This window comes from Hyaena hyaena, unplaced genomic scaffold (genome assembly GCF_003009895.1).
Source record: "Hyaena hyaena isolate Hyena2069 unplaced genomic scaffold, ASM300989v1 scaffold_490, whole genome shotgun sequence".
NCBI lineage: Eukaryota > Metazoa > Chordata > Mammalia > Carnivora > Hyaenidae > Hyaena > Hyaena hyaena.
The window spans coordinates 261,867-325,523 of NW_024081123.1; the positions used below are offsets into that span (position 1 = coordinate 261,867).

General features: G+C 38.4%; 1 protein-coding gene and 1 non-coding gene across 3 annotated transcripts; one reads left to right on the top strand and one right to left on the bottom strand.

Moving 5' to 3' along the window:
* Window positions 1–780: 780 nt before the first annotated feature.
* DSC2 (desmocollin 2) lies at window positions 781–39,208 on the bottom strand. Of its 2 annotated transcripts, XM_039254439.1 has the most exons (17): window positions 38,705–39,208; window positions 30,286–30,370; window positions 29,191–29,390; window positions 28,120–28,239; window positions 26,566–26,721; window positions 23,432–23,576; window positions 22,320–22,486; window positions 17,961–18,095; window positions 17,524–17,709; window positions 15,640–15,896; window positions 15,376–15,518; window positions 10,326–10,553; window positions 7,219–7,455; window positions 6,715–6,839; window positions 3,842–4,099; window positions 3,155–3,200; window positions 2,978–3,070 (listed from the first exon to the last, which is right to left on the bottom strand). In XM_039254439.1, exons 1-16 carry the CDS (start codon window positions 38,771–38,773, stop codon window positions 3,165–3,167), a joined length of 2,547 nt encoding a protein of 848 aa, XP_039110370.1. In that variant the 5' UTR covers window positions 38,774–39,208; the 3' UTR covers window positions 2,978–3,070; window positions 3,155–3,164. The 2 variants fall into 2 exon arrangements, with proteins under 2 accessions (XP_039110369.1, XP_039110370.1); XM_039254438.1 differs by lacking the exon at window positions 3,155–3,200 and having other exon boundaries at window positions 781–3,070; window positions 38,705–39,207.
* Window positions 39,209–56,641: 17,433 nt separating this feature from the next.
* LOC120246844 lies at window positions 56,642–56,744 on the top strand. The gene has a single exon (XR_005532165.1). It is a non-coding gene; the product is annotated as a U6 spliceosomal RNA (small nuclear RNA).
* The last annotated feature ends 6,913 nt before the right edge of the window (window positions 56,745–63,657 follow it).

The window sequence follows — 63,657 nt, forward strand, 5'->3', positions numbered from 1 at the left end:
GAATTTTTTAACCAATATCAACCACTTACCATGTGCCAGGTATCATGCGATGTGTTTTACAGGCATTGGGCCATTCGGTACTGGCATCCACTCAAAACTACACCACATCTTGCCTTGTAGTAGAGTGGGTGGGTAGGGAGAATAGCTAATTCGTCTTGTACCTTTATATATCAGCACAGGCTGCTTTAGAAGGCCTTACACAGCTACACTGGGAAGGTATTAAATGACTGTATGCAAATGAATGAATGAATAAACTTGTATTAACACTTGTATTAAACTTGTATTAAAAATTCTCAGAGAGTTTGGCAGGTTGGGGGCAACCCTCATAGTATGTGGTATGCAGACAAGATAAAAAAGAATCGAGTTGGGGTGCCTGGGTGGCTCAGATGGTTAAGCGTCTGATTCTTTGTATGGGCCCAGGTCATGACTGCACAGATCATGAGTTTGAGCCCAGAGTCAGGCTCTGCGCTGACAGGGTGGAGCCTGCTTGGGATTCTCTCTTTCCTTCTTGCTGTCCCTCCCCCGCTTGTGTGCACACACACACACTCTCTCTCTCTCTCTCAAAATAAGTTTAAAAACTTAAAAAAATTAGGTAATTCTTTGCAGATGTTTCAGAAATCTTTGCAATATATGTGCTAAACCACTGGATATAGAAGACACAGGCATCAGGTAAATATGAAGAGACATATTCTCAATTGGCAAACATTCTAAAGAAAAATAAAGCAAAACAAGCTTTTGATTTTTCTATTTTCTTAATGAATTTCTGTTAATATGAAATGAGGTTGTACATGTGATATATTTTAAGTCACTTAGTATTACAGGAGTGCCTTTTAGGTGGACCACTCTGTATGAGTTTCATGCTTAAAAACCATTTTTTATTCAAATGTCTTACAGCCACCCTAGGAAAAGAGTTATATTATTATCCCCTGTTTTATGATGAAATTAAAAAAAAAACAGACACAGAGAAACTATGCAACTTAACCAATATCCCACAGCATCACAACCTTTAGAATAGCAAAATTACGTATACATGATAACAGTGGACCAATGATCTCTCCACATCAAACTCTAAAATTCTTTAAAAAATGTAAAACACAATTCTAAAGAAGACGCTCACTTCTCAAAGTAAGACAAATACAATCTTACGGGCTCCTATCAGACACATGATTAATGAACTCACACAATAATATTTTAAAATTACCTGAGTTTCTTTATCATAACCAGTAATATACAACATTGTGTACATGATTTATTTAAAGTTTAAGAAATAGTATTTTTGACTGAACAATAAGAAAACTATTGAAAAGATAAATTGAATATGGAATAATTACCAATGTTAATCTTTAGAAATAATTGTTATAGGCCAACCTTCTGAATTTAACATAGGGCATATTATAATTATAGATATCAGAAATACATTTAAAATGTCCATGTGGTTAAAATACATAGAAAATTCACTGACTGAAATCAGCTGTGAAACCTGGCCTGGAATTTTGTTGGCTATTCAGTTTAATTTTGTCTTATTGTTTCAAAATATAAATAGTTCAGCCCATTCTACATTTGTTAAAACCTGTAATCTTAAAATATTGGGAAAAAAACCTTCTCAAACAGATAGATATAACAAGCATTTTATCTAAAAAGTTATAAAATGCTTATTCCTGGAGAGCTTTCATGATCCCTGTTCTTCAAAGCTTATTTTAAAATCCCTCACTATTTTCATTTATAAACTATGTCCTTGCCTTAACGATATGAACTGTAAACATGCTATTATATACCAAATACCTACATTCCAATTTTAAATACCCTTTTGTTAATGCAGAATGTTGTACCTAATAAAAGCATGACATATTTGTACAGTTTTAATGGCAAAATTCAAGTTCCTTTGTTGAGGAAATAATGAAGCAATAACCAAGATACTTGAAACAATAATGTCAACATGACATTAATTTCAAGAAAAACAGAGAATAATACACTTACATAAAACAAAAACATAATAACTCGCTTTATAAGAGAAGAGAGATGGCTTTTTAAAATATTTAGATTTTCCAGCCCAAGTAGAAATTTAAAAAATAAAGAGAAAGAGAGATAGAAGGAAGTAGAGAGAGAAAGAGAGACACAGAGAGAAAGAAAGAGAGAGAGAGACGCCAAAGACCAAAGCCTTGCAGAAGTACAAACACATTCTCAAAGCAGTTTTTAAACTTAAATTTTCCTGACAAAGTTAGTAATAGAGAAATTTAGATGCAGTTCAGGATTTTATATAAAATACAACCTAGAGACTAAAGTCCACCGAAATGGAATTGTATTAACAGTCAACGCCTGGTTGGTACTCCCCCTTTACTTTGAGAAAGGTAATGCTATGAAAATAAAACATTATCAAGAATGCAATATACACACTTCATAATGTTCAGGAGAGCAACAGTTTTTAAGCACCACACAAACAATTAATTATGTCAACGAATATAATGCTAAAGCAAGTTCTCTACAATTTTCTATTAGGTTATATTTCAAGTAGTGTACGGCATATACTTGAACCAATTCCATTTTATTGCACTATACATTGGCTATCGACATTATACCCAAATGTAAACAATAATGTGGACTTCCTTAATTTTCTACCAGTAGATCTCCTTGGGTGGAAAACAACTAATTAATAACTAGGTAAAAATTGGGTAATTTGTATACTTATTTACAGCATTTTTCTGTAAATACGCATTTGGCTAAAGAGATCCCATCAACATAAAGAGGGGAAAAACCCAACACATAGCATCTTCTATTTTTTAAAAACCCTGGCTTGTATTTTAAAAAGTGGGGGAGAGTGGGGAGGTGGGGAACAGATAAAGCCACTGGCTTTTGTAGACTTGGTAGAACACACTCATCTCCTTACACACGCTTCTGCTAGTGTCCTAAATTTGGGTTCCAAATGATCCAGAAACTCAAGCCCATCTTCTTCTTGTCGCTCACTGCAACAACCTATAGAGCCAGCCACTGAGCCTTTTCCTTCGTAGTTATACGTAAGGACATAGTCTGGAGCGTGCTGATGATTGGCATCTTGATCGCACAGTTGCACCTTCTGCCAGGGGAGAAACAATATATTTTATTATTATTATTTTAAACACCAAAACTTACTAACATAAAAATAATTGCTTTGATTTACCTTTCATTGTTTAATTTTTAACCAGAGTGTGTCCTCTAATGGATTCCTACATATAAAAAATGCACATGATTGGTCTATATCATAAATCACTCTATAAATTCACTATAATAGCATGTTTCTAAAAGTCACATATGTGGCAGCAAGTATCCCAAGGTTCACATTATGAAATCATGTCTGGAATGAAATGGACCCATTAAACTGAACCCAAATGAAGGGGGGAGGGGCTCAGATCTTTCCAGATAGGCTTACTGACCATAAGGCTATAATGGCCTCGTAGCACACTTTTGGTTTCTAAGATATGATTTATCCCACAGGAAAAAATTTGAATGTCATCATACAGATAATTTTTGTATTGTAAAAATAAAAGCACATAAACTGGGATAAAGATTCTTTTCAATTATTCTTCTACCAAATAAATAAGACATTTCCTGTCCAGTAAGTAAGTAAATAAATAAACAAACATCATCTAACATTATTTCGGTAAGAACTAAAAGCCAAGCAAAAAGAGAGGAAAAGTAATTATCCACTTAATATCTGAGCATTATTGAATCAAAAATGAGGAAAAACAACTTTCCAATTAATAGATTAATAATTAATTGAAAATAAAGGTGAAGCCACTCAATTTTAACAATTTGGAACATTGAAAAGAAATTAATATAAATTCTTAGGACACTGAGGGAAACTCACTTCACCAAGGCGGGGCTGGGTGAAATTATGCCACTCGGAGTAGGAATATCTGCAATTGTCTATCTCCACGTGTCCTCCCCTGCAGGAATCCAGGGTGTGATGGTGCCCAGAGCCCCGGCACGATTCTAGGGTCTGGTGTCCGCCTTTCACCATTTCAATGGTCTCCTGCCCTCCATTTTTCACTCCGGATCCCATGGTGCCACAAATTCCTTGAGCAGAACTGCCCACAGTATGGGTTGTGAAGCCATTTGTGGAACACTGAAACGGAAACAATTTCCATTGGGGAAGTACAGAGAAGAGCAACCACCACCACCACAAAATGTAGATAATGCTGTAAAGTTTTGTGTTAGAAGGTAAGGTCTCCGAGGGCAGGAACTAATTCCGTCTTGGCAATCCTAAGAACCTGACTATTATAACCCAGGACTTCATGCCGTGTCCAATGCATCTGGAAATTGCCAACTGTCAGGCGGTCTATACCTTGAGACAAATCAGAAAGCTTACTGTATATTCCTTCTTGATCACTTGTTAAATCTTTCCAACATCTCAAGCCTCAAAATCAGGATTCCAGTATTAATGTCTGGTGTGTATTTACCCTGCTGGGTTTAAATTCATTCCCTTCATCTGCCTAGAGCAGAAACAGAAATGATGAGTGTGGGGAATAAGTTTAGGAATTCCCTGAGCTTGCCTGGATGCATTAACAAGGCATAAAGAAATAGAAAGCCACAGGATGAAAGCATCCAAGATTAGGTAAACAAGGTAAAGCGCCCCCAGTATAGAGCAAAGACATAGGAATAAGATGCCTCGGGATGAACATATCCAAGATTAGGTAACAAGATTAGGTGTTCAGGGCGGAAGCGCCCCCCAGTTTAGTACAATAGCAGAAAGCTGCCGTCACAGGAGGGAGGGGCCTAAATAGTATACAGATAAACAAGGCTAGAGAGCAGTGGGGCAGAGTAGCTGGGAGTGGAGCTAATTAGCAAAAGAAAGGTGCCTTGTTGACCCTGAGGTAGCAGGCCCTAGCTGTTTTGTCCCCTAGGCAAACTAAGATAAACTGACTCAGCGCCTCCTGCATGCTGGAAATAACCATCTGCCTCGCGCCAGGATTTTGTTTTGTATCGACCCAAACTCCTCTAACAAACACTGCATATCTTCGAAACCCCCTTTCTCTCACACACAAGTCAGTGTTCACGGTTCATTGTCTCTTTGCACATGTCCATCATGCTTGGAAGCCTTCTGATCCTAATAAAAACGGAGCAAGGACCGGTACTTAGGGCCCTGGTCTCCTCCAGGACATTAGCCTCTCTCCCATTTTAATTCTGTGTCTGTAATTCTCTCTTGCTGAGAACTCCAGACCCAGAGTCTATGACAGATATATATTTTTAAAAATTTTTAAATGTTTTTAAGAGAGTAGGGGAGAGGCAGAGGGAGAGGGAGACAGAGGATCTGAAATAGGCTCCACACTGCCAGCACAGAGTCTGATATACGGCTCGAACCCACAAACAGTGAGATCACGACCTGAGCCGAAATCAGATGCTTATCCGACCGAGTCACCCAGGCGCCCTGATCGGTAATTTTGTTCAGTGTCTAACCTAGGTCCCCTCAACCAGAACAAAAATATAGAAATAAAGTTGCCATAAACATTTTGGCTATAATAATAACTCCTTGCGATCTTGGGGCGCCTGAGTGGCTCAGTCAGTTGAGCTTCTGACTCTTGATTTTGGCTCAGGTCATAATCTCAGTGTCATGAGATGGACCCCCATGTCAGGCTCCATGCTGAGCGTGGAGCCTGCTCAAAATTCTCTCCCTCTACCCCCTCCCACCCTTCCCGCTAGTGAGCATTCTCTCTCCCTAATAAGTAAGTAAGTAAGTAAGTAAGTAAGTAAGTAAGTAAATAAATAAATAAAAGTAAAATCCTTGCGATCTCAATAAATAAAAATAAATCAGCAGAGAGTGGCTGCTCTGGCCACTAGTTTTCTATGGTTTGATTTTTAGAAAACTCTAAGTTTTATTTTATATTTTTACACATTTTTGTTTTCTAAATCTTTTCTGTTCTTATCATCATTATGCTTTTTGTAGAAAATTTACATGTTCCTCTTCCACGTACTAGGCCAGGAACCAAGGTTGGAGCTCTGTAGTCACTAGCTAGCACTGCTGTTTCATATATTTGACCTCAGGCTTCTTTCTAACCCATATTAGCATCAGAAAGACTCCATTAAAGTTCTTCCCACACTGATCAAAGCTTGTAGTCATTTTATTGCTGTTGCCCGGAAAAAAAAAAAAAAAAAGACTTAAAATAATTATGCTGATGATCTGTGAATAATTAAAATATTTTTACAGCGCAAACAGTAGTTTCACAGTAGTTTCAATATATAAAAAAGACTGGACCTAAAGTCGAAATTGTGAAACACTTCAAGTAAGAATAATAATGACATGCTAAAGGACTTTCTGTATTTTTTTGTTTCTTTCTTTCTTTCTGAGAGAGAGAGACAGCATGAGCAGGGGATGTCAGAGAGAGGAGATACGGAATCTGAGACGGGCTCCAGTCTCTGAGCTAGCTGTCAGCACAGAGCCTGACATGGGGCTCGAACCCACGAATCATGAGATCATGACCTGAGCCGAAGTCAGACGCTTAACCCACTGAGCCACCCAGGCGCCCCAAGGATTTTCAGTATTAAGTAACACCATATGACCACAGTGACATATCACATATCACCATGAGAATCAACGTAATTTTATCTATTTCCAGAAGAAACAATGGGATTGTATATATTGTTAGGTTACCTGAGTGGAAAAGAACTTTCCTCGGAAAGAGAACTCTAGTTGGCTAGGCCAGTTTGTCCTTTGTATTTGTTTTAAAAAGACAGACAACTTACCATTTTGTCATCTCCAGGAGCTTCAGTGTTTGACACAATGAGGTTCTGCTGGGCTAAATCATCAGGAAACACTTTGGGCTGTTTAGCTGTCCCGGTGGCCCCACAGACTAAGGTAAATAGGATGCCTGGAGGATGAGAGAAATTGCCTCAGCTTATCATAAAACAACGTGAAGTTATGAATTAAGGATGACCAATACGAAGACAGCTTTCCCGAAAACATACGCACGATGGCTTGTGGAGAACCAGTACGCAGTAAGCAAGTCCGCCCTGATCAGAGATGCCGTGAAGACATGCTAAAAAGCCTGTCTTTCTGCACTGAATTTTAGGTCTATGCTGACAGAACACTAGAACCGTACTTTCAATATGCAAATTAAATATGTTGTGCTAAATTGAAATTGAACAATCTATATCCAAATGGCTAGCCACAGACAGCAGCGTTGATTCAAAGAATGAGTCTTAAAAGTTATTTCAGAGGCTCTTATTTGAGTTCATGCAGGGACTTACAAAAGAGCAACGCTATGCCCAACAGTATTGCAAGGATGGCCCACTTTCCAAGCCTCACGTCTGCGTTGCCAGTCCTTGCGTTTGAGCGAGTCATGCAATCATTTTCAGTAACACAGTCACATAACAGAACTTTTAATGGAGTGACGACTGACAGGCCATGTCTGTCTCTAACTCTGATAGGTACTTGATACGGTCCAAATGGAGGGTCGTTCTGATAGGAAAGACGAGCTGCCGTATCTGAAAGAAAAGAGAACCGAGTGATATAAAATGCCATGAATGTCTCCTAGTGTTAGAATATTCACCATAATTCTCAACAAATGGATCTTCCTGATGGGAAGGCACCGCTGGTACGGGATTGTGAATGGGAATGGACTGAGGAGCTCTAATCTACGGCGATGGTAAACATACCGCATAGAAAACTCTATCCCTGCTGCCTCTTATAGAATTATCTTCTGGCTCTTATAATAACATATTTTTCTATCCAAAAACAACCTTTTCCAATCACAAGTAGTAGGCTTGTTAAGACTTTGGTCTTTATCACCACTTTAAAAGTTTTTAATAGAAACATACAGTGCAATTTTCATTTATACACGATTCATCGTAGAGTAACAGTCTGAAATTCTTGACATTTCTCCTTACTTTCTCTGCATATATTGTGCCAAACAAAATTACACAGTTGTGGCTTACCGTCAGAGACTGATTCTGACAACTCAGAACGTGGCTGACCTTGAACATACCAGCAGGCATGAGCGGTTCTGAGGCTACTACATCTCATGGTCCTAAAGGACACTGGGGCCAACTGTGTATTTTTTAGTTTGGCTGTATTTTTTTAGTTCAAGGGTAGAAAATATCCAGGTCAAGATCTAATTCAGTCTTAAGTACAGATCCAAAGATACAATATTATCCTGAATGTAAACACCACATGCCTAAGAATAATCCCTCCCAGTGCGACAATTCCATTGATTTTTTAAGGTGTTTCAAGCTCTAAATACAAATTTCCATGTTAGGGTAAAGTAATCAGTGAGTAAGTCTATTTTAAAGGAAAGCATGGTGGGCGCCTGGGTGGCTCAGTCAGTTAAGCATCCAACTTCAGCTTGGGTCATGATCTCATGGCTTATGAGTTCAAGCCTCTCGATGGGCTCTCTGCTGTCATCACGGAGCCCACTCTGGATTGGATTCTCCATCTCCCTCTCTCTCTCTGCTCTTCTCCCACTATCTCTCTCTCTCAAAAATAAATAAAGATTAAAAAAAAACAAAAACAAAGAAATGAAAACATCGTTAACTTGCTAAGTTTATGTGTAGGAAATAATAAAAAGATTAACAAAACCAAAATTGATAGTGCATAATGTGCCATGGTCTGATGCATTCATTATCCTATTTGTTCCCCCAAATAATCCCTTTTTACATATGAGTAAATTAAGCCCCAAAGAGAATAAATAGCATGGTCATATTTATATCACTAATAAACAGTGGAACCAGCATTTAACACAGCCTATCTGACTTCAAAGCCTGTTTAGGACACGTTCTTAATTTGGTGTTTCCCAGACTTTTGGGTTATTTCACAGATGAGTAAAACTTTAAAGTAACAAAGCTTTGACCAACATAATCCTGCCACTGTTTTACTGTATGGATAGGAATATTAAAAAAAAAAAATACCACCTCATTCCACATTATCTAAAAGAAATGATATTATGACACCAAATCAGTAGAAAGAACAAAATCTAAAAAAGAGGTTAGTGATTCCAGAGAAAGAGCAGTGATAACCGTACACACACACACACACACACACACACACCCCAAAACACTGTTATTGAAAAGACTGAAAATGCTCTGTCCACAGACCAGGATTCAGGACACGGAGTCTTAACTGGTCGCCATAGCTTCTATGTGTCCTTGTTTTCCTTCCCCCTTCCTGTTCCCCTTTCCTTGGCTCACAACCTTTGTCTTTTTAATTTGTCATAAAAGAAATAGAGGAATACTCATTGGAAGCTTGGGGCTGAACACTATTCAAGGGCATCGTAAAGGCAAACACTCTCTGCTTACAGCAGATCTTGAACCGTGAAAGCTGAAGTGGGAGGCAGCCAGGCCATCAGGGCCTGTCGGCAGTACAGTCAGGAGATGCTGAGGGCACCGCAGAGCGAAGAGCTGATGGAGAGAGTGAGGCGGCCGGCAGGGAGAGGGGCCCCTTCCTTTGTTGCCATTCTTATCACTATAGATCCTCTCATGGGGAAAGTCAGAATTACAGACTAGGAACTAAGCTGGGGGAGAAATCCAAGTAGAAAACAAAAGATGAGAAAAGTTCAGAGGTAAAAGTAGTGCACAGACAAGGGACAGCAGAGTGGACTCTACGATGCATTCAGATTCCCTGCACTCGGGGACATATTGTCCTCATATTGCCCCAGGTGTTTGGGGGCTATGAGCTTCTTCAATGTCTGTGCTATTCTGTCAAAAGTCACACCCTTCAAGGCACCCAATCCACTGACCGAGCCATGAGAGAGTAGGGAGCCTCAACTTGGGCCATTAGCTCATGGCTGCCCTTTGACTGGGGCTGCAGCTTGACTTCTCTCTGCCCAATTCTGCTTTCCTTCCTTTCATATCTATTGATGTCAAGCAAATTCCTTATTAACATGCTGCCTGAGAAAGTCTTGTTTCCGAGTCCACTTCCCAGGGAACAGACCTGCAACATATGGGGATTCCCTTATGACCTATTAAACCATTAGTGAGTGAAGAACCTATATGGATGAGAGGTAAACAAGTCAGGAAGTGATTGCAATAGACTCAGTCTAAGGCAGTGTATGTGTGGGGGAGGGGCACAAGGACCCAAACAGTGCCTAACAGAATCTGGGCACAGGAGAGATGAGAAACAGGTGCCAGTGGGGCATCTGGATAGCTTAGTTGGTTAAGCGACTGACTCTTGATTTCAGCTCAGGTCATGGTCTCATGGTTCCTGAGTTTGAGTCCCACTTCCCACCACACCGAAATGGAGAAACTTTCTTTTATCAGTGGTTCCCACACAGTGAATTATTCTTCTGTTGCATCAAGAAAAAACAAATTATTTTAGACATCTTGATGCTGAAAAAGACAAAGTCATGGTTAGTGATACATACCATTAATTCTTGTCAGTCTCCACATTCTCTCAATGCCTGAATCGGGAACACTCTCCAAACTGAAGTCAAAGGGTGGGCCATTTATAAGGTCATCAGGATCTTCTGCAACGATTGTCGCAGATGACATGACGGTTTTGCAGATGACCACTGTCTTTTTTGTTATAACTGGGCCATTATCATTCACGTCTTCAAGTATAATTCCCAGTGTCCCAGTACATGTTCTCCCATCTAGAAAATTGGATATAAAAATAGAGCACTTCAATGTCCTGAGTTTTAACTAGGAAATTATACATTGAAAAAAATAGTTTTAAATGTGAATTTGACACTTGTAACATATCAATGACAAGCACAGTCATAGACTGTGTCCTTAAGGAATGTTAAAAAAATATCACTTTCATTGGGGCGCCTGGGTGGCTTAGTCGGTTGAGCGTCCGACTTTCGCTTAGGTCATGATCTCACGGTTTGTGGGTTCGAGCCCAGCGTCGGGCTCTGTGCTGACTGCCAGCTCAGAGCCTGGAGCCTGTTTCTGAGTCTGTGTCTCCCTCTCTCTCTGACCCTCCCCTGCTCACGCTGTCTCTCTCTCTCCTAGAAATAAATAAAAATATTAAAAAAAAAATATATATCACTTTCAGATGGCTTGTAGAGACAATAACTGCTATTTAGAGTTGTCATCCATCCACTAAATGGCTGAAACAGACATGGGAACTTTTACGGAGGTTAGTTTTGACTGATTTTTAAAAGGAAAAAAGAGGAGGATGAACAAGGGCATTTCTGGTATATCTAAATGCTCAAGGACATTCAGGAAGGTGGGCAAGTAGGGCATGCACATCGGTGTTCTAGACATAATGAAGGGGAAGGCAGATTGGTTGGAGTTCAAAACTGCAGAGAAGAGCCAAGCGTCCTTGAAAACCAACCTAAGGAGCCTGGAGTTAAACACCTAGAAAGTGGGTAAGGTTTTGGAGCAGGGGAACTGAAAGGTAGAAGACGTGGATTTGGAAGATTAGAACAAAGTAGTACATAGGACCATTTGAAAGGTGAAAAATTCCAGAAGCAGAAAATCACTTGCAAACCAAACTAATCAGAGTGGCTGTAGCCTAAGGAGTGAATCTGTTTATATATTTATTTTACTTTTTTAAGTTTATTTGTTTTGACAGGGAACGAGAGAATTAGCAGGGAAGGGGCAGAGAGAGATGGAGAGAGAATTCCAAGCAGGTTTCTCAGTATCAGGTCTGACTTGGGGTTTGGACCCATGAACTATGAGATCATGACCTGAGCAGAAACCAAGAGTCGGATGCTTAACCGACTGAGCCACCCAGGCCCCCCTGATTTGTCTATATATATTTAATAAAAACTTAACCGAATAACCACTTAGTACAAAGCACTGTACTGGAAAACCTATGGGATTTAAAGATGAAGTGGGCATGGGTCCAGGCCACAAACCAGTAACACGGTTGTGAAGCCCGAGGCTGAACACAAATCCAGGACTTCCATCTCTAAATCACTTATTCTTTCTGCTATTTAATAAGGAGCCCGTGGATATCAAGGGTGGAAAAGAGGAGGAACAGACCTGTGCTGCCTGCTACCTGGGGCCATGTCTTATGTGAAGCGGCCAGCCTATAGGAGAGCTGGAAGACAGGGCATAGCCCTGCAGTCACGACCGCATCCCAGGCAACAGGACCTATGATACCTGCAGTGTCATCAAGGGCCAGGACAACTGGTTCTGAAACATGGGGCACAGCAAAGGACAAGGTGGGGGCAACTAAAAGACTGTTATGGAGTAAAGCAGGAGAGAGGGAGAAGCCAACAACAGAAAGCCAACTGAACACTTCCCACGTGATAGAGCTTGCAAGTTAAAATTCCAGAATGAGCAAGATTAATGCTAAAAGGAAAACCACCAAAATCATCCAGCAGAAGATTAATTCACTCTACGCAAGACATCTTTGAAACATGTATGTTTAGTATCTTCAAAGACATACAAAAGGGCAACTATTTAAACAACAATGAAATTAATAGCTTAAATTCCAGTAGAAATAAAACAGCAACATTCTTCTCATAGGGATTTTAGAAGAAGAGAATAAATAGATGGCAGGGAAGCAGTATTTAAATACCTAATTGCTGAGAATATCCAAGAATTAAAGAAAAACACAATCTTCTGTGCTAGATAAATAAAAATAAATTCACACTGTAAACGTTGTATTAAAGCTATAAAATGAAACCTAAGAAACTATAAAAGTTATCTAGGCATACGATCTACAAAGGGACAATAATGAGATTGATAGTAGGATAAACATCAGCAACAAGAGATGACACAAGATAATGGAGTATGACCTGCACAGTGTTGAGGGAAAGAAGGACTTAACTCAAAATTTTAAACCAAGTCAAATGATCAAATCAAGCATGAGAATGAGTTTTCAGAACAAAACAAGCAGGGTTTATCACCTATACCGTACCATATATGGGAGAACTAGTAAAGGATGTGCACCAGCAAGAAGAAAAGGGGACCAGGAGAGAAGAAGCGAGATGCCAAGAGAGAAGAAATGAGATGCCAAGAAACAATGCAACTACCTCTCATTTTGGACAACTAAAAAAAGAAGGAGAAGAGGAGGGAAACAAAGGAAGCAGGAAGATGCATATTTTATCTACATGGTATACTTTTCTTAGGGCAGAATAATTTCACTTCTCAAAATGTCTTGCTCTCACGCTATGTGCTGTTATTTGGCTCTTTCTGAAAATTGGAACTGCTGGAGGTCTTGAATATTTTTTTCCATTTGAGTCCACACACCGAGTTGAAAGCACACGACTTACTGACTGAATTTGGCTAATTGTGTTGTCTTTAAAACTTCACCTCCTCAGTGTTTGCTCTTCTACCACTGTGATCAATGCCTGAATTTCCTTCCATTAAACATTTAGAGTTGTTCGATACACTCTGTTTTTTTGCACATTGTAATTCGTGTTGGTGTACCATATGTAAGTCAAAGATCTTAGACATCTAATTCAGTGTTTCACAGCTGTTGCTCATCTGTTGATTAATTAAATAATATTCTTATTCATTGGAGTCTATGCATGCGATGCTCACTTTCTAATATCAATGCGATTCTATATGAGTAAGTACTAACTCCAAATATGAGGTCATGGAAAGTGAACTACCTATGGTATTGTGATTTTTGTGCATGGCACACTCCTGGTGAATGTTTCAAAAAATTTTCTTGAAAGCACACTCCTCCCCAAAGCTGGATTAATAACAACAAACATAGAAACCTAAAACTGAGCTATATGGAGGAGATAGTTGAGTGATACTGCCAATAGAGCTTAATTTGAGAAGAAGAGAAGTCGAACCCCAAACTGAAGAAATATCTATGTTCAGGAGAGTGGAAGGTGGTACCAGAAAATATGTGGATAATAGAGAAATGTGTGGAACAACTTGCAAGAGAGTTTCAGAAAGAGGAAGGAAGTGCTGTAGAGAAGCAGGATGGTGGGAAGTGAGATGGACCCAGAGGTCAGTGCTCACAAAACTGCACCTTTTACTAGGAAACAGCTGGAAGGGGTGGGGGGGAGGGCAAATGAAATTAGCTAGTATAGATTTTAGAAAACATAAAAAAAAAAACACACAAAAAACATCCATTGTATGATACCAGTTCATAAAATAAATAGATGTAAAATTATTTATTCCCTACCCTCTTCAACAGAAATGAATGAGTAAGGCCCCACGACACATTTATTCTATTCCACAATGATGATTAGCTCATCTAAACTCCATACACATATTTGACCTTTCATTTAATCTCTTCTGCAACAAAGGAGAATGTAGAATAAAATTATATTCCAAATGTCTAATGCCAGACAGTAGTTTTATCTATCAACAAACCATTTGCCAGGTGCTATTTAAAATGTAAAAAAGAACAAGGGCACCTAAATGGCTCAGTCAGTTAAGCGTCCAACTTCAGCTCAGTTCACTACCTCACAATTCATGAGTTTGAAACCCACATCAGGCTCTGGGCTGACAGCTCAGAACCTGGGGCCTCCTTCAGATTCTGTGTCTCCCTCTCTCTCTGCCCCTCTCCATCTCAGGCTCTGTCGCTCTCTCTCAAAAATAAACATTAAAAAAATGTAAAAAGAACAGGTGTGATTTTCATATCATTCTTCTTTTTCAATTGCCTTTGACCAAAAAGCAGGTCCTGACAACGGGACAAAGGAAGCTGAGGCCTTAAAGGGCAACCTTCGATTAATCAAAGTTAAATTAATAATAATTACAACCTTTCCAATTCAGTCGATGGACAGGAACCATCTCTCATTAATTTAGAGAGGATTGAAATACCTAAAACATCTTCCAAAGTCACTTCTAAAGTCTAATTTTGTAAGCCATAGTGTAATAACTTCTGTTTCCCAGAGTTGGCATATCTGGTTTATGGATACACAAAGGTCAACTTTACAGCATGCACTACACAGAGGTCATATACGACCACTATGCTCAGATTTCTCTCAGTTCTGTAGGATTCACAGAACATTTTACATTTCATATGGTTGTATGGATTCACAATGTTTGTCTTTCTAATTTTATAATATACCATTAATTGTAACTATGGTTATTTTTATACAATGTCCTTAATCAGAATTCTAATCCCCAAGTGTATTGATAGTTTCCTATAGAGAAACAGAACTGTTTTTCAGGAATGCACTATGGGGCAATAAGTATGTTCTCCCTGAAATGAATTTTCCTCCCAAAGTGACTATTTTAAAAAGATATGACTAGATAAATTGAAGGTAATGTTACTAAAGTAATTTTCTCAACGTTCAATAATTGTTTACTTTTAATAAACCATGGTTTCCAGTATTTCTATGACTAATTTTATAATTACATAAAACTAGAGGTGTTATTAGAATGCAGATATGAATTAATAAATTACAGCAAACTTCTCGCTTGCTCTATGTCTTCTGGGGAGAAATACATTTTGAGAAATACGCAGCTGATTTAAAAATCTATAATGGTGTAAAAACTGAGGATGTAAGTAGGTGAGAACTGAAGTAGCAGACTTAAAAACAAAGTTCTTACCTTTGCCTGATGCAAGGACTGTAATATTATATACACCACCTCTGATGGTGTCTGTCTCTCTGTCCAAGCTTCTGAAAGTTGTGATTGATCCTGAGTTTTCATCAACTGTCACCCACCCTTTTGGATCAGTTAATTTCTTATACCTGTTAATAATGATAAATTAAAATGACAGAATGTGTCATAGGCCAAATTATAATTCTGGCATCAAAACAAGTTATGAATTTTAAAAACATAGTAAATTTGGAGTTAACTAACAGAGGATACCTTATGCTGCTGCTACTTCTCGTCTCGGGGTCGTATGCTTTATATCCAGGGCTCTTTGTTCCTGATGGTGCATTTTCTTTAATTTTAACGATTTGCACTGCTGGATTACACTCGGGGCCCTCATCCTGATTTTTTACATTAACAGTAACTGTCGCTGTGCTCATGGCTGATCGCGCACTAGCTTCTTTAGAATACGGAGCTTCGTTAACTACACCAATTTGTAGGTTCACCTGTTGTTTTTCTTCATAATTCAGAGGCTACAAAAGCAAGTGTGTTGGAAATCAGATCAAGACATTTAATGCTTGGCCATGCTGAGTGGCATACATAACTAGTGTTTGGCAATAGTCCTGATAATATTAAACACAGGCTCAGAATGAGGTGGTGGCTGGAAGAGGAGAATCCATCAACTGATTCGGTATTTGGGTGGAACCAGTAAAACAAAACAAAACAAAACACAAAACAATATAAAAACTGTTCTTCAACTGCAAGTAATATCAAGGTCCCCTGGATGGTTTCAAAAAGTATGTAAGGTTAACACTTGAGAGGTTAGGAATTTTATACCCTAACCAATAGTTATTTTCTAATCCATTCATTTTGGGACAACTTATATCCTTTCTGACATGAATAAAATTATTTGTACCTGGTTTGGGGTAGAAAATGTGGGTCAAATTTTATAAAGTGTTCAGAGAGGACAGAGAGGAAAATGGAAAGCATGTGGACATTACACTGTCTTTTGATAGCTCTTCCATCCCAGGTACTTAGAAAAAAAAAAAACCAACTGGAGGCACCAAATATACTGGAACATTTTATTTTATCTTGTCTGATATTAGTTACGATGAGAATGGGTAAAGCCATTCCTACAAGACAGAGATTTTGTCAGGTGTTAGACTTCATAGAGATATGATTCCTTCTCAGAATACCAAGGATTAGGGTTGGGGTTGGATGAGGGAAGAGATAAGATTCAAAGGATATTTCTTTACTCTTTGACATCCAGAAATTAACCCACAAACTGCAGCTAATTTTCATCATTGTAAGAAGAAAGTAGTTGCCATTTTTGATTCATCCCCTTTGTGAAAATGTACAAAAAGGGACACTACATGGATCCAGGATAGAATCATATTCTAATTAAAGATACAGTAGAAATAAGACTAGGACTGTGTCCAAAGCCAATGGAGCTCAGGTGGCTTTATGGGCTAACTGGCTCCGGAAATAGCAGTAGCTCTTCTGAGATGTTGCAGAATAGTATTAGAAAGAGGTTTTCAAGTATTTGCATCTTTGAATGGTTGAGGATTCCCATTCTCAACTGAGACGCTAAGGTTGTAAAGTATGCTAGATATAGATGAACAATCTACAAACTCCCTGTGGGTCTCACCAGGAATAAGTCACCATTTGGGAAATTCAGTGAATAAGTGGAGGCTCCCTGACCCAGCTACAGAAAGAATGGGCCAGGAACATTTGGCATCGTCCCCATCCCATGGGCATCAAAGCTGTGCCAGTATTTGAACTGTTAAGAGATGTTGGTGACAAAATGGATTGTATATATATATACATACACATATATACATACACACATATATATATACATACACATATATACATACATATATCCACACATATATATGCATACATACATACATATATATGTATAATAAAATATTATATATGTCATATATATAATATTTTAAAAATCATGCCTTTATAAAAGGTTCCCCAAATTGAATATATTCATCCCCATTATAGAAATGGAGAACATGGCATTTACATTTACTTGTATATCTACATTATTCCTATATTTACCAGAATTCCCTTCTTTTCATTAAACTCTAGTATGCTAATCTATGATATTATAAACTACAAATAATTAATTTACTAATTTATTCTTACCTTAACCACACAAAGAATTCCTTCATTGGTTTTGGGATCTGTTACAATTTTAAAATTCCCATTTTCATTGCCCTTTAAAATGGTATAATTAGCTCTCCAGTTAGGAGTATTTATTAAATCCTTATCCTCAACAGTAACACGTAAGATTTCCACATCAACTCTATTTTCTTCCACTGATGTCACATACTAAAATAATAAAAAAAAACAACAAAAAAAGGCTTAATTAGGAACTGTAACCAATAAAGCAAGGTAGGAAGTAAACTCAGTTCTTCTAATTTCCAAGGACTACGGTCACATGATTTTAAAACCTGAGTCCAGATTACTGTCATGAGATTGGGGATACTGCATTTGAAATCATGGAGGATGGATGGAGCTATGCATGCTTACCAATTAACACTGGGTCATACATTTTTCTTTTATTACTATCATGTACTTACAGAAGTACGGGTGAATGTTGGCAAGTTGTCATTTACATCTTCAATATTAATGATGCAAATTGAAGTTGTCTGCAAACCAAAATATTGACCATCCATGTCTTGTACTTTTATTTTCAACTGGTATTTATCAATTAGCTGAAAAGAAAGGATTTAATTATTGCGTGAAATCAACATTATAAATGAAATCTTAATTTGCATTCTGTAATTTGTCTTGCATTAAAAATTTAAGAAGTATACTTAAATTTCATAGTTTTCATGCACTGGCAAAAAAATTTCCTGACAGTAGTATTTTTCTGTTAATTTATGAAAATAGAGTAGTTTCCCAAATTTACTTTTTTTTAAGTTTTTATTCATTTACTTTGAGAAGAAGGGGGTAAATGTAAGCAGAGGAGGGGCAGAGAGAGGGAGAGAGAGTCCCAAGCAGGCTCCATGTTGTCAGTGCAGAGCCCAAAGTGGGACTCAAACTCATGAACTGTGAGATCATGACCTGAGCCAAAATCAAGAGTTGTACACTTAACCAACTGAGCCATCCAGGTGCCACTAGTTTCTCAAATTTAAAGTGCTACTCATAGAATATAGAAGAATTGGTTTCAGTTTTACTCACCAGAAAGAGAAGATATAGCCATAGTACATTTTAAATTGCCTAGGAGTTAATCATAATCTGTATCTCCTTTCCAAAGTACATTTTTAGGCTGAAAAATACGTGAGTCTTATACCAGTCTTGTAATAATTAGGTGAAATATCCTCCAGTAAAAAAGGTAAATTTTAAATATTTACACTGATAAAAAGATCCGGAACTGTATTTTTTTTTTTTCTCTCTGTGGAAAATGGAATCTAGTTCTTAGGGCTTTCCATTCATCAGGGATTGAAGAAGGCTCAGGTAGAGTTTAAGAAAAATATGCTTCTTCTTATAATGGTTTCATTTATCCCAAGTATTGAAGCATGAAAGGATGAAAAGCAACTTCAATAATAATGCTTTCTGGATGAACTTTAGGAACCTTGGGTTCTATTCCTATCTCTAAAGTAACAAATGGAAGTTGTAAAAGTCTTTTTAGCTAAGTTTTCTCTTCTATAAAATAATAATACTAATTGTAAAAAAACAGCCAAATCTTCCATCAAGTATGTTTACTCTTATCTTAATTCTGTCACTTCTTAAACTTTCTTGTCTGTGTATATTTCCTAAAATAAAACTAAAAGTTCTCTATCTCTATGCTCTTTACACTAATAATTTTCCCAATTTACTCTTCTCTCATAATCAATCACATGGGTAGAGTTAAAAATACTGGCCTCATTTAAAAACTCATGCTAGTGTACTTTCAGGAGGGAATAGTTATTTTGTTTGTAGTGAACTAAGATTTATTGAAAATAATCAACTGGCTAATAAAACAAAGAACTAAAGGAAGTTTGGGACCTAAATATTAACTTGTTATATCTTAAAATGGAAGAAAATTGTTACGTGTAAAGAGCTTAAGGGGTTGAAGGCAACAGATGAAAGCTGGAATCCTGGCATCAGTAAGTATCTGCAGAACATTCTTGGGTAAAAACACTCCTAGCCTCCTTCATTAGCTCAGTGTTTTCGACTCACTTATTAGCAGGATTTATTCAAGATTTGATGGTCAAAAGGCTTTGGCTTATAATTTTCTTTTCCTGAGCACCCAAATTCCATGAAGAATCTGTAAAATCTATAGAACTACAACAGTAATTCATTCATTCATTTATTCTGCAAATGATCCTGTTTTCTTCACTGGCACACACTCAGAGTAAAAATAAATGGACTTATAAAAAATAAAATAAAATACAGTTTCAATTAGGAATGTCTTTGCAGGTGCAGTAAAAAAAGAATAGTCATTAAATTTTATTAAATTTCAACCCATAATCTAGTGAAGAAGGGGGAGATATGCATAAAGCATTTTTGCTGCATAACACAGGATGATGTTCTTTTCAAGGGAAGTACTTGTGTGATTGTTTATGAACTGAATTAGCTATTTTGTGGATTATTTTTTCAAAAAATATCATTTTTATGGGAAAGATAGCTACAGTTATTTAGACTAGTTTTGGAAGACATCTTGTCATACATAAAATGAACCTGTCACTTCAAGGAAAACAACTATGTTGCCAACGATAAATTGGAGTTTTCAAACAAGAATGAGAGTTCTAGAAAACCTGTATCAAACAATGTGATATCAGTAGAGGTGAGAAGATGATTTTTTCTATATTGTTTAATAAAATGTGTCAACATATGGAAGAAGGATCTGAACAACTCAGCGGACCACTATTTTCCAAATAGTCAACACATAATGTTACAAAATCGTAAATGGGTAAACTATCCACTCACAGTACAAGATAAACCAATGTATTTTAATGTAACAAAGTACAAAAAGTCATTGATAAGGCTTCAGAGGGCACAATGCATAAAACTGATAAAACTAAACAGTTATGAAACAAAATTTATCAAGTTTTGGTGTAGTATCAAAAAAGTGTAGCCCTAATGATCTGAAATTACTATTAAAATACTCCTCCTTTCTAACTTCATATCCTGTTGGATTTTCTTTATATATTTTACCTAAAGCTACATATTATAATAAACCAAATGCAGAAAGAGATATGAGAATCTACCACTCTTACTGGTGAATTTAACCTAGCCAGGTTTTAAAGGCATTAAAGAGACATGGAAAAATGCATTATCATGTCAGTCTTCTCAGTAAATTATTTACTGTTTTGGAAAATATAATCTTTTAAATAAATAAAAATGTTATTTATGTTAACATGCAATATACTTATGATTTTTAAATGGGTAAATAAATAAATATTTTAAACTTCTGACAGCTTTAAATACTAATGGAGTAAATATCAACAAATATAGCCCACATAAACAAAAGATCTTTGGAATCCTCAATATATTTAAGAGTGTAAAAAGTCCTGAGACAAGAAAATTTGAGGACCTCTGTTTTAATCCATGAGAAAAAAGGAGAGAAAGAAGAAATGAATCTCGTACGAAGTTTTCAGGAATCAAAGAAAGATCTGACAAACATGTATTACTCTATTTTAAGATTAAGGATTATAAATGTAGTACGTAGGCCAGATAACTGCTGTAAGCATTCAGATGAATAGAGGAGCCTAGGTGGCTCAGTCCATTAAATGTCCAATTCTTGATTTCAACTGAGGTGATAATCTCATAGTTCGTGAGTTTGAGCTCTGTGTTGTCTCTGTGGGATTCTGTCTCCCTCTCTCTCTACCCCTCCCCAATTGCTATTTGTCTCTCAAAACAAGTAAAAAAAAAAAACAAACTAAAGAAAAGAAAGAATTCAGATAAATAAATGCTTGGTGAAGGAAGTAATAGTAGAATAACCAAGTGAATGACTCATTAAAGTAGGATAGGTGAAGTGGAAAGGGACAGACTACAACTAGAAGATGATTTTGGAAGTAACATCAACATGCTTTGGGAAGTAATCTGATCAAGGGATCAAGAGGAGATATCAAATACAATTTTGAGAACATGAATCCAAGTGACAACAGAAAAATTATTAACAGGAAAAAAATTTATTAATGTCACATTAACTCGAAAACATGGGAAGAAGAGCATATTTATGTGGAAAGAAGAGTTCGATTTTAGATGCATATTGCACCTTAGGTACCTATGAAACATCCAAATAAGGATTTCAAGCAATCAAGTGAAAATGGTAAACTAGAGATCAGAGAGATATAAATTAACTTTTCTTTTCATTTAAATAAGGGGACGAATGTAGATGAGATTGTTGAAGAAGAGATGACACAGGCAAAAAAAGAAGCAGTATTATCTGTAAATAATAAATTTCCGCACATTTCCAAAAGTTTCACTTCTCATATTTGGCACTTTTTGTTCTACTATACCATAATTATGTTTATTTTAGGACAATTGGCTTTGTAAAACAAATATTTCAAGAGAGAACAAATTAGCAATTCAAAATTAGCACACTGCAAGGTTAACGATCTCCATCAACACACTTAAAATAATAACTTTTCTAAAATTAGATTCACAGGGAGCCTGGGTGGCTTAGTCGGTTAAGCGTCTGACTTTCGCTTAGGTCATGATCTCGCGGTTCGTGGGTTCGAGCCCCGCGTCGGGCTCTGTGCTGACTGCCAGCTCAGAGCCTGGAGCCTATTTCAGAGTCTGTGTCTCCCTCTCTCTCTGACCCTCCCCTGTTCATGCTGTCTTTCTCTCTCTCTCTCCTAGAAATAAATAAAAATATTTAAAAATAAATAAATAAATAAAAATAAAATTAGATTCACAACATGTTTTTTCAAAAACAATCTACAGGTGCTATACATAGATTTGCGATTAAATGATAATCAGGTTTTGTCTGCTAATATTGATGTTACCTCTCTGTCTAGCTGAGATGATGACGTGGTGATCACGCCTGTAGTCGGATGCATAGAAAACAGCGTGGGTGACGCTGGCATCTGCTCGATGATGGAGTACTTGAGACGCGTGTGCATAGTGTCAGGTTCATCTTTGTCAGTTGCACATACCTGGCCCACGGTAGAACCTACATGTTGAAAAACTCTCTTCAGTATCCAAAACTTTCATGTTTCCAACTTTCCCTTTATTTCACTCCCTTCCATCTACCTCTTAACTTTTGGACCGTTTAATTATATGTCAGGGTAATAATTTCTACATTTGCAGACTTCTATATAAAGTATCATTTCTTTTAAATATCCCAGCATTCTAACATTTTGGAATTTGGTGGCCATATCTGTATTTACTGTATTTAATATATAATTATTATATAAATGTCAATACCCCTCCATTGCCTTTGTATGTCAAGACTAAAGAATTCTATTTATTCTTTAACCTCTTTCTATTTGTAAGTTTCCACTTAAATGGATCAAATGGTCAAAAATGTGTCCAAAATTTTTGGTTTGGTTAGATCTTCTTAGAAGACTCAAAAATTGCATTCTGACTTCCAGCTGAAATGGTTCATTTTCATAAGATTGAGGAGCACTTCTATTATTTTCAATGACCTTTATGATTATGCTTAGAATACTGTCAATCATTTAATCACTATGGAACATGAGTAGATCTCTTCAAAGCTAAGACTTCAATTGCTTAACAACTCATTCTTTTTAGAGTATGTTCTCTTAAAAGTATTTATTTTATCTCACACAAGAGGGCAAAATAACTTAGTGAGTAACTTCTCTAGTTTTCAGGCATGATGCTTGGCATTCCAGGTGTATTATGTATCATTTAATCTCCATAACAATCTTGCATATCAATAACCCAGTTTGCTGATAAGAAAACTAAGGTTTGTCAAAATCAGGGAATTTGCCCAGGGTCACAGCTAGTGAAACGCAGACTAAAATGCCACCCACAGAGGCCGGATTGACAAATGCCTTGCTCTTGCCAGCAAGATATGCTGCCTCTCACTGGCCACCATGAAACTCAACTTAAGAATCAAAACATTAAGTTGCCATATATTAAAGTAGGTACTCACCAACTCTGCAGTTTTCAGGAACTGTAAAAACGTAAGTTGTTTCTGTAAAAATTGGGTAGTTATCATTTTCATCCTCAATTCTGATTAGCAGGGGCAGTGGAAGTTCTGGAGTATATCCATCTGGAGTTGTGGCAAAGGCAATCAGCTGTGAAGAGTAAAATAAGGAAAAAAACAAAATTAAAATATGGTTCACATTTGTTTTGGCTTTAATTTGGAGACTGTTCAGCCTTGCAGTGTGAGTTTCGCCATTTGTTATTGTTTTGGGATGAGAATATAACCTTAATGCCACAAGAGGTAATCAATTTCATGGTGTACTACAGCATTTTAAGTTTATCTTTTGCAATTTTGGTTTCTTCACTAGTGCTGGACGTTTTTCATGAGTGTAACAGCTTTTATTCTTATTGAATTTTATTTTGTTTTTTTATTTTATTGTATTAAGTTTTTTATTTTAATTCCAGTTGTTAACATATAGTGTTATATAAATTTCAAGTGTATAATATGGTGATTCAGCAATTTGATACATTATTCGATGCTCATTATGGTAAGTGTACTCTTTAATCCCCATCCCCTATTTCATCCATCTACCCCCTCCTCCTAGGCTCTGGTAATTAGCAGTTTGTTCTCTACCGTTAAGAGTCTGTTTCTTCGACTGTCTATCTCTCTTTTTTCCTTTGTGCATTTGTTTTGTTTCATAAATTCCACATATGAGTGAGATCATATGGTATTTGTATTTCTGAGTGACTTATTTTGCTTAGTATAGTACTCATTAGCTCCATCGATGTAGTTGCAAATGGCAAGATTTCATTCTTTTTTATGGCTGAATAATATTCCATTGTATATATCACTCTTCTTTATGCATTCAGTAGATACCTGCGCTGCTTCCACAAATTTCAGTATTGTAAATAAAGCTGCTGTAAACATAGGGGTGCTTGTATACCTTTGAATAAGTGCTTTAGTATTTGGGGGATAAATGCCAAGTAATACGATTACTGTATTGTGCGGTCATTTTATTTTTAACTTTTGAAGGAAGCCCTCCCCTCCCCACAGTGGCCACAGGAGTCTGCATTCCCATCAACAGTGTAAGAGGGTTCTCCTTTCTCCACATCTGTGCCAACAGTTGTTTCTTGTGTTTTGATTTTAGCTACTCTGCCAGGTGTGGGGTGATAGCTCATTATGGTTTTGATGTGCATTTCCCATTTGATGCGCACTGTATTTGATGAGTGATGTTAAGCATCTTTTCATGTGTCTATTGGCCATGTGGATGTCTTCCTCAGAGAAATGTCTGTTCATGTCTGCTGCTCATTTTTTAAATTGAGTTATTTGTATTTTGGGTACTGAGTTTTATAATTTCTTTATAAATTTGGATATTAACCCTTTATTAGGTATGTCATTTGCAAATATCTTCTCCCATTCAGTAGGTGACCTTTTAGTTTGTGGATTGTTTCCTTTGCTGTGCAGAAGCCTTTTATTTTAGGGGATCCGAACAGTGTATTTTTGCTTTTATTTCCCTTGCCTTAGGAGACATATCTAGAAAAAAGTTGCTTTGGCTGATATAAGAGAAATTACTGCCTGTGTTCCTTTCTAGGATTATTATGGTTTCAGATCTCACATCTAGGTCTTTAATTCATTTTGAATTTATTATTTTGTATAGTAGAAGAAAGTGGTCCAGTTTCATTCTTTTGCAGGTAGCTGTCCAGTTTTCCCAACACTATTTGTTGAGGAGATTGTTTTTTTCCCTTGGATATTCATTCTTTCTTTGTCAAAGATTAACTGACTATATAATTGTGGGTTTATTTCTGGGTTTTCTGCCCTATTCCATTGATCTATGTGTCTATTTTTATGCCAGTACAATTCTGTTTTGATTAGTACAGCTTTGTAATACAACTTAAAGTTTGGTAACGTGATGCCTCTAGCTTTGTTTTTCTTTTTCAAGACTGCTTTGGCTATTCAGGTCTTTTGTGGTTCTATACAAATTTTAAGATTGTTCTAGCTCTGTGAAAAATGCTCTTGGTATTTTGATAGGGATTGCATTAAATCTATAGATTGCTTTACATAGCACAGACATTTTAATAATATTTGTTCTTCCAACCCATGAGCCTAGAATATTTTTCCATTTCTCTATTATTTTGTTTTGTCTGAAAGTTTTAGGTGCATGGAATTTAAATATAACTTTCTGGATCTTCATTAACTTTGGATTCTTAGGACTCCAAATTCCCCAGGTGCAATTAACTAGAATCTTATCTTTTATTCTACTAATTAGGATTTTAGGCATATTAGTAGTTATATTTAGATCATTCTATTCATAAGAATTTTTAAATTTAAAAAAGGAAAATCAGAAATAAAGCAAATGCATGGCTATACATTGTATGTGGAATGTAATTTATTTCTTTTACTTTTCTAATATGAATTCTGATTCCAAGTCTTCTCATAACAGCTCTCAGAGAAAGCAGAATATCACAGATTCTTAGAAGGCTGGGTTGTAGCAATTCTATGCCTAAATATTTAATTTTAAGTTTGCACGTCTATTCACTTAATTATGTTTACTGATGAATAATTAATTCCTCCAAAATAGATGTAAAATAATTAAAACTGAAGTAAGCAAAATGACCAGGTCCTGTTGGGAAATTAATACATTAGGTTAAATTCTTCTATATTAATGCTCATGCCACCATGGGAAGTGAACCAGACAATGAAAAGACTGGATAATCTTGGTTAAGCACTGTCCACACTCCACTGGACACCACAAGTTAACTTTCTCTCATTGCAAACATACTGAGGTCTAACATCCAAACTTCACTGACCTCCCATGATATCTGCGTGTACCATAAAGAGGTTCACAGACCTTTTATGCCAACTGAATAACCGTTCTTCAGATTGGTATTCCCTTGCTCTTTTGAAAAAAAAAAAAAAGAAAAGAAAAGAAAAGAAAAGTTAAACTATCATACCAAGACCTGACCTAAGAATCTAATGTTCTTTATTCTATAAAGCTTTTTCTGTTTCAAGTCTGGGCGATCAGATGTAGCCAGAGCATAGATGATGAACTCAAAGAACAGAAGAGGGTAAATGAATTGAGAATGAGATGGAATAGCCAAGTTAAATAATTACTAATACAATATCTAACCTTCAAACTTTACCTCAAAAGATTCATACTGCTCGCGATCCACAGGACGAGTACAAAACAGGTTTCCGGTATCTCTCTCTACATAGAATAAATTTGTAGGTTCTCGATCTACCCCAGGTCCTCTTATAGAATAGAATATAGTGTAGTTTTGTGCAGTGTCGGATTGAATCTAGAAAGTAGAGATTATACACATAAGAGGCAAATTTTTATTTCAGCAAAACTTTCATCTATACATTCATGCAAGCATGTTGTCATTTTTGTTGCAATAAATAATTGCCTTCTTTAATTCATTATCATGTATGAATAAAAAACAGGTAATAGACTAAGGAAACCTAGTAACTGAGAAAGTTCAAGAGCAAGGTGTGAGAAAAACAATGTAGTAGTGTCTTAATTTTCCAGAATAACTAGGGGCGCCTGGGTGGCTTAGTCGGTTAAGCGTCCGACTTTCGCTTAGGTCATGATCTCGCGGTTGGTGGGTTTGAGCCCCGCGTCGGGCTCTGTGCTGACTGCCAGCTCAGAGCCTGGAGCCTGCTTCCGTCTGTGACTCCCTCTCTCTCTGGCCCTCCCCTGCTCATGCTGTCTCTCTATCTCTCTCTCTCCTAGAAATAAAACATTAAAAAAAAAAATTCAGAATAACTGAAGAATACTTAAAGGATAAATGGTGCCTATGTGGACCAAACATTAAAGTCTTTAACTGTCTTAAAGTATTCTGAATATGAAAAATTACTCTTTTGTCAATTTTTAAAGCTTGAATTGTTATCATATATAACATAGCATTTGAGATGTTAGGTTTAAAGTTACTGTCATCAGGGCAAAAACACAGAAAATGCTTTCCTTAATTAGATTTTATTATTTGTCAGCATCTTATTTATTATAGAAGCTGAGGAGAAACAGTGGGGGGAAGGGGGAAGAATAGAAATGATGTAATATCCTGACAGGTATGATATTCTGGTACTTGATTTAAAAGCAAACTTCTTCCCACGTTGTTTTGATACTCTTACTAAGATCTTGACTATATATCAGGATGACTAACATGATTATTTTTAAATGACTGCTTTCTCAACTTTAATATGCTCTTCTCTCCGCTGCATTAAATTTGTTGGTGGGATATAAAAAGCTATAAAGAGACAGAAAATGTAGATATAGTCTGATTTAAGCAGCAGACTTGGGAATAAACAATTAACAAGGAAGATATATGGGTCTTTTCCCCTTCATGGCGTCTGCCTTCTTATCAGCAATTTTATGTTCCTTAATGGAAGATGTTTTGGGATTTCTAGACTATGGTCTGTGATCCCCTCGCTAACATGAAAATTCATTAAGGAACCATGTGTTTGAGAGTGCTACATGAGTTTTACAATTTCATAAATGGGCTTTGCGTCACTAAAACGTCAAAAAAGTATATGGAGGTAGAAAGATATTTATACCCATATATTGAAATGTCCAATACAGATACTCATTCACTCATATATTCAGACACAACTGTTTTTAAAATAATTGCATATTCATTAACCAAAATTTAAAAAATAGAAACCGTAGCTTTTCACAGTGAAAGGAAAGTAAATTGTACCTGTTGAAGAAAAAGTGGGAAAGGACCCAAGGAATTCTCCTGCATTGAACAAGGAATAGGAGCCCATCTTCTCTTGGCACGTCTTAGAACTTTCTCTCCAGAATGCCTCTTCTTCAGTACCTACATTTAGAAGACAGAAAAAAAATAAATAAAGTCAACGATTACTATATTCTTAAACACTGAAACTCTGACATGTCTTTCATGGGGATTAACTGGGAAGGTGTAAGACCATGGTAGTGCTTGAAAACCAAACTAAATGTCAACACAGCAAAAAGATAACAAAGAGATAATGGTCCTGTTAACCACATCAATCCTCTTGAGGAAATAACTTGATAAGAATATGGAGGAAAGAGAGATGGAATTGGAAGCCTAGAAGCAAAGTTAAAACAAAAACAAAAATAAAATCAACAACACTATTGTTGCCATATTGTCATGCAAAACGATGGGAGGAGAGAGATGCAAGGAAAATGAATGAAGTGGGTGGCCTCCTAAATCTAGCATATGCACCTTCCACTCACCAGCAACTAGGAAGACCAGGGACCAACAGAGAGATCTGTGTCAGAAGGAGGACAGAACAGTGGTGATAACTCTCCAACCGCTGCAGTGACTAATGGCCAGTGGTTGAACAGAAGTCATTTGGATCGTTGGTGTCATAATACAATAAGCACGTGCGAGGTCGGAACCTCAGCCTAAAATAGTCATCAACTTTTTAAGCCTGCAAATTATGCTAAGATAGATACATAAGACCTCCAGAGTCAGAGTTGCAAAACTTGTTTTGGAAATCAGCTCTACAGGAAAGATCAAGGCATGCTTCTCTGTGTCTGACTTCAAGTTCTCATGCTGCAGTATCCCAATTTCTCCTTTTATGTCCCAAATAAAAATTATAACCTGGAATAACTGATATGGCAAATCAGTTTCCGCCATTTGAACACTGTTAAGTTGTATGATGGTTTTCATCTTTCATCAAGGAAAATCATCCCACATTGTTTCTATTTCCACATCTTTCCTGGTAATGTTACACCTGCAGAAACCAATTAATTCATTATACTGCATGTTTATAGTTTGTAATACCTTTGTTTGACGCTGTAAAAGGACAAGTATTTTCTTTTCTTCTTGGTTCTCAGTGTTGGAAAGTAATATGGTAAAACTCCTCTCCTCTGAGGACAAAAGCATAGCATTTGTTGTATAGATTGAACCATCTTCTAAAATTTGGAAGTCAGGATCACTTGAATGAATTAGATTTGCAGACTGAAAGCACTCCTTCAGGTTAACTGCAGAAAATATATACAGCAATCATTTGTAAGGTAAATCAAAATAATATACTGGTTTAACAGTAATCTATGCATTTGGGGGTGGGGAGCCAAGCCTTAAAATTAATTACACTGACACTTGTAAATGTTGCATTTATAAAAGTACGCATGAAACTGTATGATGAAGTAAGTTGTGCATAAACACAGATATCACTTCTAATACCTACTTTATATCCTTCTACAAAAGAGACATTTGTCCTGAAATAAAGGCACATGAGTTCCAATGTTTGAATATGTGAATCAACACCAAAAAGAGTTTTTCTTTATTAACTGAAATTAGCTATAGAGTAACACATGAGAGAACTTAAGTTAAACAGAATCTAGAGAATTAATCGGCAGCTATTAAATTAAAATATTTCTTAACATGCTGCATCTACCGTTAAAGAGTCATCATATTCTCTGTTCTCACTGGTCTGTTCTTTCCTTGCACATGTGAGTTATGTGAAAAAAATTAATTGATAAAAAACATTATGTGGAAATAAATATCAGCAAGATGCCAAAATGCTTTAGGATTAAAATCCAAAAACAATACCTTTAAATCTAAGAAATGGTTTCAATACTATTTCTCAGTTTCACAGAAGTATGTTATAACATTTGCTGTACCCTTCATCTAGTATAAATATCAGTAATTATTACTCAAACTAAACCTTTTTATCTATTTCACATCATCATGTTTTCCAATAAAGGACAATATTCCTTTAACTGGAATGACCATATGCATATGTGTATCACAAATGATAATGTATTATATCATTATTAACCATTAATTCCAATACAGTTATCCTTCTAAAAATTACATTAATTTTACAAGATCATACCAGGTTAGGGTTTATTGTACATTTTGGCAGTTTCTTACCTCTACCAACAAATTTTTCAGCATCTAGTTTGGAGGGAACATGTAGTGTGACTTTTTTGCAGGCATCACAGGCAAATGTTAAGATCTAAAATACCAAATCAATATTACACATTATAAAAAGATCCTTCTAATGTGTGCACAGCTTATATAAATTAGAAATTGGCATAATTAGAAATTAGTTTACACAACTTGCAAAATAAAATTTAAAAACATACACTGTGGTAAAATCAGAACAAAATTGTATGGGGAAGAAGCATAAAACAATAATAGATCAAGAGTCATGGCTTCCTCCTTCACAAAGCATGTAAACTCTAATAATTGCTTACCTTCTCAGGCTTTGTTTCCTATTCTGCAAAAGGAGTTAATAGTAACTTCACTGATTAATGGCAACCAATGTGAGAGAGCACTAAAAACTTAGTAAGGCAGCACCAATATGTGAATAGGAAAGAGAAACAAAAACAAATTTGCAGAGCCAGCAAAGTATTTATTTCAATTAACTGTCAATTGTGTATGAGCTACGATATCAAATCAAAAATATCCTAAACAAAACCAACACTTTAAATTTTTTTAATGTTTATTTATTTTTGAGAGAGAGAGAGAGAGAAGTGCAAGACGGGGAGCGGCAGAGAGAGAGGGAGACACAGAATCTGATGCAGACTCCAGGCTGTCAGCACAGAGCTCAAAACAGGGATTAAACCCACAAACCGTGAAATCATGACTTGAGCCAAAGATGAACACTTAGCCTACTGAGCCACCCAGGCAACCCTGAAAACCCAACGCTTTTAAAGAGCAGCATCAACTCATTTTCATGGAGCCACATTGAAAATGATTTATCCATGACCCCATATAAACAACCACATAACTTTGAAACATGTATTTGTTTTGAAGGTATAACTTCTCATAAATGACCATTAAGGTCATTTTACAAAATATTTCACTTAAAAATTTTTAAATGTGTTATTGATTTATGGTATCCATTTCCAATGCTATATATATTTGAACCCACTGAAATTTAATTTTGTTCTCTCTAAAACTTTACAAAACACACTTCTGAAAGATTCACAATTTTTTCCTACAATTTTGCAAAGCTTTTGATCAAAAGCAAGACAACTGACAAGCACTGACACTGTATTTAGAAAGGCTATAAACATAAATTAAAATAATCAAAATGTGGATTAAAATGTTTATTTCTAATACACATTTTTATTTCTACTGCATATTCCAAGACACATTTAATTATCCAACTCAAATTATATAGGAAGGATCAGAGGCAAGGCAGAAATTACATTTCATTTGGAAATTAGGGATGGATTGGAAGTTAAAAGATGAGAACAATGTTCACTGGCTGCATCGTCTAGAGAGAACGGAAGTAGAATGAGACACGTGAAGAGTGGTTGAAACCCGAGTCCAGCTCAGGGTGGCTGAAAGCATGCTTCTACTTATTCATTCAACCAACTTTTACTGGTTGCTTCCTAGGTGCTAGGCAGTCTTCAGCAATGAACAAGGCACATTCCTTGACCTCATGGAGATTATCTTATAATGAGAGACAAAAAAATAAATACCCAAAGGTCATACAATGCCAAAGGCACATAATGCATGAAGGTCACATAATGCCAAGAGATAAATGTTATGAGAAAAGTAAAGCAGGGAGAAAAGGTGACAAAGGGAACACCATAGCGTGAATGAAGCAACCAGTTCACCAATGGGAGAGCAAAAACCAGAACAAAGATCCTGGAAAAGGATTTTATGTGGTGCATTAGAGGAACAAAATGGTGGTCACAGTAGTATAGCACAGTGAGGGAAGAGTGATGCCCAGAGATATTAAAGAGACAAGCATGGGTAGATCACATAGAGCCTAAAAGTAGAAGTCTAAAACTTCTAGACTTGTACTACTTTTAGAAGTGTAGATTTTATTAGTGTAAAGAGAAGCAACCATAGGTTTAGAAGATGTGGAGAGGGGCGCCTGGGTGACTCAGTTGGTTAACGGTCTGACTTTGGCTTAGGTTATGATCTCAGGGTTCAGGAGTTCGAGCCCAGCATCTCTTCAGATTCTGTGTCTCCCTCTCTCTCTGCCCTTCCAGCACTCACACTGTCTCTCAATCTCTCAAAAATAAACAAACATTTAAGAAAATGTTTGTGTGTGTGTTTTTTTTTTTTTAAAGCTGCAGAGTAGCATAAGGTGGCAAGCATTTACATAGACTCATTCTGGTGGCCCTATGGGAACTGACTATAGAGAAACAAGAGTGGAAACAAGGACACCAGTTGGGAGGTTCCAGAAGAAATCTAAAAGAGGGAGGATGGTGACTTGGACTAAAGTAAAAGCAGCAGAGAAGATGAGCTATGGATTAAGATAGGTCTTTAAGATAATACTTTAGAGAACAACATTGTGGACATCCATTTATTCATGAATTTAACTAATAGTTATTGAATGCCTTCTATGTACCAGACACAGGGCAGTAAACATGATCCTTGTGAAACATTCAATTCAAGGGCAAGACATAGTCATAATTTCAATAAAGTCGGATAAATGTTCTGATAGGGAGGTACAGGGTACTATGCTGTCACCTCGTGTGAGAGCCAGGTGAGGTCACCTGAAGAGTGGCTGTACATTAGCCATGACAAGAGGCAGATCTTTATATGTTCCAAACACAGAAACAGCATATGTGAAGCCCACAGATGACACAGATCTGAAGACAAAATCTGGAAAGTCTGATGCTTACAGCACAAGAGGGACAAAGTTTAAACTGGATTCAGAGAAGTAGGTCTGGGATAGATTCTGAACAGTGTTAACAAAGTATGTGGATCTTTTTTTCCTAAAGATAATAAGAAACTAAATGTTTGTTTTAAGTAGATAAATTATATTAGCAGTCTTTTATTGGAATAAGTGAAGTCTGACCCATGTGAAGAATGGATCAAAAGAACAATTCTCATTTCCAATAACGGCATTAGGTCATTCAGGAAGAAAACAAACAAATAAACCACCATGCCTAAACTAAAAATGACGGGTACATTTTAAGTTTATTTTATTTATTTTAAGAGAGTGTGCATGCACAAACGGGGAAAGGGCACAGAGAGAGGGAGAGAAAGAAAATCCCAATCAGCATGGAGCCTGACACAGGACTCAAACTCAGGAACCATGAGATGACGACTTGAGCTGAAATTAAGAGTCTGAGCCACTCACGTGCCCTGATGCACAACTAATCTGAAAAGATCTGACTCCTGGTTTTTTGCCCTCAACAGTAGAGAAGAAAATCAAAGCACAGGCCTGCCTAAGATCTAAGAGCTGCCCACATGAATCTGGGACCCCAGTGTAAAACGTTTGTTGTAGAGGTGAGCCAGCAGTAAACATGTGTGACCCACATTCAAATTACTTGCTTGGTCTGGGAACCTCAAGTCAGTAATCAGTTTAAAGAAGGCCTGGCATGTAATCACTACTATAGATGCTGAAAGGCATTTGACCGAATTCAGTAACAATCCTTAAAAAGCCCCCTAAAATAGAAATTAATAAGTACTTCTTCAATATAACTTTTATATTATATTATAATCACAATATCTATGGGAAAATATTAGCGCTGTCTCACTAAACTCAGAAACAAGATAGACTTTCCATGGTCATCATTTATAGTTAACATCACATTAAAAGACACTAGACTAGAGGGTGATATATATATTGGAAAGGAAGAAGTAAAAAAAAATCTCTATTTGCATTTGATATTGATATTTACCTGGAAAATTCAAACAAATCAATCAATAAATTATTATAAAACAATAAGAGAATTTCAGTCAGGGAGCAGAAATAACTGTTAGAATACAAAAGTCATTATTCTTCATACACATAAATACAACAAGTTAAATAATAAAATGGAAGAGAAGAAATCATTTTCAAAAACAATAAAAAGTTAGAATGCTAAGGAGTAAACTTAACAAGAAAGATATAAAGCCTATTTGAGGAAAATCTGAAAATATTTCTGAAAGATGCAAAGGTAGACTCACACAAAAAGAAAGATTATTTTGTACAGAAAAAACTCAACATAAATATATCAATTTTCAGGAAGAAAAAACCACCATGCCCAAACTACAAATGATGGATACATTTTAAGTTGATTTATTTATTTATTTTGAGAGACAGTGAGCGTATATGGGCGAACAGGGGAAGGGCACAGAGAGAGGGAGAGAAAGAAAATCCCAAGCAGCATGGATTAATTATAAGTTAAATTATAAATTTCATGATCCCGATAAAAACCCTTACAGTACTTTTTTCTGGAACTAGACAAGCTGATTCAAAAGGTCTTAAGGAAAAATAAATAATTAAGAATAGACAGGAAAATTATGAAAAAGAAAACAATGAAAGGATATTAACCCTGGCAGATATTTAAAATTCTATAAAGTGTCAATAATTAAAACTGAACTGTTGTATGGGAATAGACAGAAACATACTAGATGCATACAAACTGGAAAAGTAAAATTTACAAAAAGTAAAAGTTTTTATTTGCATTTTTTAACTGTATACAGTTCATAAATGTTGTAACTTTGTTACGCTCACCAACAATTTATCAGAGTTCCTATTTTTCTACATTCTTGCCCACACTGTCTTGTCAAACTGTGGATGCTTGCCAAATGAGAATGACACCTCGATGAAGTTTAAATTCGTCTTTTCTTATTATGAGTGAGGGTGAACCATTTTTATAGGACACTTTTATTACTTTATGGGAGCTTTCCATGTCCATGTTCATGTTGGACTACTTGATTTATAAGAGCTCTTTATATATTACTAGATTCACCTTTTAAAATATGATCTGCAAATCTTTTTTTTTTACAATTTATGAGTTATCTTTGACTTCGCTTACAATGTTTTTGTTTGGTTCAGTTTTTTTGCCATGGACAAGTGTTTATGTATGTGTGTCTTAATATAATTGATTTACATTATTTATAATATTTATATTTATATTAATGATTAAAATGGAATATAATTGGTTTTATCCATATTAATAAATGGATTTTGAAATCTAAGCCATGTGAACCATAGAGAGGCCTTCTTGACTCCACACTTAAATAGGAATTCACTTATGTTTTCTTCTACTATCTGTATGGTATCATATGTTACATTTAAATCTTTCATCTGTTTCGACTTTTCTGTGGAAAAGTATGGATTCAACTTTATCTTTTGCCAAATGACTGCCTGATCAAGTAGTCTCATAATATATATATATAATATAATATAAATAGTATAGTATGGCATGCCATATAATATATAATATAGTAATATAGTATATTATATAATATAGTACTATACTATAATACTATAATATTACACTATGCTATATTTTATAATACATAGAATATATGTATGTGTATATGTGTGTGTATATATGTGTGTGTGTGTATATATATATATATATATATATAGTCAATGATGGGATATGCCATCCATCATAAAATTGCTTTCTGTTTAGTGAATATACAACCTTTATGGAGGTGAGAAGGAGTTGGTAATATCTACCAAAACAATACAGTCATTTGTACTTTTGTCTGGAAATCCCATTTCTGGTAATCTATTCTATTCATATACATGTCGATACATGAAATGACATATATACACTAATTTATTCACTGTGACATTATTTGTTTTGTTTTGTTTTTTTAAAATTTATTTCTGAAAGAGAGAGAGAGACAACGTGAGCAAGGGAGGGTCAGAGAGAGAGAGAGGGAAATACAGAATCTGAAACAGTCTCCAGGCTCTGAGCTGGCTGTCAGCACGAGCCCAACGCGGGGCTCGAACCCGCAAACCATAAGATCATGACCTGAGCCAAAGTCGGACGCTTAACCGACTGAGCCACCCAGGCGCCTCACTGTGACATTATTTGTAATATAAAAAGTAATAGCAGGAGTAATGGATACAAGCAGAGATATCCATATGATATTTCTGAAGATAGACTTAATGGGACTTAATGATGGATTTGGGGCGGGGAACAGTGAGTAAGGAAAATCAGCTTCCAGACTTCCTACCTGAACAATAAGGTGTATAGTGGTGTCATTCATTGAAATACATGACATGAGAAGAAAAGCAACATTGTTTGAGAAGATGATAAATGCTGTGTCATACATCATACTAGGCAGATATAAAGACTTATTGTTCCGTGAAGACATCCCAACTGACAAAATAAATGTAGGATAAGCAGGCACCTGTATGACATTTCACAGACAGGACCTAGAATATGGAGTATGATTCTGAGTGATCAGGAAGGTCAAAAGCAAAGAGGAGTGAATTTCAATAAAGACGCAATACAAAGTGGAACTGTATAAGGAATGGTTTATATTTAGCAGTGGAGATCCCTTATGACCTCAGACATACTGCAGCTTCACTAGGTGTTTAGGTAGAGACCAGAGTTCGAGTGACTAAGACATGAGCGCGGTGAGGCAATATTAGGAAGTGGGGAGAAGCTGATGTGCGGAATGGTGAAGGATTAATTGGGTACACAAACAGGAGGAAATGTAAAGGGTATTCCCCCCGTGAATAGGAATTATTCATTCTTATTTAATAATACCTTCTACTCAAATGCTCTTTGCACATCTGTCACCCTTGAGGCTCACAACCACAAGCACCATCCGAAGCAGGCAGGACTTTATACAGATACACACACCTGAGAATCAGAACAACCTAAAGAACTCACACCACGCCTTGCAGCTAGAATGTAGCAGGATGAGGGGTGCACTCAGAGCCAGCGCTTTTTTTCCTATCTACCCCACTTCTGGCCTATCCGCCTTTGAGACTAAGAAAGGCCAAGAAATGAGAATTTTTCACCTTTAATTTATTCACTTTATTGGCTTTCTTCTAGAAAGGATCTGAGATCTCAGGGAGAAAGTTTTGTGTGTAAGCATATGCAAAGCAATGCTATTTATCGCCCATGCCTATTATTGTCCATGCTTAATCATCCTCTTTCCTTCAAAGAAAATGGCTAGTGGTTTAAAAAGTGGCAATTTTATTAGGGATCTAACCAAAAGTATTTCTTTGTCATCAACTACATATTTTGCAACCGTTATTTACTCTATTCTTGGTTTTCTCAACAGTAAAATATTAACTGCTGTGCACCTAGCTTTTTCTATGATACTGATGTGCCCTGAAAATTTAAAAGTCCATAGAATGTCTAGCGTAAGACGTTGTAATGATAGTACAATTACAATTTCACGACTTAAAAATTTAAGCAACTCACTGCAAACTAAGAGCGACTGAGAAGCAAAATTACCCGAGTATTTCAGCCCCCAGTTCCAGCACCAGAAGGAATCTTCCTGTTGTCTTATTCTCCAGGTTTGTCCCTTGTCCTCCAAAGGACTTGAGCTCCAATGTCTGGGGCTCAACGTTTTGAAAGGACATTACCGAGTTAAGTACCTTTTGCCACCTGGGCTTTTTAATGTTTCTCATTGTAGGAGACTCAGTAGGGGACTCAGGAAGACCGATCTGGGAAACCTCTGATCCCAAACTCTCTCAGGGGCTGTCCATTCGCACTAAATTCCTGAACCATCTGCCACCCATCCCCGTCGCCTCCATGGGAGGCATGGGAGGCATGGGATCCCACTCTTTGCCAGGGAAAGGGACTGCCCCTCGCCAAATAAGGCCACCCCCTTTCGCTCCCAGGTTTGGGTGGGTGGGGTCGTTGCAACTATGTTCTTTAAAGTGGGAAAGAGGTTACGGCGAGAGGGCGTAGGGGCAGAAGAATCCAGACCCGAACGAATAGTTCCCTAAAGATGAAGGAGATGGCAAGGGCACACTCGGACAAGCAATGGAAACTATACAAAGGGTCACCTAAGGCCCGCCCATCTACCGTTTCCGGGTGCAGAGGGTCGAGACCACTGCCCTACTCTTTGTATCTCTCTCTGTCTCTCTCTCTGTCTCTGTCTCTGTCTCTCTCTCTCTCTCTCTCACACACACACACACACACACACACACACACACACACACACACACTGAGAGATTGAGAGCAACCCCTGCAAAGGAGCGCACCCTTTGACCCTGGGGCGCGCACTTTGGGTCGCATCTGCCCAGCGCTCGCCCCAGCCGCGGCCCGAAGCCGGCGCCCAGGCAGAAGAGGACCGCACCTTCCCGAGGGATTGCCGAGGCCGGGAGAAGCGGCGCTCCCCGCTAGTACCCAGAGGCCACGGTTTTGGAGAGGCGTCTGCAGCTGGCGCCTGCGTCTCTCTCTGTCGGCGCTGGGTATATCTGCCGTCGACACTCCTTCTCTCCTGGATCTCGGCGCCCAGGTCGCCAACCTCTTTCTGGCAACCCTCCCCCATTCCAACAACTCCATTTGTCCAGCCAGCCCGCGACCCGTTGACCCCCGCTTTGCCCTCCACCCCCACCCACCCCTGCTCCCTTATCCGGAGGAGACCCCTCCCGGGAGCCGGCAGCCGGGCGGCCACTCACCGTGAGGGTCAACAGCAGTTGCCGGCAGAGGGCTCCGCTCCGGGAGCGAGTGGGGCGGTCTGGCGCCATGCGAGCACTCGGCAACAGGTCACCCGCGCGGCACCGGGAGGCCGGGCTCGGCGGGGCCAAAGGCCGCGACGGGAGTCGGGCAGGGCCGGCCGCGCAGGAGGGGAGCGAGGCACAGGAGGAGGTGTCGCGCGGGGACAGGCGCTTTTCTTTCTGGCTTTCGGTAAAGCGCCTGCCTCGCACCCAAGGGGCTTTTCCTCTGGCCCAGGGCGTGGCTCCAGACGCGTCCGAAAGACACCGGTCGGCTCCTCCTTGGTATGTTCTTAAGTCTTCATTTCTTTAAGAGCGCAACAGGTGGGAACTCCCTCTCGCCGCCACCCTTTTACCTGCGCTAGGTGTTTCTCAGCAGCGGACGCCACCTATATGCCCCACGTGCCCCCCCGCGCCGGTGTCCGCCTGGAGGATTAGCTGCTGGCCCTGCCCAGCAGAAGCCCTGACTGTACAAAGACTCACTCGCCGGGCGCGCCGGGCCGCGGGAAGGGGGCGCGGGCCTGGGCGCGCTCCCGCGCCCCGACTCCGCCCCGCGCGCAGCCTGCTCCGCCGGCAGCTCTGAGGTCAGTTACAGACCCGCAGAGACCAGAAGAGCCGGAGCCCCAGGGTTTTAGGTTAACAGCTGCCTAAGGCGTCCACAGAGTTAATGCGGTGGACGCTGCTGGAGTAAATGTACTGTAGACATCCAAGTGCAGTTCAGTGGGGGTCTTCATCTGTGCCACACCTTTCTTTGGGGGTCTTATTTTTGTTTTTAGAAATTTCATAGCCAGTATAGCAGTGATGCAACAAAATTACCGTAAGTTAATGACATCCATTAATTAAGGGAATCCAGTTTACAAAAAAGAAAAAAAAAAGTAATAGTAAAATCAAGGGTAAGTAACCACAGAAAACGTATCTCGTAAGGTCCTAGAGGTTGACTAAATGTGAGCTACTGCTGTTCTTCAAGACTCTCCCTTGTCCCAAATTAAAGCCATCCACTGACCTTCTTATAACTGGTCTCCTAAACCCGATTCCTGGACATCTACTGGAGATTTCTCTCTTCCTTTCCTACCACTGAAACCAGAGTTTGCAGTAAGACAAGAAAAGAAAAAGAATGGGATACAATTTATGTTTGGTCTGCTGTGTACTTAAACTGAGCGAATCATGGCAGGCCCTAACCTGGAAAATTAAAATATAAGATCAGTATGCTTGCAGCTCTCCAGAAACAAAGGACAGGGCGTTCTGACTCCTCTTCCTGCACCATTTTTCAACTGCTGGCTTAAACCTGGGAAGTCTCCCGACAAAGGAGAAACTTGTCTGTTCCAATCCATTTGGTTTCTCTCCACTGGGATGTTTGGAGAAACCTGTTTGAAAAGCCAACCATGTCACTCACAGCATTTCAGTTCCTGAAAGCATGTACCATCCCATACCATTAAACACAGAGCCAAAATTATTATAATACCGACCGTATGGTTAAACTCAAAAGTGATGTCAAACACTACATGGCTTACAGTCTATGTATTAGTCCCATGCTCTGTTTCATTCATGAATGACGCATAATGAGTTGTTCTGTTATTTCCATATTCACAAAATTTGTCATTGAACCTTTGCTAGTAAAATAACCCTGGCTCATCATCATGAGACTATAGCTGACATGCTTCTGCTTCCCTACTTTTTAACCCTCATGTTTCCCCAGCAATGATTTCATAAACACACCTAATCCCATTAGTGACATCATGATCTCTAGCATGAAGCCTTCCAGAGGACAGAGAAGCAAGCTAGTTTCAGGTCCTAGGAATCTACTCAGGCTGTCATCATAGTCCTTGACAATAGGACATTTCCAAACTCCTGCCTTGCCCTTTAACCCCTAATGCCTTAAGGGTAGCTTACGTTTTTTTTCCTCATTCCAGGAAAGGGTGGAAGAGCAATCTGAAAAGAATTCATCTTAGATATTTATTTTCATCTCTCACACTAAGCACCTAATTGAGGCTATTAAAGTGGTGACGGGGGATATTGTGACTTTTTAAAAACAAAGGAATGAAATATAAGGGACTTACTCTAAAGAAGTAGTCTAATTCATTCAGTGTATTTAGATTCGGCTATATGGTATTCCTCTATAATACAATTTTGAAATAAAGTATAAATTTGAAGAGACAATGAAATGGGCGTAGAGGAATTTCTTTAAGAACCTCTTTTAGGGGTGCCTGGGTGGCTCAGTGGGTTAAGCACCCAACTCTTGATTTCGGCTCAGGTCACGATCTCACTGTTCCTGAGTCTGAGCTCCTACTCTGGCTCTCCACTGGCAGTGGGGGGCCTGCTTGGGATTCTCTCTCCCTCCTTCTCTCTTTGCCCTTCCCCTGCTTTTACTATCTCTCTCTCTCTCTCTCTTAAAATAAATAAATAAAGATTAAAAAAGATATAGGGGTTCCTGGGTGGCTCAGCTGGTTAAGCGTCCGACCCTTGATTTCAACTCAGGTCATGATCTCATGGTTTGTGGGGTCGAGCCCACCTCTGGCTCCACAGCTGATTTTCACTCTCCCTTTCTCTCTGCCCCTCCCCTGTTGTGATGTCTCTGTCTCTCTCAAAATAAATAAATAAACTTAAAAAAAAATACTCATCAAAAAAAAGGCATGTCTTTGGCTGTGAAGATGATTCTGCTGACTTGAACTGTTTTTCCAATGTGCTCTAGTAAATAGTGCACCAGACCAAGAGTCAGGAGCAACTTCCTTTAAGTCTTGGATGGCTCAAGTAACCTCAGGCCTCAGCCCTCGCACGGGTAAGTGAGATCATTAAAGTAACACTGCATGCTGTCTATGGTAACTTCTGCTTCTAAAATTGAACTACTTAGACTTCTGGTGGCTGTTTGTTTGGTATTTTTTAAAGGTCAGCTAGAAATGGATGTTTATTTCTGCTTTGAAAATCAGAATCAGAGTGGTCCTTAAAGAGAGGAAGGAACAGCCGCCCCACGTCCACAGGGGTACATCTACACAGTCTGGCTTCACAGTTTCCTAATTTCAGAAATCAGAAAGTAAACATATTAATGGCAACCAAAAGTCCCAGTTACTCACTGAAGTGTATATGGAGACAGCTCTACCTGACATTTCTGCCAGTCTTTCCACTGCTGCATCCTGGGGAGGAGGGTCCGTGGGCACAGGTGATCCTCAGGGCAAATCTGTCTTGGCATGGGGATGGGCACAGAACGCAACACAAAAGCAAAGGAAATATAGACTTACAGGAAAAAGAAAACAACATTAAGAGGCATCATCTAGCTGCAGTAGAGGTGCGTGTACAGAGGGAGACCTCTGATAAGCACAATAAAATGAGCACAGTTAGAGCATTACCTCTCAAAGTTGTTTCAAAATTAAATGACATGATGCATGAAAGACATACAGAATAAGACCCAGCATATTTTAAGTGCTCCCTACGCTTTAATTAGTTTGGGGATCCCCCCTTCTACTCTGCTCTATGTCTACAAGCCATTCATACCCCGGCCCCACCTCATCCCTCCCCCAGCTCTCTACTTCCCTTTCTTCAAGTACCCACCTCAGGTCCTGGTCTGGGTCTGGACCCCAGGGTTAAGTCACTCACCACATCCAAATCCTTCACCCCCCTTCACTTCAACATGACCCCCATCTTGTCTGACCCAAACGGATTAACTATCAGATTGCTAAGGTGGGGTCCCACAGTTTGTTCTAGTTGTATCTTTTCTGAAAACTTAGACCTTTTTTTTCTTTCTTTATTTTTTTAAATTTAGATTATTTATTTATTTATTTATTTATTTTACAAATAGTTTATTGTCAAATTAGTTTCCACATAACACTCAGTGCTCATCCCCACGAGAGACCTCCTCCATGACCATCCCCTCCTCCCCCCCACATCCATCAGTCCTCAGTTTTTGTCAGCATTCAAGAGTCTCTCATGGTTTGCCTCTCTCCCTTTCCCCCACCATTTCCGCCCTTCTTCTCCCCCTTGTTCCTCCGTCAAGTTCCTCTTAATCCTCCTATACGTGCAAACATATGATATTTGTCCTTCTCTGCCTGACTTATTTCGCTCAGCATAACACCCTCAAGGTCCATCCATGTTGCTACACATGGCCAGATTTCATTGTTTCTCATTGCCATGTAGTATTCCATGGTATAGATAAACCACATCTTCTTGATCCATTCATCTGTTGATGGACACTTAGGCTCTTTCCATGTTTTAGCTATTGTGGAGAGTGCTGCTATGAACATTGGGGTACATGTGCTCCTATGCCTCAGCATTTCTGTATCCCTTGGGTAAATTCCTAGCAGTGCTATTGCTGGGTCATAGGGGAGTTCTATTGTTAGTTTCCTGAGGAACCTCCACACTGTTTTCCAGAGGGGCTGTACCAGTTTACATTCCCACCAACAGTGTAGGAGGGTGCCCGTTTCTCCACATCCTCGCCAGCATCTAGAGTTCTCTGATTTGCTCATTTTAGCCACTCTGACTGGCGTGAGGTGGTATCTCAGTGTGGTTTTGATTTGTATTTCCCTGATGAGGAGGGATGCTGAGCATCGTTTCATGTGTCTGTTGGCCATCTGGATGTCCTCTTTGGAGAAGTGTCTGTTCATGTCTTCTGCCCATTTCTTCACTGGGTTGTTTGTTTTTCGGGCGTGTAGTTTGGTGAGTTCCTTATAGATTCTGGATATTAACCCTTTATCTGATATGTCATTTGCAACTATCTTTTCCCATTCCGTTGGTTGCCTATTAATTTTCTGGGTTGTTTCCTTGGCTGTGCAGAAGCTTTTAATCTTGATGAGGTCCCAACAGTTTATTTTTGCTCTTGATTCCCTTGCTTTTGGGGATGTGTCAAGTAAGAAGTTGCTGCGGTGGAGGTCAAGGAGGTTGTTTCCTGCTTTCTCCTCTAGGGTGTTGATAGTTTCCTGTCTCACGTTCAGGTCCTTTATCCATTTTGAGTTGATTTTTGTGCATGGTGTGAGAAAATGATCTAGTTTCATTCTTCTGCATGTTGCTGTCCAGTTCTCCCAACACCATCTGTTAAAAAGGCTGTCTTTTTTCCATTGGATATTCTTTCCTGCTTTGTCAAAGATCAGTTGGCTGTATACTTTTGGGTCCACTTCTGAGTTCTCAATTCTGTTCCATTGGTCTATGTGTCTGTTTTTGTGCCAATACCATACTGTCTTGAGGATGACAGCTTTGTAGTAGAGGCTGAAGTCTGGGATGGTGATACCTCCCGTTTTGGTTTTATTTTTCAGTATTACTTTGGCTATTCGGGGTCTTTTGTGGTTCCATACAAATTTTTGGATAGTTTGTTCTAGTTTTGAGAAGTATGCTGGTGCAATTTTGATTGGAATTGCATTGAATGTGTAGAGTGCTTTAGGTAGTAATGACATCTTAACTATATTTATTCTTCCTATCCATGAGCATGGAATGTTTTTCCATTTCTTTGTGTCTTCTTCAATTTCCTTCATAAGTTTTCTATAGTTTTCATCATACAGATCTCTTGTATCCTTGGTTAGGTTTATTCCGAGGTATTTTATGGTTTTTTGTGCAATTGTGAATGGGATCAGTTTCTTGATTTCTCTTTCTGTTGCTTCATTATTGGTGTATAAAAATGCAACCGATTTCTGTACGTTGATTTTGTACCCTGCAACTTGGCTGAATTCTTGGATCAGTTCTAGTAGGCTTCTGGTGGAGTCTGTCGGGTTTTCTATGTAGAGTATCATGTCATCTGCGAAGAGTGAAAGTTTGACTTCCTCTTTGCCAATTCTGATGCCTTTGATTTCCTTTTGTTGTCTGATGGCTGATGCTAGGACTTCCAGCACTATGTTAAACAACAGTGGTGAGAGTGGACATCCCTGTCGTGTTCCTGATCTCAGGGGGAAAGCTCTCAGTTTTTCCCCGTTGAGGATGATGTTAGCTGAAGGCTTCTCATAGATGGCTTTGATGATGTTTAAGTAGGTTCCTTCTATCCCAACTTTCTCGAGAGTCTTTATTAAGAAGGGATGCTGTATTTTGTCAAATGCTTTTTCTGCATCTATTGACAGGATCATATGGTTTTTATCTTTTCTTTTATTGATATGATGGATCACATTGATTGATTTGCGAATGTTGAACCAGCCCTGTAACCCAGGAATGAATCCCACTTGATCTTGGTGGATGATTCTTTTGATATGCTGCTGGATTCGATTTGCAAGGATCTTGTTGAGAATTTTTGCATCCGTATTCATCAAGGATATTGGCCTATAGTTCTCTTTTTTTGTTGGATCTCTGTCTGGCTTGGGAATCAGAGTGATGCTGGCTTCATAAAATGAGTCCGGGAGTTTTCCTTCGACTTCTATTTTTTGGAATAGCTTGAGAAGAATTGGGATTAATTCTGTTTTAAATGTCTGGTAGAATTCCCCAGGGAAACCATCAGGTCCAGGGCTCTTATTTGTTGGGAGATTTTTGATCACTGATTCGATTTCTTCACTCGTTATGGGTCTGTTCAGGTTTTCTATTTCTTCCCGTGTGAATTTTGGTAGTGAGTGTGTGTTTAGGAATTTGTCCATTTCTTCTAAGTTGTCCAATTTGTTGGCATATAATTTTTCATAGTATTCCCTGATAATTGCTTGTATTTCTGAGGGGTTGGTTGTAATAAGTCCATTTTCATTCATAATTTTGTCTATTTGGGTGCTCTCTCTTTTCTTTTTGATAAGCCTGGCTAGAGGTTTGTCAATTTTGTTTACTTTTTCAAAAAACCAACTCTTGGTTTCATTGATCTGTTCAATTGTTTCTTTGGTCTCTATGTTGTTTATTTCTGCTCTAATTTTTACTATTTCTCTTCTTCTACTGGGTTTAGGGCGTTCTTGTTGCTCTGCCTCTAGCTCCTTTAGGTGAGCTGTTAGATTTTGGACTTGTGCTTTTTCTAATCTCTTGAAATAGGCCTGGAGAGCAATGTACTTTCCTCTTAGGACTGCCTTGGCCGCATCCCATAGATTTTGAATTGTTGTGTTTTCATTTTCATTTGTTTCCATATATTTTTTAATTTCCTCTCTAATTGCCTGATTGGCCCATTCATTCTTTAGAAGGGTGTTCTTTAACCTCCATGTTTTTGGCGGTTTTCCAGACTTCTTCCTGTAATTGATTTCAAGTTTCAAAGCATTGTGATCTGACAGTGTGCATGGTATGATCTCTATTCTTTTATATTTATTGAGGGCTGCTTTATGTCCCAGTATGTGATCTATCTTGGAGAATGTGCCATGCGCACTTGAGAAGAAAGTAAATTCCCTGGCCTCAGGATGTAAAGTTCTAAATATATCCGTCAGATCCATCTGGTCCAATGTGTCTTTCAAGTCCATTATTTCTTTAGTGATTTTCTGTCTGGTTGACCTATCCATTGCTGTAAGCGGAGTATTAAAGTCCCCTGCTATTAGCACATTCTTATCTATAAGCTTGTTTCTGTTTGTGATTAATTGTTTTAGATATTTAGGTGCTCCCATATTCGGTGCGTAGACATTTATGATTGTTAGTTCTTCCTGATGGATGGACCCTGTAATTATTATGTAGTGCCCTTCTTCATCTCTTGTGATTGTCTTTAATTTAAAGTCCAGTTTGTCTGATATAAGTATCGCTACTCCGGCTTTCTTTTGATTTCCTGTAGCATGATATATATTTCTCCATCCCCTTACTTTTAATCTGAAGGTATCTTCCCGTCTAAAATGAGTTTCTTGTAGACAGCATATTGATGGATTTTGTTTTTTAATCCATTCTGCTACCCTATGTCTTTTGATTGGAGCATTCAGCCCATTTACATTCAGTGTTATTATTGAAATATGTGGGTTTAGAGTCTTTGTATCTTTTGTAGGGTTCATGTTTGTGGTGGTGTCTCTGGTATCTTTGTTCCTTGCAACCTTTCCTTCAGAGCATCCCCCTCAGGATTTCTTGTAGGGCTGGCTTCGTGGTGACAAATTCTTTCAATTTCTGTTTATTTGGAAAGGTTTTTATCTCTCCTTCTATTTTGAATGACAGGCTTGCTGGATAGAGGATTCTTGGCTGCATATTTTTACTGTTCATCACATTGAAGATTTCCTGCCATTCCTTTCTAGCCTGCCAAGTTTCAGTAGATAGGTCTGTCACCACTCTGATAGGTTTCCCTTTGTATGTTAGGGCCCTTTTCTCCCTAGCTGCTTTCAAAATTCTCTCTTTGTCCTTGTATTTTGCCATTTTTACTATGATATGTCGTGCAGAAGATCGATTCAAGTTACGTCTGAGGGGAGTCCTCGGAGCCTCTTGTATTCCCACATTTACTTCCTTCCCCAGGTCCGGGAAGTTCTCTGCTATAATTTGTTCCAGGACTCCTTCAGCACCTTTCCCTCTCTCTTCGTCTTCTGGAATTCCTATGATACGGATATTGTTGCGTTTGACCGTATCGCTGAGCTCTCGAATTCTTCTTTCCTGTTCCCGGATCAGTTTGTCTCTTTTTTTGTCAGCTTCTTGTTTTTCTATAATGGTGTGACCTTTTTTTTTTCTTTAAAAGAATTCTTTTATGGCAGACAGTTTTAAAATGTTGTTTATTTTCAATAAATAAAATTTTAATTTTCTAATGCTGTCCATATTTCTTGGAAGTTCTTCTTACAAAATTAGCCTCAATAAAGCATAGCATACTGATCACACTCAATTTCCGTGACATTTCAAAGTATATTTTTGAACTAAGTAAATGATAGAGTGTGAAATAAATTATAAATCAATTCTTATTACAGTACTTTTGACTTAATAGACCCTCAAGAAAAACAAGCCAATGAAAGTATTTTGAGGCAATTGTGTTGAACCATTTCGAGATCAGAGACGGTTCATGACATCTGCCATTGATATACGGCCCCTAGGAGTGCTATGAACAAGTCTATAAAAACAAAACTACAGAAGTTTCATTTGTTTGCTCTAATAATGAACTCCTTTGACAAGTATTTATGGAGAACCTATCATGTGTCAGGCATTGTCCTCAGCACTGGGAACGCTCTGGTGAACACGACAGGGCGCATGCTCAAGGGAAAGCCCTAAGGAAATAAAATAACCAGGTAGGACAAGAAGCACTCTCCATCTGAGATTTACATCCTGCCGAATCCTTTGTAAAAGAAAAGATTAATGTCAAGTTAAGTTCAAAATGTTATATAAACAGCATTGGACAAGAATTGGTGATTTCAAAAATCACCAGTATGAAAAATCATGTGTTAAGTGTGTTCATGGGTTATGAAATGTTACTCTTCTGTTAAATGGACCCACAGACAAGAAACATACTGTTCTGTGAGATAGCCTAGCCTAGAGGATACTTGCTCTTGGCTTCTTTGACAGTAGCGTGTCTTAGTTTCTCCTTTCCTTGCAGGCTCTGCCCATGCATTCTCATTGGGTAGCTCCCTCTACTCTGACCCCTAAATACTGACACATGCAGACACATCTGTATTTTTTTTTTCAGACCTTTGCATTAAGGCCCTTTCTACTAAGGTGCTTTGTACGTGTTCTTTCCTCTACCTGGAATTCCTTCCATCTCTTTAGCTTGGTTACCAATCCTGTGCATCCTACAAATATCACCTTTTATTTTCTCCTCTTCCAGGTCAAATTCTATCAAGTCAACCCTTCCTCATTAAACAGCTGCCTCTTATTTAGAGCACTTGTCACAATTACAAAGTTAAATTTGTCTGACTAATTATTTGGTTAATATCTGTCTCTTAGCAAAGACTGTACAGTTTAATGACTTCCGAGACTTGCTTTTTCTGGCGTAACCCTCCACCCCCAGGTATGAATCCTGGCCCACAGTAGACACCTAATAAGTATTTGCTGAATGACTGAGTAAATGATTGAATAAATGAGTGATGCCTGAGCATTTTTCTGGTAAGTAATTCTTTGTTTTTCTTCCTCTGTTTTTAATATTTATTGACCTATTAAAGTGATGCCTTGGATCAAATTTAGCAGGATGAGTGTTCCTAATCTGATCTCACACCTGATGGGCATGTAATAGCATATTTGATAAAATGTGAGATGGGCCTACGAAGGATTTCTAGTATGTTTTTTGCACAAAAACAGACAAATATGCTAATGGATTTTAACTTAGAACTCAGAAAAGAGACCAGTGCATAAGCGGGAACTGAGTATCTGATAAAAATGTGAACAGCACAAGCCACTGGGAAGAGGAGAAATTATTTAGTGGTGGCATTAGGAAATCGGAATCATTGTGGGAGAAAAACAACACGGATTCCCTACTTGGCACCACATACAAAGTGGTCTTTCCTGTGACAGAGACATAAACTCCACAGAAGACAATATAGGTGAATATCTACGTGATCCTCTGGTGGAGAAAGATTTTTGAAATGATGCCTGAAAAGCATATATCTGACAGTAATAATAATAATAAAATAAGATATATCTGATTACATTAAAGTCAGGCTTTCTATTCAACAAAGGACATCATGAATAAAGTGAAGAGGCAGATGATAGACTGCGAAAGACATTTGCTATGACTAAAACAGAGAAGGGAATATTTAGAACATGCAAGGAATGCTTACACATCAATGGAAACATGACAGAAACTTCAACAGAAAAAAATGACCAGAGTAAGCCCACATGTTTTACAACAGAGGAATCGTGAAGCCTAAAAAGTATATTTGTAGAAATTAGTGAAGCACACAGTGAAATCATAAAATATCATCCTACACTTATTGAGCTACAAAATTAGAAGCTGATTATCCCTTGTCAAAGTTACTCCCCAATTAAATCTAACTCTCCAGCTTCCCAGCTGCTGCACACTCACAGTTGAACGTGGCTAAGTATGGACTCATACCCAAGTTCAGGAGTTTCACTTCAAGGCCATGGTCAATGCTTTAAGCAGGGGTTAATACTGCCCACAGGCTTACCCTACATACCTAGTCCACCCACTGTCCCATTCCCCTTGGCAATTTTTTCATAACCTCCTCTTCTCTGCTTAAACCTTCTGTATATCCCCTTCAGGTCTCACTTTCCATTCTGACCTAGTTTTCCATTTTTCAGATGAAAGAAACAGATGTGAACTTCTACAAGCTTCCCCGTACCCACCACTTGCCTTGCCTCTGTACCATCCATGTGGCCTTTTCTTCTGCGCTATGAAAGAACTGCCTCTGTTCACAGTAAGTTCAGCTTCTCCCTTGGTGCATTCATTCCTGTCCCCTCCCACTGACTCAAATACATTGCTGTAGCACTGGTCTCTTGATAATGTAGGAGACAAGGAGCAATTTAATCCACCATTATCCTCCCCAGTAGTGTAGAAGCAAAACTAAACTTAAAAAAATAAAATTAAAAAAAGTAACAACAAAAAACACCAGAAATCTCTACTTTTCTAAGCCCAATCTCTCTGTCCAGTTTTCAGACCCCACTTCTGTTCTCCTTTACAAAACTACAGAAAATTCTAGGAAAAGATGTTTTATATTTACTGTCTTTGATTTCTTTCTTGGTTATCTCTTGAATCCTTTCTAATCAGGTTTTCTTACCTACTGATGGCCTCACCAAATGTGGTGCTTTTTAAAAATATTTGTAAAGTTTATTTATTTATTTATTTATTTACTTACTTATTTACTTATTTATTTATTTATTTTTGAGAGAGAGAGAGAGCATGAGCAGGGGAGGGAGAGAGAGAGAAAGAGAGAGAGAGAGAGAGAGAGAGGATCACAAGCAGGATCCCTACCATCAATGCGGAGCCCGATACAGGGCTCTATCCCACAATGTGAGTTCATGACCTAAGCTGAAATCAGGAGTCTGACACTTAACCTACTGAGCCACCCAGGTGTCCCTAGGTGTGTTTTTACAAGGATTGCAGAGAATTCCATGTTACTATTCTGTTCATTTTTCAGCTTCATGATATTATCTTAATTGCAGAGGACTTGCATGCCATCCTTGAAACACACTCTTCACTTGGTTTCTGTTTTTCCTTCTCCACCTCACTAACTGATTCTTCTTCCCCTCTGTCACCTTTCAGTGGTTGGACTTTCTTCTGGTTCTGTCCCAGCTCACTCCCTTGTTGATCTCACCCAGACTTCTAACTTGAAACACCATCTCCATGTTAATAACTGGCAAACCAAAGGCAGTATCCTACACCTTTCTTTCGAATTCCAGGCTCCAACTCTCTATGTGAAATGTTAGCTTAGATGTTGAGAAAGCATTGCAAAGTTAATCTTTCCAGTTCTGCATTCCTGATCTTCCCCATTAACGATGCCCATCCCACATTCTTCTGCGTTTCAATTAATGGCCACTCCATCCTTCCAATTGTTCCCATCAAAACATCTTGCAGACTTCCTCCTTTTGTCTTCTACTCTAAATGCAATCTGTCAGTAAATCTTGTGAACTCTGCCTTTAAAGTATACCTGGAATCTGCCTTCCCTCTTCCATCCTCTTCCAGATCACTGCCGTCTCCCACCTGGGTTATTCAGAAAACCTCCTAATTGATCTTTCTGCTTCTGACATGACTCACTTCAATCTGTTTTCAATCCAGCATCTAGAATGTCCCTGGTAAAACATAAATCAGGTCATGACATTTCTCTACCCAGACTCCTCCAGAATGATTCCAAAAATCAAAAGATAAACAAAACAAAACAAAACAAAATTCTTGGAGGCGTCTCATCTCATTTAGATCAAATCCGGAGTTTGTCCAGTGGTCTACAGGGCCTTGCACATTCCACCGTGTGTCTCTGACTTCAGTTCTTACTTGGCCCTCATGCTGCCAGCCACGTGGGCCTCTCGGCGGCTGTTCCACAGACATGTGGGGCACTCTCTCCCTTGTCCTATCCCTTCTGTACGCAATGCTCCTCCCCTAGATGGCCACATTGCTTGCTCTCTCACCTCCTTCAGCCTGACCTTCATGTCTCCTCATTGAGGCCTTCGTTGTGCACCCTAATGAAAATCTCAAACTTCCAATTACTTTCTGTGGATTCCAGCAAACAGCCTGTGACTTTACTGTGGCTCTTTCCCCCAGCGGGTCTTTGTCTCTTGCACTACAAGATGGCAGAACCGGCTCTCTATCAGAGGGTTTGCCTCGGTTTGTTAGCTTCCTACCTCATAAAGGTTTAGAACTCAACAAATGTCGTGAAGGGAAAACCAGAGGTATAAGAAATCCCGCCAGCGGCTGTCACTCTAGCCCTAAGCAATGACTAAAAGCCCCCCTTTTTCTCTCTTCCCACACAGTGGCCTTGCGCTTTGGCCGAGCCTGGGTTCTTAGCAGCCAGCCAGTTTCCAGTATCTTGGAAGGCTTCCTGGGGAAAAAAGGAAGTTTTCTTACAGAGGATAAACTCACTCTCCCCTCTGGAATATCAGCTTTGCTAGCTCTTGTTGATTCTGCAACTTCTGATCTCTCAAAATAGATCAATTTTTTATTTCATCTGGCCCTTCTTGTTGGTCTTGGTAGGAGCTTTGGTCTCCTATGAGCTGCTCCATCCTACTGTCTGTCTCTCATTTTTTACTTATTTCACTTTCTTGGTCTATCTCTCTATATTAGAATGTCATTTTTGGGACGTCTGGGTGGCATGGCCAGTTGTGTCCGACTTTGGCTCAGGTCGTGATCTCACAGTTTGTGAGTTCAAGTCCTATGTCAGGCTCTGTGCTGAAAGCTCAGATCTTGGAGCCTGTTTTGGATTCTGTGTCTCCCTCTGCCTCTCTTTCTTTCTCTCTCAGAAGTAGTAAATGAATAAACTTTTAAAAAGGTCATTTTCATGAGATCTTATATTGATCTCCATTTTCAGTGGCTATTGTTGTGCCTGTCACAATGTGGGCCCTTAGTATACATTTGTTGAATAAATATGTGTGTGTATATATATATGCTATCCAACTACCTGTAATCCATAGACTAATTATTAACAAATGATGGCATTACTTTGAGATAAGCATATGTATAATACTAGCTACAAGCAAACCTGAAATTTATACTAGGGCATCTGACAAGGCTCCCCATATAGAGGCTGTGATCCTTCAAAACAATTGAAAATGTGCAGTGAGAAAACGTATTTAATTTCCATTTGCAGAAAGTGTATGAAAAAACATTAATAAGCAGTGGTCATAAACATGAGGCTCAAATCGATGATCACAAGTCCCAGAATTCCTAATTACAGTCATTGGCTTGCAATGCTTCATTAAGCTGTATTCCATAAAATTCCATGGAGCTTGCTCCAGAGAAAGTAAGAGCAGGGATTGATGGTTGGGTTTTTCATCTAACCAGTATTGAGGAAGCCAGCCAAAAGTGTTGGATGGATATATATATAGATAGACAGATAGATGGATAGATAGATAGATAGATAGATAGACTTACAGGTATCAATAGATATCAATATCCTGCTGAAGATTTAACTGTCATTATCAGGGGCTGACATGTAGGGGAGAGAGGGAAATGCTGTTTGAAGGGTACAAGCCTTTAGTTATAAAATGAATAAGCTTTGGAGATCTAATGTATAGCCTGGTATGTCTATAGTCAATAACATTGTATTTTGTACTTGCAATTTGCTAAGAGGGTAGACCTTTAAGGGTTCTCACCACACACACAAACAAAAAAATGTAACTATATGAGTTATGGATTTCTTAATTAATCTGATTCTGATAATCATTTCATGAAGTATATGTAAATCATTACATTGTACACTTTGTGTATATAAATTTTATTTGTCAATTATACCTCAATAAAACTGAAGAGCAAAACCAAAAACAAGTGGCGTCATTCCCCTGACATTTGCCTGGCCAGTGACTGTGCTAACGCTCCTCGCCACCCCCACCATTTACAGTCTCAGCTGAGTGGGCCTCTGGGAAATACAGTCCATCAAACACATGCCTGTTCAAATCTACCGGTCTGTTCTAGATTTTTCAAAAGGTCATCTTAATATGCTGCAACTCTCTTTCAAATCTTTTCTTCCTTCTCAATGCCCTGTATTAAGTTTGTTGCTGCTTCCTGAAAATTTGAATGTAACTCTTTTCTTCTGTCTATTTCTCAACTACTATCACCACATAAATTAAAATAAGCCACCTCCTCTTTCTCTGAGCGCTTCCTTTTTCCCTCATCTCTTCTTTTTCTTTTTTATTATAACAAAATTACTGAGATATGATTCCTGTCTTTCTTTCTGACATTCATTTTACGTCGTTTAATAGCAATCCTCACTAGCATATTGTTGGCTAGCATGATTTTCACAACAAATCCTAGAATCTAGAGTAGGGGTGGAGGGGTTCTTGATGGGAGGGAGGGAAAGAGCTGTGAGGGGGAAATGCCTTGCTGGTCATTGCTAAGCAGAGGAAAGACAAGACCTTTTGAATAGTCACACACACACAAACACACACACAAACACACACACACACACACACACACACACACACAAAGTATTTACACTACTGGTTACTTAGATAGAAAGTTCATTTTACAAGTGGTCCTGACCTAAATGAACTACCAATATTTGGGGATGGATTACTTGGACAGTAAGTAATAAAGAGTGGGAGGTGGGAGTGTGGAGCATCAAGTATGTGCTTTCCAACTTTGAGACAGAACATGCCTTCCAGGAACTCTGACCAAGTTTAAAATGTCTCAAACCAAACCCATTGTCTTTCCATTATAAAAACAAAACTGAACTAAAACTCCTTTGCTTTTCTCTTCCTTGTAGTTAATGGTTTCATGATCCTCCCACTCACTCAAGAAAGGAATCAGAGAGTCATCCTAGACATAATCTCTGCTTCATGCTCACATCCATCAGTCTCCAGGTTAATTGCTGTATCTGACTCCCCATCTCTCATCTGGACCATCTTCATTGGTCTTCCAGCTCTAAAAGCCTTATAATTCATCCTCCGTAATAGTGGCTTTCAAACTGTGTTTTTTGGAACTCTAGTTGTTCTTGTTTTTTGTTCATTTTGTTTGCTTTTGGTTGTTTGGTTTGGGCTTTGTTTGTTTTGGGAATACTTACTTCCCCTTCCACTAGAATGCCTCCTTTGACTTTGCTCACGGAACATTCCCTAACTTCCCTCCTAAGGGAAAAGTGCTTCCAAGTCTGCTGTGCATACAGGCTTTGACATGTGCCTCTGTTATTTGGTATCTGACCAAAGTGATGTAATTACTTGATTTATAAATCTGTCTCTTCCGGGAGTGCATTAATTTTCTATTCTTCATATGCTTAGGTAATTGCAGAATTCTGGGTTTGATCTATATTTGAACAAAGATGGATAATACTATTAGTAACAAAGATAAGGACAGCAGCAAAATACTAGTTTGTGAATGTGTTAAATAATTTGCTTCTGAGGATACTGAGTTTGATATTTCTATGAGCCATAAAGCTGGAAATAATTAATAAGGAATACGGATGTGGAATTCAGTGGACATCCAGTCCAGAGATGCCAACTTGATTATTATCAGTATACAGATAACTAGGGCAACTCCAAATGGCAAGAGTTAATCTATTTGCCCCATAGATTCTGGTGTGGAGAGGATTTCTCTGATGTAAGAAAGACTATGTTTTGTATTCTCCTTCCCATAGACATTTACCAGCTGAAGATTGAAATTTACATTGTAGGGGCACCTGGGTGGCTCAGTCGGTTAAGCATCCAACTTCAGTTCAGGTTATGATCTCATGGTTCTTCAGTTAGAGCCCTGCACTGGGCTCTGTGCTGACAGCTCAGAGCTTGGAACCTGCTTCAGATTCTGTGTGTGTGTCTCTCTCTCTGCCCCTTCCCCTGCTGGTGCTCTGTCTGTCTTCCTCTCTTAAAAATAAAACATTTCGGCAATGCCTGGGTGGCTCAGTCGGTTAAGCGTCCGACTTCGGGTCAGGTGATGATCTCACGGTTTGTGGGTTCGAGCCCCGCATCAGGCTCTTTGCTGACAGCCAGCTCAGAGCCTGGAGCCTGTTTCAGATTCTGTGTCTCCCTTTCTCTCTGACCCTCCCCTGCTCGTGCTGTCTCTCTCTCTCTCTCTCTCTCAGAAATAAATAAAACATTTAAAAAATTATAAATAAATAAACAAACATTTCAGAAAATTAAAAAAAAAAAGAAATCTACATTGTAGAAGGTCATGAGTAAGCAACATAGATTCATAGGAGATATAATTCTCTTTTAGGATGATGAAGTTATAAACATCTTTCCATTGTATTATGGAGATTGGAAGTCATTTGAAGAGAAATGTTCAGGGTGCAACCATTGGTCAGACTTGTATTTAAATCCTGGCTCTATGAAAACCTAAGAGGCTGAGCTTGTTTAAGTCTGCTCATCTCTGTTAGTAAATAGTAAATAGGAATAGTAATGCCTAAGTTGTAAGTATATTGTTAATATTTTCAATGAGATAATATTTGTGAAAAGAACATTCTAGGGGCACCTGGGTGGCTCAGTTGGTTAAGCGTCTGACCTCAACTCAGGTCATGATCTCATGGTTTATGAGTTCGAGCCCCACATTGGGCTCCGCACTGACAGCTCAGAACCTGGAGCCTGCTTTAGATTCTATATCTCTTTCTCTCTCTGCCCCTCTGCTGCTCACAGTCTGTCTCTCTGTGTCGAAGAAAAACAAAGACATAAAAAAAGAATATTCTGGAATGCTTGCACATAGTAGATGCTTAATAAATGTCTTCAAAAAACCAATTATTGAGTTCCCCTATGCACAAAGATCCCTTTCCTGGTGGAGCTTACACTCCAATGCAGGGAGAGGAGAGAAAACAATGAACAATGAACACAATGAAGCAGTAAATTCTATGGTAGGACAAATGGCAGCATAATTCATTTGATACTAAAACTTCTGTAGGTAGCCACAAACTTCAATGCCTGCAGGGGCCAGGAAAGAAACCAAAATAAATAAGTCAGGTTGGATAAAAAAAAAAACCCAGCCCTTTTTAATTATTTTGCTTTTGAGAAAGATAAGAGTACAGACAATATGTCTCTTTTCTCTTCCCAAATCTACCTTCAGAAAATGATAGTACGATGCTCGCTTCAGTGGCACATATACTAAAATTGGAACAATACAGAGGATATGCATGGCCCCTGTGCAAGGATGAGTCAAATTCATGAAACATTCCATATTTAGAAAGAAAGAAAGAAAGAAAGAGAGGGAGGGAGGGAGGGAGGAAGAAGCAAAGAAAGAAAGAGAGATAGAGAAAGAAAGAAAGAATAATAGTACAGAGTGTCATAATAAATGGCAGTTGATACCCTTCCTATCTGAGACATGAATGGCAAGCTTCACAGGCCTTGGCATTGGCAGGTGGCACTGGGAATGCAACATTTTCACTTCTAGCCAATTGGCAGCCTTAGGAAACATACGCTCAAGGTCACCAGAACTGCCAAGTTTTCAAGAGAAGTCACAAATTTACATTCTGGGTAAAATGTCTTGATTGGAATATAGAAATGTATTCATAATTTTTTACAACTATAAAAGCTTCCCCCCTTCTCCCTTCTTCCTCCCCTCCAAAATGTGCCGGCTACATCTGGCCTGCAGGCATAATCAAGTTTTAAAGACTAAAACACCTTAAATATTACTTACGTGATTTTTTAAAATATGTTTTTTTTTGCAGTATTTTGTAAAACTTAGCGAGTGAAAGAGCATGTCTCCCCACTCTAACTATGTAGTCCCTTAACTATTATAGAAGGAATTAACATTTTGCTGAGAATCATATTGAGCCGGGGCAGAGTAACAACTGGTTATGAATAAGAAAGAGTATTCCTCCTGCACATTTGTCCCCAGATTACCTCATACCATCAGTAAACATCTTCTTTAGCTACAGTGCCCTGATTGTTCAGCTGACAAACCATATTTCTCACCCTTTCTTGCTGATAGAGATGAAATTATGACTAAGGATATGCAGAAGTTGTTGGAGAGAACTTCTGGAATGCTCCCTAAAAAATAGACTTCCTCCTTCCTCTTTTTTTTTTTTTTTTTTTAGAGGGAGAGAGTGTTCAGGTGGGGGGCAAAGGGGCAGAGGGAGAGAGAGAGAGAGACGGTGTGAGGCAAAGAATCTCAAGCAGGCTCCAGGCTCGGAATGGAGCTAGATGCAGGCCTTGATCCCATCACTCTGGGGTCATGACCTGAGCCAAATTCAAGGGTCAGAAGCTCAACCATATGAGCCACCCTGGTGCCCCCTTCTTCATTTTCCCTGTTATCAGCATGAATGTGATGTCTTGAGCTGCATCAGCCATCTTGTGATTGTAGAGTACTTTGTGCAAAGGATGGTTGAGCAGGAAAAGTGAAGGTTCCCAGGACATTAAGAAGTGTCCATACAAACCCAAGACTTTGAACTTGTTTTACATTTAGTGAAAATAAACTCTTACATTGTCTAAGCCACTTTATTTCTCTAAAAAAATGTTTATATATTCTTGAGAGAGAGTGAGGGAGGGGAAGAGAGAGGGGAAGAGAGAGGATCTGAAGGGGGTTCTGCACTCATCGCAGAGAACACTATGCAGAGCTTGAACTCAGGACACGTGAGGGCATGATCTGAGCCAAAGTCTGAAGCTTAACTGACTAAGCCACGCAGGCGATCATAAGCCCCTTTATTTCTGTTACCAAGTGCTCTAAGGCAAGTCCCAGCCAATATACTGGAGTCACTTTTTAAAATACATTTTTATGTAACCTTTAACTTAAAAGAGCAGAATTCCAGCTGAGTCAATTAGCATATGGAATCACCATTTGTCATACACCAAAACCATTAAAATTGTCTTCTTTGTCACATGCTGAAACCCTTGCAATTTCCTGTGTTTGTCAAACTCACTTTACTCATTTTGAAGCCTATTTGAGTTGGCATAAGGTTAGATTATGATAGAAATTCATTGGATTAATAGGAAATAAATTTTTAATTTTTTTTCATGTTAATTTATTTTTGAGAGAGACAGAGCACAAGTGGGGAAGAGACAGAGAGAAAGGGGGACACAGAATCCAGGCTCTGAGCTGTCAGCATGGAGCCCGGCTCCGGGCTCGAACCCACAAACCATGAGATCATGACCTGAGCCGAAGTAGGATGCTTAACCAACTGAGCCACCCAGGCGCCCTGGAAAATAAATTTTATATACTTTTATTTACCTGAAATTAACTACAAAATAAGATCATGCTTCAAGCTATTAGAAAGGGGCAAAATATTGAATCTTTCAGACTCATAAGGCAACACATTAATTTGATCATATAGTTCATAGGAACAGAGGATGAAGTGGTAGAAGTAGTATGCTACATTTAGAAATGTGTGTCTTGGGGTGCCTGGGTAACTCTGTAAAGTACCTGACTCTTGATTGCTGCTCACATAATGATCTCACAGTTTATGAATTCAAGCCCCATGCAGGGCTCTATGCTGCTTTTGCAGAGCCTTGGGATTCTGTCTTTCTCCTTCACTCTCTGCCCCTCCCCCACTTGCACTGTCTCTGTCTCTCTCAAAATAAACAAACTTAAAAATATATATATATATTTTATATATAATTTTTAAAAATGTGTGTCTTAGGGAAGATATTTTTATTTAAAAGTTTAATTTAATGTATCAATTAAATATTAAATGCCATGTATATATACAAAAAATACAAAACAATAGCAACAACAAAATCATTTTCAAGCAATGCATAAAGGAGAATAAAGCATCAGCCCTGCACTGAAGACCATCATAGTTTGGCTGAAATTCCAACAAATAAAATCTTTTTTATATAAAATCCTTTTTTATATTTGTAAAGATTGAAACAAATGAGATTTCAATGACTAATTAAAGATCATACAACAGTTTAATAGAAGAATCCAGGTCTCCTTACTCCTAGATCCACAGATTCCTACAAAGTTAGTCTTCTCCCTTTAGAGAGGCTGGAAAAGACCATTTCAAGTGATCCAGAAAAGATACCCCCTTTTTTTACTCCCATAGAATAATTAATACTTCTTTTTATCTTAAGACTATTTAGAAAACACTGAAATGTCTTCAAGACTAACCATTTTAAAATCTTAGCCAAAAGAAAATGAGTTCTAAAGTTTATTGAATCACGACTTAGGTAAATTAAGTATTCCCTTTCAATCTGTTCCCTCCCTATGTCAGACTAAGGTTCAGGTTCATTTAACAGGAAGCCAAAAATTTCATTGCTTAAACACACAAAGCTTTATTCACTCAAGTGAACAAGTCTAGAGATGGGAAATCCATGGAAGGTTTGGAGGCTCCACAAAGTTATCAGGGATCCAGACTCCTTCTATCTTTATGCTCTCTCATTCTCCACAAATGGCCGATGACTCCCAATATAGAGCTTGCAACAGGGCTACTTGAGCACTGGACGTCACGTCTGTGTTCTAGGCATCATGAAATGCAATGGAGTGAAGCAGGGGGGCCTGGCTGGCTTAGTGGGTAAAGTATGTGACTCTTGATCCTGGAGTTGTGAGTTCAAGCCTCACATTGGATGTAGAGCTTACTTAAAACAAAACAAAATAAAAAACAATTGGGGGAAGCAAAAAAAAAAAAAATTCTTCCAGATGAGTTAGCTCTTGTTAAGATACCTACTCAGAAATCTTATAGGTAGTATTTCACTTACTTCACACTGGCCAGAATTTAGGGTACATCACACTTGGTTCAAGGGAATTGGGAAATGGGGTGTGTTGTAGCTGGGCACATAGCCACTCTGGATGAAATCTGAGCTCCATCTTTAATGAAGAACTAAGTTACGAGATGGTTGGTAGGCAGCCAGCAGTTTCTGCCATGACCCTCACAAAACACAAAGGGACATAAGTGGCAACTGTCTTCTTAATGTTTAACCTCAAATATATTTAATATAAAAACATCAATATCAAGTTAATATTTAATGTTAATAGTTATTGTTTAGCTATTTAAAGTATTTAATAATTGCTTATATTCTTTATTTCTATTATAATGTATATTTAATATTAATAATGTACTACCATATTTAATTATTAAAATTAAAACAACTGGTGATCGATTCAGCAGCACGTATACTAAAAATGGGGCGCCTGGGTGGCTCAGTTGGTTAAGCGTCAGCTCTTAGTTTCAGCTCAGGTTATGATCTCACAGTTTTGTGGGTTTGAGCTCCACATCGGGCTCTGCACTGGCAGTGTGGAGCCTGCTTGGAATTCTTTCCCTTTCTCTCTGCCCCTCCCTGACTTGTGCTGTCTCTCTCTCACAAAATAAATAAATAAACGTAAAAAAAAAACTCTGAAAGTTTGTCTTAATTCTCTTCTACCTAGTCTGAAACAAAAAGAAATAATCATGACAGAATTTGGTGACTTAATATAATATAACTAGTTCTGACAGGTTCTCAGCCACACCTCTAATACTCTAAGCCAGCTACACCCAGAAAAATAAAACTTTAAAAACATACATGGAGATAAATTGGCTCAGTAAGAAAAGCATACTTCAAGACACCTATTCGCCAAAATGAAATCAGGAAACTGTGAATGTATTGCTTAAACTATCAGGATTATTCAGGTTGGTTTTTAAACATAATTTAGTAATTTTATTGGATAGGCTTGATCAAAACTAATTAATATCAAAATGTGATTTTTTTCTTAATCATGGGTTAGCAGAATTAATTTCCTTAGTAAAGTGACAATGAGCATGTCGTTTACCTAGATGTGGTTACCTTGTGTGTCATTGTATACTCTCCAATGCAAGGCACTCTTGGGTTTAAAGTTCACAGTCAATTATCCAGGAAGAGAAGAACACAGAGTGGATGGTTCTACTTTGTGGAAGGTGAGAGGCAAGCAGTCTTAAATTTAGGCCACCACGTGAGCTGGGACAGTTTCCCTACCACACAGTAGCCACAGACCTGAGGCCTGAGGCTACTTGTGTCCTCTCTAATTGGCTAACTGGGACATTCACTTATTCATTTTTGCAGGTTCCTCTCAAGGGATTTTCTACACAGTCCATTGAAAGGTTTACGTGCCTACAGATCTCTTGGGGATCTTGTTGAAATGCAGATTATGATCCAATAGGTCTGGGGGTGGCGCCTGAATCCACTCTCCTCACAAGCTCTCAGGTGGAGTCCAAGTAGCAAAGAGCTAGTACTGGGGTTTATTTGATAATATATCAGCCACTCTAGGAGCACGTTAAATTCAGTGTTTCCAATTTAATGGATTTGGGGGAACAGACCCCAAAATTAGCATTTCTAACACTTTCCTTTGTGACATCGATGCTGCTGGTCTAGAAGTCACACATCAAAAACCACGAATAATAGAATTCCAGTATGGATCTCAAACAGATGAGAAATACAGTGGGCATAGACAGTTACAAATCTATCTTGTAAAATACCTACGACGGATGAAATGTCTTTGTGAATTTGGTTTTCAAATTTTATGGAAATGGGCTATACAAATGTCACCCACCCTTAAATCCTGAATTTTCCACATACATCAGGAGAGGCAAAACCAACTCAAAGAAATTCTTTCATTTCCACTTTGGATTAGAGTTCCCTTTAGTTTCTTTAGTTCTTTAGTTTCTTGTACTGTACTTGGGCAGAAAATAATAGTACATGAACTTTTGGTATGAATTCTAGGTCAGACCTCAGCTAGCTCCAGGGAAGCTTTGAAGTGTCTTTTTAACATTAGTCATTCCATGCTATAGCATTTAAAGGTCCCTACACTTAGGGAAATAAGAACACTCCAAAATTATAGATAATAATTATTGCACACTGACAACTAAATTTTTAACATTTTAAAGTCCTCAGGGCACCTGGGTGGCTCAGTTGGTTGGTTAAGTGTCTGACTCTTGATTTCAGCACAGGTCATGATCCCATAGTTCATGAGTTTGAGCCTTGCATCTAGATCTAGCTCTGTGCTGACAGTACAGAGCCTTCTTGAGATTCTCTCTCTCTCTCTCTCTCTCTCTCTCCTTCCCTCTCCAACCCTCCCCAGCTCTCTCTCTCTCTTTCAAAATAATAAACTTTAAAAATGTTGAAGTCTTATGTATTGTTGGGACAAATACAGAAAAAGGCCACGCTTGTTTTTAACTTTTTTTTCCTCTACAGTCTGGAAAAAACTTTAAACTCTGTAGATTGGCTTTATCAAAGGATATTTTATTCTTATCCATCAAAAAACTTACTTTAAGAGCTCCTGGGTGATTCAGTGGTTGACTCGATTTCAGCTGAGGCCATGACCCCAGGGTCGTGGCATCTAGACCCCCATCGGGCTCTGTGGAGAATGGAGTCTGTTTGGGATTCTCTTCTCTCTCTTTGACTTCTTTGACTCTCTCTCTCTCTCTCTCTCTCTCAAAATTAAAAAAGAAACAGAAAACAAAAACAACTTACTTTAAATAGCGTGGGGGAGCTCCTGGGTGGCTCAGTAGGCATCAGATTCTTACTCGCACAATACACCTCCCTGCCTCCCACTGTGTTTTCTCTCTTCTGTGACCTCTCTCTCTCTTAAAAGAAAATAGTGGTGGAAAAGAAACAACAGGCCCAAAATGGAGACATTTGCCTTTAGGATTGAAATCCACAACTTAATTGCAATTTCAAACTCTCCCAGAGATGTGACCTTTAAAGAGTCAATCTGAATTTCCCGATCAGCATTACTAAAATAATCCAAATAAGATGACCCTTGCCTGGCTTTTCCTTTGCTAATGACTCTCCTCTCCCCACCCCCACCCTCACACTCTCCTTTTGCCTATAAAAACTTTCCATTTTGCACAAGTCTTTGGAGCATCTGTCTATCATATACTGGGTGGGGGCGGGGGAGGATCTGACAGATGCATGAGTCCTTGAATAAAGCCATTTACATGCTCTAATTTACTCAGTTAAAGTTTTGGTCTTTAACAGTGAAGATTTTAAAATAACTTGATCAATCTTTACAATTTGTGTGTTATTAATGTATTTCATATATTTGTTTTTATGATGTTTCTTAAAGTCTATTTGTAGGGGTGCCTGGGTGGCTCAGTTGGTTAAGCGACTGACTTTGGCTCAGGTCATGATCTTACCACTTGTGAGTTTCAGCCCCCTTAAGGCTCTGTGCCGATCGATCGCTCAAAGCTTGTGAGTTGAAGTCCCCCCAG

Bases quoted from the DNA above. Each gene is read 5' to 3' on its own strand.
- DSC2 (XM_039254438.1), bottom strand. From the start codon at position 38,773: ATGGCGCCAGACCGCCCCACTCGCTCCCGGAGCGGAGCCCTCTGCCGG. The intron at 26,722-28,119 runs GTACAATTTACT...TCTACTTTCTAG, and splicing joins TCCCACTTTTTCTTCAACAG to ATTCAATCCGACACTGCACA. The intron at 4,100-6,714 runs GTAAGTTGTCTG...TTTCCGTTTCAG, and splicing joins CTCCTGGAGATGACAAAATG to TGTTCCACAAATGGCTTCAC.